General features: G+C 39.1%; 1 protein-coding gene and 1 non-coding gene across 3 annotated transcripts; one reads left to right on the plus strand and one right to left on the minus strand.

The window, feature by feature from the left end:
- The first annotated feature begins 1,859 nt into the window (after positions 1-1,859).
- Positions 1,860-29,887, plus strand: Yipf7 (Yip1 domain family, member 7). Of its 2 annotated transcripts, none has more exons than XM_006251037.4 (6): positions 1,860-1,950; positions 3,362-3,478; positions 20,320-20,483; positions 25,000-25,145; positions 27,177-27,358; positions 29,370-29,883. In XM_006251037.4, exons 2-6 carry the CDS (start codon positions 3,363-3,365, stop codon positions 29,530-29,532), a joined length of 771 nt encoding a protein of 256 aa, XP_006251099.1. In that variant the 5' UTR covers positions 1,860-1,950; position 3,362; the 3' UTR covers positions 29,533-29,883.
- A 16,625-nt stretch (positions 29,888-46,512) lies between these two features.
- LOC120096807 (small nucleolar RNA SNORA17) lies at positions 46,513-46,642 on the minus strand. The gene has a single exon (XR_005493641.1). It is a non-coding gene; the product is annotated as a small nucleolar RNA SNORA17 (small nucleolar RNA).
- Between the last annotated feature and the right edge of the window lie 25,447 nt (positions 46,643-72,089).

Below are 72,089 nucleotides of genomic sequence, written 5' to 3' on the forward strand. Positions count from 1 at the left end.
TTTATTTTGGTGCTGAGATCTTCATGTTAAGATCAAGTACTGTATACTTATTTTTATCACAGACAAATCATCAGATAAATCTTGCTAGGCTGAAAACCAGAGTGGAAGAAGGCCTATCAAGCCCCTTGTTCTCCCTAGGTTACTTCTTCTTTTTTTTTTTTTTTTATTAACTTGAGTATTTCTTATATACATTTCGAGTGTTATTCCCTATCCTGGTTTCCGGGCAAACATCCCCCTCCCCGCTCCCCTTCCTTATGGGTGTTCCCCTCCCAACCCTCCCCCCATTGCCGCCCTCCCCCTATAGACCAGTTCACTGGGGGTTCAGTCTTAGCAGGACCCAGGGCTTCCCCTTCCACTGGTGCTCTTACTAGGATATTCATTGCTACCTATGGGGTCAGAGTCCAGGGTCAGTCCATGTATAGTCTTTAGGTAGTGGCTTAGTCCCTGGAAGCTCTGGTTGCTTGGCATTGTTGTACTTTTGGGGTCTCGAGCCCCTTCAAGCTCTTCCAGTTCTTTCTCTGATTCCTTCAACAGGGGACCTATTCTCAGTTCAGTGGTTTGCTGCTGGCATTCGCCTCTGTATTTGCTGTATTCTGGCTGTGTCTCTCAGGAGCGATCTACATCCGGCTCCTGTCGGTCTGCACTTCTTTGCTTCATCCATCTTGTCTAATTGGGTGGCTGTATATGTATGGGCCACATGTGGGGCAGGCTCTGAATGGGTGTTCCTTCAGTCTCTGTTTTAATCTTTGCCTCTCCCTTCCCTGCCAAGGGTATTCTTTTTCCTCATTTAAAGAAGGAGTGAAGCATTCACATTTTGATCATCCGTCTTGAGTTTCGTTTGTTCTAGGGATCTAGGGTAATTCAAGCATTTGGGCTAATAGCCACTTATCAATGAGTGCATACCATGTATGTCTTTCTGTGATTGGGTTAGCTCACTCAGGATGATATTTTCCAGTTCCAACCATTTGCCTACGAATTTCATAAAGCCGTTGTTTTTGATAGCTGAGTAATATTCCATTGTGTAGATGTACCACATTTTCTGTATCCATTCCTCTGTTGAAGGGCATCTGGGTTCTTTCCAGCTTCTGGCTATTATAAATAAGGCTGCGATGAACATAGTGGAGCACGTGTCTCTTTTATATGTTGAGGCATCTTTTGGGTATATGCCCAAGAGAGGTATAGCTGGATCCTCAGGCAGTTCAATGTCCAATTTTCTGAGGAACCTCCAGACTGATTTCCAGAATGGTTTTACCAGTCTGCAATCCCACCAACAATGGAGGAGTGTTCCTCTTTCTCCACATCCTCGCCAGCATCTGCTGTCACCTGAGTTTTTGATCTTAGCCATTCTCACTGGTGTGAGGTGAAATCTCAGGGTTGTTTTGATTTGCATTTCCCTTATGACTAAAGATGTTGAACATTTCTTTAGGTGTTTCTCAGCCATTTGGCATTCCTCAGCTGTGAATTCTTTGTTTAGCTCTGAACCCCATTTTTTAATAGGGTTATTTGTTTCCCTGCGGTCTAACTTCTTGAGTTCTTTGTATATTTTGGATATAAGGCCTCTATCTGTTGTAGGATTGGTAAAGATCTTTTCCCAATCTGTTGGTTGCTGTTTTGTCCTAACCACAGTGTCCTTTGCCTAGGTTACTTCTAATAATCTCGTTCCACAGTTTAGTGGACATGCACTTAAGGTTACTGATGTATTTCCCCATATTATCACATTCACGTCTTCATGTTGCTTGTTGTGTTTGCAAACCATAAGAGGTGTTATAAAACACTGTGGTTGTTGGCAGCCTTGCTTGCTTGGCTGTGTCATCTGTCCACTGTGTCAGAGTACAAATTTAGAAATGTTTATATATAGCCAATGCGTCACCTTTTCACCCACTGATTAGTTTCAGGTTCCCAAGTACGACTACGTTTGTTGGAGGACCCTCCCTCATAGCATACAGAGAGGTAGGTACGTGTCTGGTCTAATTCTTCTAAAACACTTAGGATTTAAGTAAAATACGAAATGGGACTATGTAAGAAGCAAAATAACTGTTGCATAAAGCTTGGCGTGTTATCTAAAGTTAGTTTATTCTCAAGAGAAATCACTATGCTTCACAGTAACATTTCTGTAAGGGCTGCAAAGCTTATGGTATTAAATTTAAGTTCTCTACATTATAAATTGCTAAAAAGATTTATTACTAAGTCTTGATTTTAGTTTTCATAACTCATAGCTGCTTCATGCACATCACTAACAAAAAGTCCTTATTTATAAAATCAGTTGTACTAATTACTATATCCAACTTTAGCAAGGCTCTCTATTTTACTGAACTGAATAACTTTGATATGTTTAACAAGTGTGGATTGGATATTTCTGATTAATGGAGCTCTTAGAATTAAGGCTGCTTTTTAAATGTAGTTTGATTTAAAATTTATCATTGGCAGTAACCTACAGATGACTATAATTATATGGATTGCTCCCAGGGGTTTCTAAATTCACTGTTTTAAAATAAAAATGGCTGTCTAAAAACATAGGATGAAAAATTCAAAAATTGAAAAAAATTCAAAAGACTCTGTTCTCTTCTAAAATTTGCATCCAAATAGCCATCCTTGCCTTTTCAATACTTCATTCTGCCAGCGCTTTATCTCTTTTTGTCCTTTTGTCATCTGGTAGTCTTAGACTGTAGTCTAAGTAAAGGTCAGAATTAGCAGAAGTAACTATTAGCTAAGTAGTGATCATAGGTAAACTGACTCCAACTCTGTCCTCAGTCTAACAGTATGGAGTCTTTTCCCCTCTGACTCATTCAGAACCCATGGGTAGCATCCTGGGTAAAGAGAAGAAAATGTTCCAGATACTTAATAGGCATTCCCAAGTAGGACTAGGAATTATTTTACAGGAAATATTTATAAAATAAAAATATTATTATCAGTTGTTACTTTTTGCTTTCTTTATGGTGTGTGTGTGTGTGTGTGTGTGTGTGTGTGTGTGTGTCTTTTTAAAGTAAAGATTCGCATTGTTTAGGATAATCTTGTAGATACCTACCACAGCAAGCTTAAAATATTTCTCTAAACTGTTGAGAATGAGGTGTGTGGGGGAAGAACATTGGTGATTTCTTTTAGAAAAATTGAAGTCAACCTAGAGTCACAATAAGAAAGTGTGAAAACTTAATTAGTTGAAGATGGCAGATTTTAAATAAGTGACTTTCCAGCATGTGTTTTATTTTACACTAATAGTTAATTTATTCTTCCAAATAATCTCCTCTTTGATAAGGATATAGCTATAACCACACCATCAGTTAATCTTGGTATATATTTCAAGAATGTTTAATGGACTAATGAAATAAAAAACAAGCAAACAAACAAATTCTTAATTTTTCAGGATGTCGAACCCAGAACAGTATGACATGGACTTCTACCAATCAAATTATATCATTGATAATCAGGAGCAGAGTTATAATGATTCTAATGCTTACGGAAATTTCTATGGATCCAGACAGTAAGTATTGAATAAACATGTCCCCATTTTTAGAAGTGTCAATGTTCTGTCAGTTAGTTCCTGGTAGGTAGGTTTTCTTCAGGGAAGACAAAGTTGACTGAGCAGTTGTCAATGAAGTATTCCCCGCTAAATGACAAGAAAGGACACAGGAATCACCCCAGTTTCCTGTGAATAGTTTTTCACTTGGTGCTCATGACAGGTTAATGCTTCATTTATTATTTTAAGAATAATTCTTAAGCAAGAAGTCTTTACTCAATATTATTCCGGATGCTGAAAATAGATTTTACCTATTTAAAAGCATTTATTTTGTCTAATTTCTCTCAAAAAAATACACAAGGGAGATAAGGATGAAATTCAAGGTCTTTTAAAATGTCTAATTATTTCAAATGAGAATTCTCTACATGTGTACTATAGTCACATCTTTGCCAGCCCTCTTCTGTGTCCAAACTCATAACCTCTCAAAATCACAACTTCTTCATGAATAGTTAATACTACATACTACATATGTGTGTTCACGCATACTCATCCATGTGCAGGTCAATCTGCTGGTCCATTTAGTGTTGCTCTTTTATGTATTGTATTTAATGCTGACCACACGAGAGTAGATAATTTTCCAGTGGTCACCTCCCTGTAGAAAACCAGTTATCTCTCTCAACAGTCATTGGTTGCAAGTAGCTCTTTATCTAGGGACTGGACTTTCCTCTATTCATGATGGCATGCCAATTGACGTTGTCATTATGATTTTGTTTATAAACAATATTGCTCAAATTTTGTGGGTGCTCTATCTGTCATATATAGAAGACACTATCTTGCAGTAGTTGTCCTCTGGCTCTTAAGATCTTTCTGCCAACCTTTTCTGAAGTGTTCTTTTAGTATTAGGTGTTGGGGTTACATTGTTCATGTATCAGGTGGAGTTGGTCATTCCATACTCATATATATATATATATATATCATATGTATATATATACATATATATATATTTGATCAGGTATAGATTTTTATAAAGGTCTTGTATGCTACACAAAGAAGTATCATTTTAAAAATTTTAATCCTTTTTCTTTTCCTTTTCTTTTATTAAATATTTCGTTGTTTTACTTTATATCCCACTCACTGCACCCCTCCTAGTCACTCTCTCCCTCAAACCTTCCCCATCCTTCCTCCCCTTCTTCTCTGAGTGGGTGAGGGTATACTCCCACCCTGGCACATCAAGTCTCTGTGAGGCTAGGCACTTCCTCTTCCACTGAGGTTAGACAAGTCAGTCCAGCTAGAAAAACTTATCCTATGTATAGGGAACAGCCTTTGGACTAGCCCTTGCTCCAGTTGTTTAGAACGCACATGAAGAGCAGCCTGCTACACATGTGTGGGGAGGTCTAAGTGTAGCCTGTGTATGTTCTTTGGTAGTTGGTTCAGATTCTGAGAGCTCCAAGGGTCCAGATTAGTTGATTTTGTTGGTCTTCCCGTGGAGTTCTTATCCCCTTCAGGTTCACAATCCTTTGTCATAGGATTCCTTAACAGTACCTAAGCTCCACCCACTGTTTGGCTGTGGGTGTCCTATCTGTCTGAGTTAGCTGCTGGGTGGAGCCTCTCAGAGGACAGCCGTGCTAGGCTCCTGTCTGCAAGCATAGCAGAGTATCATTAATAGTGTCAGGGATTGGTGCTTGTTCATGTGAGATGAATCTCAAGTTGGCCACTCATTCATCGGCCATTCCCTCAGTCTCTGCTCCATCCCCTGTGTCTGCATTTCTTGTAGACAGGATAAATTTTGGGTTGAAAGTATAAATAAGTATCTTTAATGGGGGTGAGACCTATACTTATGTATGGTGTAAGGATAAGTTTTAAAAATTAGTAAATATTTTCCATTATAAGATTTTATTTGGAGGAGTTGTTTAATAAAATATAAAATTTTAATAAGTGTATGTGAGAGAAAGTGCTATGACAGTGTTGACATAAACATATTTTAAGATATATTATGTATTTGAGGTAAATTTAACTTGAGGTTCTGGGGAAATAGATCAGTTGGTAAAACGCTTTCCACAAAATCAAGAAGAGTTGACTTAAGATCTTCAGAGCCCATGTGGAAAAACTGGATGGCGTGATATTCAACTGCAATACAACAAGGAGGAGATGGTGACTGGAATTCTCTGAGGCTCAGTGGCTAGTCATTTTAGACAAATCAGTAAGCTTCAGGTCAGTGAAAGATTCTTCATTTTGAAAACACATGGCAGATCTATTGAGGAAGACACTCAACACATACCTCTGGCTTAATCATACACATGTTTACACGCATGTACCCCTACCCCTGGGTCCAATCCCCACAGACACATAAGAGAGAGAGAGGGAGGTTGTTAACTTAAACTTTAAAACAGAAACAATGCAGAATTTAGTATTTGCTTTTATTGGTGGCAAAAAGAAAAGAAAAGAAAAGACTCTACTATAGGAAGAAAATTTGTTCTGGTATTGATTATGTCATTGACATTGACAAGATTTAACTTAATTTTCCTTAGTTGCAGCCTAGTCACATGTACTTCGTGAAATTGTCATAAAGAACAATTGCTGATAGATAATGAAGTATCTAGTAGTGTAAGACAGTGCTGAAATGTTAGATTAAATATAACTTTCTAAAGCACTCTGCTACCATACTGGTTGTGGTTGCTCAACTGCTTTTTTTGCACGTTGTTTTGTGTGTCTAGGTTAGTGATCTAGAGTAAGGATCATGTCTCTCAACTGTCCTGATAGTTACCAGTTACCAAACCCTCTGTGTGTGATGAACTGCCTTGAGCTTTTTTTTTTCTTTTATTGGTTATTTTTTTATTTACATTTCAAATGTTATTCCCTTTCCCTGTTTCCCGGACAAAGCCCTCTATCCTATTCCCTTCCCCTTCTTCTATAAGGGTGTTCACCATCCCATCCACTTCCCCCTTACCCCCCGACGTTCCCCTACACTGGAGAGTCCAGCCTTGGCAGGACCAAGGGCTTCTTTTTTGATTGGTGCCCAACAAGGCATCCTCTGCTAAATATGCAGGTGGAGCCATGGGTCAGTCCATGCATAGTATTAGGGTAGTGGTTTAGTCCCTGGAAGCTCTGGTTGGTTGGCTTTGTTGTTCTTATGGGGTTGCAAGTCCCCATCAGCTCTTTCAATCCTTTCTCTGATTCCTCCAATGGGGATTCCGTTCTCAGTTCAATAGATTGCTGCTAGCATTCGCCTCAGTTTTTGACATGCTCTGGCTGTGCCTCTCAGGAGACAGCTATATCAGGTCCTGTCAGCAAGTACTTCTAAGCTTCATCAATCTTATATAGTTTTGGTATATATATATGCATATTGGCAGGCTCTGAATGGCCGTTCCTTTAGTCTCTTCTCCAAACTTTGCCTCGATATCCCCGCCTATGAATATTTTTGTTCCCCCTTTTAAGAAGGAGTGAAGTATTTGCACTTTAGTTGTCCTTCTTCTTGAGTTTAATGTGGTCTGTGGGTTATATTAGAGCTTATGGACTAATATCTACTTATCAGTGAGTGCATACCATGTGTGTCTTTCTGTGATTGGGTTACCTCATTCAGGATGATATTTTCTAGTTCAATCCATTTGCCTATGAATTTCATAAAATCTTTGTTTTTGATAGCTGAGTAATATTCCATTGTGTAGATGTACCACATTTCCTGTATCTATTCCTCTGTTGAAGGGCATCTGGGTTCTTTCCAGCTTCTGACTATTATAAATAAGGCTGCTATGAACATAGTGGAGCATATATCTTTGTTATATGTTGAAGCATCTTTTGGGTATATGCCTAGGAGAGGTATAGCTGGGTCCTCAGGCAGTGCAATGTTTAATTTTCTGAGGAACCTCCAGACTGATTTTCAGAATGGTTGTACCAGCCTGCCATTCCACCAACAATGGAGGAGTGTTCCTCTTTCTCCACATCCTCACCAGCATCTGCTGTCACCTGAGTTTTTGATCATACCCATTCTGACTGGCATGAAGTAGAATCTCAGGGTTCTTTTGATTTGCATTTCCCTGATGACTAATGATGTTTAGCATGTCTTTAGGTACTTCTCAACCATTCTATACTCAGCTGAGAATTCTTTGTTTAGCCTTGTACCCCATTTTTAATAGGGTTATTTTACTCTCTGGTGTCTAACTTCTTGAGTTCTTTGTATATTTTGGATATTAGCCCTCTATCAGTTTAGGATTGGTAAAGATCTTTTGCCAATCTATTGGTTGCCCTTTTGTCCTTATGACAGTGTCTTTTGTCTTACAGAAACTTTGCAGTTTTATGAGGTCTCATTTGTCGATCTTAGAGCATTTGATCTTAGAGTATAAGCCATTGGTGTTTTGTTCAGGAAATTTTCCCCACTGTCCATGTGATCACGACTCTTCACTACTTTTCCTTCTATTAGCGTGAGTGTAACTGATTTGATGTGGATGTCCTTGATCCACTTGGACTTAAGCTTTGTACAGGGTGATAAGAATGGGTTGATTTGACCTCCAGTTGAACCACCACCATTTGTTAAATATGCTATATTCTTTTCATTTGATGGTTTTAGTTTCTTTGTCAAAGATCTAATGACCACAGGTGTGTGGGTTCAGGTCTGGGTCTTTAATTCTATCCCACTGATCTTCCAGTCTGTCTCTGTACCAATACCATACAGTTTCTATCACCATTTCTCTGTAATACTGCTTGAGGTCAGGGATGGTGATTCCCCCAGAAGTTTTTTTTATTGGTGAGGATAGTTTTCACTATCCTGGGTTTTTTGTTATTCCAAATGAATTTGCAAATTGTTCTTTCTATCTGTATAAAGAATTGAGTTGAAATTTTGATGGGGATTGCATTGAATCTGTAGCAAAATGGCCATTTTTACTATATTAATCCTGCCAATCAATGAGCATGGGAGGCCTTTCTATCTTCTGAGATCTTTTTAAATTTCTTTCTTCAGAGACTCAAAGTTCTTGTCATAAGATCTTTCACTTGCTTAGTTAGAGTCACACCGAGTTATTTTGTATTATTTCAGACTATTGTGAAGGGTGTCATTTCCATAATTTCGTTCTCAGTCTGTTTATCTTTAGAGTAGAGGAAGGCTACCGATTTGTTTGAGTTAATTTTATACCCAGCCACTTTGCTGAAGTTGTTTATCAGGCTTAGTAGTTGTCTGGTGGAACTTATGTGGTTACTTAAGTATACTATCATATCATCTGCAAATAGTGATATTTTTACTTCCTCCTTTCCAATTTGTATCCTTTTGGCCTCCTTTCATTTTCTGATTGCTCTGGCTAGGACTTCGAGTACAATATAGTACAATATATTAAGTACAGAGAGAGTGGGCAACCTTGTCTAGTCCCTGATTTTAGCGGGATTGCTTCAAGTTTCTCTTCATTTAGTTCAATGTTGGCTACTGGTTTCCTGTATATTGCTTTTACTATGTTTAGGTATGGGCCTTGAATTCCTGATCTGTCCAGGACTTTTACCATGAAGGGGTGTTGAATTTTGTTACATGCCCTCTCAGCATCTAGTGAAATGATGGTGTAGTTTTTTTTTTCTTTCAGTTTGTTTTTTTTTTCTTTCTTTTTCTTTTTCTTAAATTTATTTAATACTTAATAGTAATTCTTTGGTTTCCGGGCAAACATCCCCTCCTCCCTCCCCTTCCTTATGGGTGTTCCCCTCCCAACCCTCCCCCCATTGCCGCCCTCCCCACAACAGTCTAGTTCACTGGGCGTTCAGTCTTAGCAGGACACAGGGCTTCCCCTTCCACTGGTGCTCTTACTAGGATATTCATTGCTACCTATGAGGTCAGAGTCCAGGGTCAGTCCATGTATAGTATTTAGGTAGTGGCTTAGTCCCTGGAAGCTCTGGTTGCTTGGCATTGTTGTACATATGGGGTCTCCAGCCCCTTCAAGCTCTTCCAGTTCTTTCTCTGATTCCTTCAACGGGGGTCCTATTCTCAGTTCAGTGGTTTGCTGCTGGCATTCGCCTCTGTATTTGCTGTATTCTGGCTGTGTCTCTCAGGAGCGATCTACATCCGGCTCCTGTCGGTCTGCACTTCTTTGCTTCATCCATCTTGTCTAATTGGGTGGCTGTAGATGTATGGGCCACATGTGGGGCAGGCTCTGAATGGGTGTCCCTTCAATCTCTGTTTTAATCTTTGCCTCTCTATTCCCTGCCAAGGGTATTCTTGTTCCCCTTTTAGAGAAGGAGTGAAGCATTCACATTTTGATCATCCGTCTTGAGTTTCATTTGTTCTAGGCATCTAGGGTAATTCAAGCATTTGGGCTAATAGCCACTTATCAGTGAGTGCATACCATGTATGTCTTTCTGTGATTGGGTGAGCTCACTCAGGATGATATTTTCCAGTTCCAACCATTTGCCTACGAATTTCATAAAGCCGTTGTTTTTGATAGCTGAGTAATATTCCATTGTGTAGATGTACCACATTTTCTGTATCCATTCCTCTGTTGAAGGGCATCTGGGTTCTTTCCAGCTTCTGGCTATTATAAATAAGGCTGCGATGAACATAGTGGAGCACGTGTCTTTTTTATATGTTGGGGCACCTTTTGGGTATATGCCCAAGAGAGGTATAGCTGGATCCTCAGGCAGTTCAATGTCCAATTTTCTGAGGAACCTCCAGACTGATTTCCAGAATGGTTGTACCAGTCTGCAATCCCACCAACAATGGAGGAGTGTTCCTCTTTCTCCACATCCTCGCCAGCATCTGCTGTCACCTGAGTTTTTGATCTTAGCCATTCTCACTGGTGTGAGGTGAAATCTCAGGGTTGTTTTGATTTGCATTTCCCTTATGACTAAAGATGTTGAACATTTCTTTAGGTGTTTCTCAGCCATTTGGCATTCCTCAGCTGTGAATTCTTTGTTTAGCTCTGAACCCCATTTTTAATAGGGTTATTTGTTTCCCTGCGGTCTAACTTCTTGAGTTCTTTGTATATTTTGGATATAAGGCCTCTATCTGTTGTAGGATTGGTAAAGATCTTTTCCCAATCTGTTGGTTGCAGATTTGTCCTAACCACAGTGTCCTTTGCCTTACAGAAGCTTTGCAGTTTTATGAGATCCCATTTGTCGATTCTTGATCTTAGAGCATAAGCCATTGGTGTTTTGTTCAGGAAATTTTTTCCAGTGCCCATGTGTTCCAGATGCTTCCCTAGTTTTTCTTCTATTAGTTTGAGTGTATCAGGTTTGATGTGGAGGTCCTTGATCCACTTGGACTTAAGCTTTGTACAGGGTGATAAGCATGGATCAATCTGCATTCTTCTACATGTTGACCTCCAGTTGAACCAGCACCATTTGCTGAATATGCTATCTTTTTTCCACTGGATGGTTTTGGCTCCTTTGTCAAAAATCAAGTGACCATAGGTGTGTGGGTTCATTTCTGGGTCTTCAATTCTATTCCATTGGTCTATCTGTCTGTCTCTGTACCAATACCATGCAGTTTTTATCACTATTGCTCTGTAATACTACTTGAGTTCAGGGATAGTGATTCCCCCTGAAGTCCTTTTATTGTTGAGGATAGTTTTAGCTATCCTGGGTTTTTTGTTATTCCAGATGAATTTGCAAATTGTTCTGTCTAACTCTTTGAAGAATTGGATTGGTATTTTGATGGGGATTGCATTGAATCTGTAGATTGCTTTTGGTAAAATGGCCATTTTTACTATATTAATCCTGCCAATCCATGAGCATGGGAGATCTTTCCATCTTCTGAGGTCTTCTTCAATTTCTTTCTTCAGTGTCTTGAAGTTCATATTGTACATGTCTTTTACTTGCTTGGCTAAAGTCACACCGAGGTACTTTATATTATTTGGGTCTAATATGAAGGGTGTCGTTTCCCTAATTTCTTTCTCGGCCTGTTTCTCTTTTGTGTAGAGGAAGGCTACTGATTTATTTGAATTAATTTTATACACAGCCACTTTGCTGAAGTTGTTTATCAGCTTTAGTAGTTCTCTGGTGGAACTTTTGGGATCACTTAAATATACTATCATATCATCTGCAAATACTGATATTTTGACTTCTTCTTTTCCGATCTGTATCCCCTTGACCTCCTTTTGTTGTCTGATTGCTCTGGCTAGAACTTCAAGAACTATATTGAACAAGTAGGGAGAGAGTGGGCAGCCTTGTCTAGTCCCTGATTTTAGTGGGATTGCTTCAAGTTTCTCTCCATTTAGTTTAATGTTAGCAACTGGTTTGCTGTATATGGCTTTTACTATGTTCAGGTATGGGCCTTGAATTCCTATTCTTTCCAGGACTTTTATCATGAAGGGGTGTTGAATTTTGTCAAATGCTTTCTCAGCATCTAATGAAATGATCATGTGGTTTTGTTCTTTCAGTTTGTTTATATAATGGATCACGTTGATGGTTTTCCATATATTAAACCATCCCTGCATGCCTGGGATGAAGCCTACTTGATCATGGTGGATGATTGTTTTGATATGCTCTTGGATTCGGTTTGCCAGAATTTTATTGAGTATTTTTGCGTCGATATTCATAAGGGAAATTGGTCTGAAGTTCTCTTTCTTTGTTGTGTCTTTGTGTGGTTTATGTATAAGAGTAATTGTGGCTTCATAGAAGGAATTCGGGAGTGATCCATCTGTTTCAATTTTGTGGAATAGTTTGGATAATAGTGGTATGAGGTCTTCTATGAAGGTTTGATAGAATTCTGCACTAAACCTGTCTGGACCTGGGCTCTTTTTGGTTGAGAGACCTTTAATGACTGCTTCTATTTCCTTAGGAGTTATGGGGTTGTTTAACTGGTTTATCTGTTCCTGATTTAACTTTGGTACCTGATATTTGTCTAGGAAATTGTTCATTTCCTGTAGATTTTCAAGTTTTGTTGAACATAGGCTTTTATAGTAAGAACAGATGATTTTTTGAATTTCCTCTGAATCTGTAGTTATGTTTCCCTTTTCATTTCTGATTTTGTTAATGTGGACACACTCTCTGGGTCCTCTCGTTAGTCTGGCTAAGGGTTTATCTATCTTGTTGATTTTCTCAAAGAACCAACTTTTGGTTCTGTTGTGTCTTTCTATGGTCCTTTTTGTTTCTACTTGGTTGATTTCAGCTCTGAGTTTGATTATTTCCTGCCTTCTACTCCTCCTGGGTGTATTTGCTTCTTTTTGCTCTAGAGCTTTTAGGTGTGCTGTCAAGCTGCTGACATATGCTCTTTCCTGTTTCTTTCTGCAGGCACACAGCGCTATGAGTTTTCCTCTTAGCACAGCTTTCATTGTGTCCCATAAGTTTGGGTATGTTGTACCTTCATTTTCATTAAATTCTAAAAAGTTTTTAATTTCTTTCTTTATTTCTTCCTTGACTAGGTTATCATTGAGTAGAGCATTGTTCAATTTCCACGTATATGTGGGCATTCTTCCCGTATTGTTATTGAAGACCAGTTTTAGGCCGTGGTGGTCTGATAGCACGCATGGGATTATTTCTATCTTTCTGTACCTGTTGAGGCCCGTTTTTTGACCAACTATATGGTCAATTTTGGAGAAAGTACCATGAGGAGCTGGGAAGAGGTATATCCTCCTGCTTTAGGATAGAATGTTCTATAAATATCTGTTAGGTCCATTTGGCTCATGACTTCTCTTAGTCTGTCTACGTCTCTGTTTAATTTCTGTTTCCATGATCTGTCCGTTGATGAGAGTGGGGTGTTAAAATCTCCCACTATTATTGTGTGAGGTGCAATGTGTGTTTTGAGCTTTAGTAAGGTTTCTTTTACGTATTTAGGTGCCCTTGTATTTGGGGCATAGATATTTAGGATTGAGAGTTCATCTTGGTGGATTTTTCCTTTGATGAATATGAAGTATCCTTCCTTATCTTTTTTGATGACTTTTAATTGAAAATTGATTTTATTTGATATTAGAATGGCTACTCCAGCTTGCTTCTTATGACCATTTGCTTGGAAAGTTGTTTTCCAGCCTTTCACTCTGAGGTAGTGTCTGTCTTTGTCTCTGAGGTGTGTTTCCTGTAGGCAGCAGAATGCAGGTCCTCGTTGCGTATCCAGTTTGTTAATCTATGTCTCTTTATTGGGGAGTTGAGGCCATTGATGTTGAGAGATATTAAGGAATAGTGATTATTGCTTCCTGTTATATTCATATTTGGATGTGAGGTTATGTTTGTGTGCTTTTCTTCTCTTTGTTTTGTTGCCAAGACGATTAGTTTCTTGCTTCTTCTAGGGTATAGCTTGCCTCCTTATGTTGGGCTTTACCATTTATTATCCTTTGTAGTGCTGGATTTGTAGAAAGATATTGTGTAAATTTGGTTTTGTCATGGAATATCTTGGTTTCTCCATCTATGTTAATTGAGAGTTTTGCAGGATACAGTAACCTGGGCTGGCATGTGTGTTCTCTTAGGGTCTGTATGACATCTGTCCAGGATCTTCTGGACTTCATAGTTTCTGGGGAGAAGTCTGGTGTGATTCTGATAGGTCTGCCTTCATATGTTACTTGACCTTTTTCCCTTACTGCTTTTAATATTCTTTCTTTATTTTGTGCGTTTGGTGTTTTGACTATTATGTGACAGGAGGTGTTTCTTTTCTGGTCCAATCTATTTGGAGTTCTGTAGGCTTCTGGTATGCCTATGGGTATCTCTTTTTTTAGGTTAGGGAAGTTTTCTTCTATGATTTTGTTGAAGATATTTACTGGTCCTTTGAGCTGGGAGTCTTCACTCTCTTCTATACCTATTATCCTTAGGTTTGATCTTCTCATTGAGTCCTGGATTTCCTGTATGTTTTGGACCAGTAGCTTTTTCTGCTTTACATTATCTTTGACAGTTGAGTCAATGATTTCTATGGAATCTTCTGCTCCTGAGATTCTCTCTTCCATCTCTTGTATTCTGTTGGTGAAGCTTGTATCTACAGCTCCTTGTCTCTTCTTTTGATTTTCTATATCCAGTGTTGTTTCCATGTGTTCTTTCTTGATTGCTTCTATTTCCATTTTTAATTCCTTCAACTGTTTGATTGTGTTTTCCTGGAATTCTTTCAGGAATTTTTGTGTCTCCTCTCTATGGGTTTCTACTTGTTTATTTATGTTTTCCTGGAATTCTTTCAGGCATTTTTGTGATTCCTCTCTGTAGGCTTCTACTTGTTCTCTAAGGGAGTTCTTCACGTCTTTCTTGAAGTCCTCCAGCATCATGATCCAATATGATTTTGAAGCTAGATCTTGCTTTTCTGGTGTGTTTGGATATTCCATGTTTATTTTGGTGGGAGAATTGGGCTCCGATGATGCCATGTAGTCTTGGTTTCTGTTGCTTGGGTTCCTGCGCTTGCCTCTCGCCATCAGATTATCTCTAGTGTTACTTTGTTCTGCTATTTCTGACAGAGGCTAGACTGTCCTATAAGCCTGTGTGTCAGGAGTGCTGTAGACCTGTTTTCCTGTTTTCTTTCAGCCAGTTATGAGGACAGAGTGTTCTGCTTTCGGGCGTGTAGCTTTTCCTCTCTACAGGTCTTCAGCTGTTCCTGTGGGCCTGTGTCTTGAGTTCACCAGGCAGGTCACTTGCGGCAGAAAAGTTTGTCTTACCTGTGGTCCTGAAGCTCAAGTTTGCTCACGGGGTGCTGCCCATGAGCTCTCTGCGGCGGCAGCAACCAGGAAGATCTGTGCCGCCCTTTCCGGGAGCTTCTGTGCACTAGGGTTCCAGATGGCGTTTGGTGTTTTCCTCTGGCGTCCGAGATGTGTGTGCAGAGTGCAGTCTCTTCTGGTTTCCCAGGCGTGTCTGTCTCTCTGAAGGTTTAGCTCTCCCTCCCACGGGATTTGGGTGCAGAGAACTGTTTATCTGGTCTGTTTCCTTTAAGTTCCGGCGGTGTCTCAGGTGCAGGGGTCCTGCCACTCCTGGGCCCTCCCCTACGGGAACCCAGAGGCCTTATACAGTTTCCTCTTGGGCCAGGGATGTGGGCAGGGGTGGGCAGTGTTGGTGGTCTCCTCTGCTCTGCAGCCTCAGGAGTGCCCACCTGACCAGACGGTGAGGTCTCTCTCCCACGGTGTTTGGGAGCAGAGAGCTGCTGCGGGCCGGGATCCGCGGGTACGGGACTTCCGGTAAACACAGGAAGTGCCCCGTCCTAGAGGAATTTTGCCTCTGTGTGTCCTGAGTTCACCAGGAAGGTTTCTTGCAGGGGAAAAGTTGGTCCTACCTGAGGTTCCGAGGCTCAAGTGTGCTCGTGGGGTACTGCCTAAGTCCTCTCCGTGGAGGCAGCAACCGAGAAGATCTGCACCGCTCTTTCTGGGAGCCTCCGTGCACCAGGGTTCCAGATGGCATTTGGTGTTTTCCTCTGGCGTCTGGATGTGCGCAGAGTGCAGTCTCTTCTGGTTTCCCAGGCGTGTCTGCCTCTCTGAAGGTTTAGCTCTCCCTCCCACGGGATTTGGGTGCAGAGCTGAGTTTGTTTATATAGCGGATTATATTGATGGATTTCCATACATTAAACCATCCATCCCTGTATCTTTGGGATAACGCCTACTTAATCATGATGGATGATGTTTTGGATGTGTTCTTGGATTCAGTTTGCAAAAAATTTATTGAGTATTTTTCAGTAGATATTCGTAAGAGAAATTGGTCTGAAGTTCTCTTTCTTTCTTGAGTCTTCATGTGATTTAGGTATAAGAGTGATTGTGGCTTCATAGAAGGAATTCGGTAGGGCTCTGTTTCTATTTTGTGGAATAGTTTGGATAGTATTGGTATGAGGTCTTCTATGAAGGTCTGATAGAATTCTGCACTAAACCCATCTGGTCCTGGGCTCTTTTTGGTTGGGAGACTTTTAATAACTGCTTCTATTTCTTTAGGAGTTATGGGTTTGTTTAGATGGTTTATCTGTTCCTGATTTAACTTCGGTACCTAGTATTTCTTTGTAAATTGTCCATTTCCTCCAGATTTTCCAGTTTTGTGGAATATAGGCTTTTGTAGTAGGATATGGTGATTTTTTGAATTTCCTCTGATTCTGTTGTTATGTCTCTCTTTTCATTTCTGATTTTGTTAATTTGAACACACTCTCTGTGCTCTCTGGTTAGTCTGGCTACCGTTTATCTATCTTGTTGATTTTCTTAAAAAACTAGTCCTGGTTTTGTTGATTCTTTGTATAGTCCTTTTTGTTTCTACTTGGTTGATTTCAGCCCTGAGTTTGATTATTTCCTGCCTTCTACACCTCTTGGGTATATTTGCTTCTTTTTGTTCTTGAGCTTTTAGGTGTGCTGTTACACTGCTAATGTATGCTCTCTCCTGTTTCTTTTTGGAGGCACTCAGAGCTATGAGTTTTCCTCTTAGCACTGTTTTCATTGTGTGCCATTACTTTGGGTGCGTTGTGCCTTCATTTTCATCAAATTCTAAAAAGTCTTTTAACAGGAACTTTTATTTGCTGGATATAATAGAAATAATTATCATCTTGGAGGTCTATTTCTGAATAAGCCTACCCTTTCTAGTTCTTTCTGAACTCTGCCTGGATGGTTTAACTCAGCTCTTTTGTCTCAATGCCTCTCCAAGCTGACTAATTTAAACCGGCTTCTTTCAGCTGGTAACTGAATTGCTTTGCCTGGTCTCATACTAACTTTGCCAATATTTTCTAATCCTCTGTCCCCTTCTCATTCTCTGGCTCATTCTATCTTCACCGGTTTTTAGCTTGTTCTCTCCACAACCTTTCTCTGCAAAACTGTTCCTTTAAAACTGCTGTACACACACATCACACACTACCTCACCATCACCCATCCCCTTTCCTCCTGTGCTGCTGTTAACTAACCTCTCTTTCCTGTTCTGTTTTCATGAGAATTGAGCATTTTCTACCTCTAACTCATTCTATTAAATATTTCTCTTGTCACTTTGTCTGCCTCTCAATGAGACTTCACATTCAAACATGTTTGCTTCCTTCTACAAACCCACCTTATCTTCATTGTTAGGAATTAAAAGTATATGCTAAGGGCATGTCTCACCCAAGGAATTAAAGGTATGATATTCCAGTCAAATCACAATGTCCTTGAAGGTGTTTGGATGTCATCCCTTGCTAGAGCAGTCATATTGCTGGGTTTAAATTTTTGTACATTTACTAAGTATGTCACTGGAACCCTGAGCAAACCTATGAGTTAGCTACATTCTTGAGAAAACAGCCATGGAAATAAATAAACATTTTTTCAAATTTTCTAATCAGGTTTTTTTCTTGTTGCTGTGATAAATATCAAAAGAGCAAGTCAGGAAAGATTTGTTTAGCTTTATTTTATTTTGACTCATAGTTTGAGGTTACAGTCTATCATTGAGGGTAATGTCAAGTCTTAGAGGCAGTGTTTTGAGATTGCTGGACATATTATGCCCACAGTCAGAAAATAAAAGGAGAGAAATGAATGCTGGATCCTTTTGTTCTGATTAGCGTAAGCCAGCTCACAGAAAGCTGTGGTGCTAAGTGTATGGGTATATATTTCTACCTCAATCAATCCAATCTATGAACACCACTCCCCAAACATATGCCCAGATTGTTGTCTCTTAGTTGATTCTAAATCCAATCAAACTGACAAAATATTTTAACCATTACAGTGAGTTAGTAAGAAACAAGCTCAAGGTTTTAGGTCAAAGGTTGTTTAATTGGTTTTATATGAGGGTGAACATATGGTTTATTATAAAACAAAGAGCATAAAATGGATTCTTTTAATAGTAATGTTTGAATAACTGTGAACTGGATCATCTTAGCCACACTAAGTAACATATTGAATGTATCATCCCAAAAGATCTAGGCCAAATAACCTCATAACAAAATTCTTCAGATATATTCATTATTGAAAGCTTGCTTAAAATGTAGACAGATTCCCTTAATAGACACAGAAAAGAAGAGGAAACAAAGAATAAATATAACAGAAATATAACCAGAAATCAGGATACAAAGTGATAGACATTAACTCTAAATGAGGAAACCTCATGATTATACTCCATCAGAGCAGCTGAACTAGGACCAAATGTAAGCCCTGGTTCCAGCCCACCCGGACTGGGTAGCTGTAATAACAGATCATCCTATACACATAAGTAGAAAGTGCCACATTCCTTACTGAGTGAGATTCTAAATGAAAAGGAGAGCTACTGTTGTGTAATGTTTCTACAACTTCAAATGGTGAGAATGTGAAAACTTATTCAATTGTGCCATTTATGATTTATTCTTTGAGAGATAATCAAACAGAAAGAGTGCTTGAGGATGAACAAGGACGTTGAGGATTAGGCATTTTCAGATTGGTCAGTGTAATGATCCAAAAGAGAAACTTCGATGGGCTTTCCATGTCAGGTGACCTTGTTTTATAGAAAGAAGAACATTGCCTTTAAAGTCCTACTCCTTTTATCCACCCTCTTTTTCAAACAGCATTTCTACTTGAGTACTACCTATAGTTTTGACTGAAATAAAGTCCAGTCAGAAGAATCTAAAGCTGCATTGTTAAGCCAGAACTTAGGGATCAATCACAGCCTTCTCTCCTATTCTGACCAAACTTTCTTTTCCTACTGTATTCATTCCAACGCTTACCAGAAATCAGGATACAAAGTGATAGACATTAACTCTAAATGAGGAAACCTCATGATTATACTCCATCAGAGCAGCTGAACTAGGACCAAATGTAAGCCCTGGTTCCAGCCCACCCGGACTGGGTAGCTGTAATAATCAGTATGTGTGGGGTGGGGATTCAGAGTTTTTAAACCGCACCCCTCCCCTTAATGAGACATCACTGGTTAAATGAACGATGAGTTGACTTAGTCTTCTCTCTATCTCTATAGCTGTATTTGCCAAGGTAGGTAATTCTGTTGTTAAAGGTTAAGTTCATAAAAAGACAATTGGATATGATTTTGTTGGAATTTGTGTCAAGATTAATCATAAAAGAAAATCAACAAAAGTAATTGTGCAAAATATTCTAGTGTAAAGAAGTCTCAGGATATACAAGCTCAGAACCTTGAACTCTATATTCATCTTAGGCCGTTGGACTTTAGTTAAAACAAAGACAAAGAAAAGATGAAAACAACCTTCAATATATGATTTTTCTTTATTGAAAAGTAAAAAATATATACAAGAAATAAATTACTTTAATAGACCGTCTTCTTTTTCTCTTTTATCCTCCAGCACCACTATGAGTTATTTTAAAAGGTCAAGTATTTTCAATTTTTCATGCATATGATAAAACAAAATACACATTCATGGATATATATATAAAACCATCATGCTTTGGCAGAAGCAAATTGATACTGTAAAAAAAAGAATATCGGAAGACAGCTACTCACATACTGTTCACGGTGATCTAGGTATTCATGGATAATCTGATCAACAGTATTTTCTGGGAATAGTGAGTAGTGGAGAATACATTTCTCTATGAACAAAACTGGGTTTACAGATTTTTGTTTCATTTGGGGAGATCATGTTTCTAAGTTTTAATTTTATTAGCCTCTCTGCAAGTTTATTAAGAAACTTCTGTATAGTTATATCCTTGTGAAGAACAGTGAGGAAGCTTGTTCTATGTAGGAGTCAGAGTACCACTCGTACAACTTCAATCTAGAAATCCAAGTAGGACGCTGTGCGGACCATTTACTTCCTAAACTCTATTTATTTGTCTGTAAAAATATTATTAAAAATACAGTTTTGACCATACAGAGTTTTAAGTGAGAAGAGGGGACAGTGTTCAGTACATTGAAAATGCTCGACTAAAACAGTTACTGTAGATCATTATTATAGAAGCTTTTTCATAACCGCTTCAAATTTTTGAGTTAAAATTAATTTTTAAGTAGTTTCATCGTTGCTTCGGTAAGTATCCCTTAAAGTTAAGTGAATTGATTTGGAGGAAATTGTACTTTCATTTGTTAATTTCAAAGGATATTCCTTTCTTTTTGTGAAAATGCAGACATTTTTATTTTTCTAGACCACAAGCCCGTGAGCAGTGTCAACCTTCCTCTCCAGTTCCACCAGAGATGTTCTTGTCATCAGATTATGGGGGACAGCTTTTTCAGCCAGCGTCCAACTTGCATTACTATTCACAGTCTTCCTCAGTTGACAGTTTTGATGAAGAGCCTCCTTTGCTAGAGGGTAAGTGAAGGAAACCTTGTTCTTAATGTGTGTACATCTTAGAGAACCACAGCAACAATCAGTATTTAACCTGTTCTGCCACAGTGCTGCACAGTGGGCTTTATGTGTAATTAATGCATGGTTAACAAGAGTCAGGCAAGCCAATACACATAAACCTAAACAAGCATGCTTGTTCTGTTGCCGTGAAACTGTTGCAATATTCAAGGCTTCTCCACTATTACTTAGATTTGGACTCTGGGGTGCATAAACAGGAAAGGAAATTTAAGAAAAGTGGTTTATATCAGACTAACAAACAATACTTCTCAACCACCTAATGGTGCCCTTCATAACAGCAGTATGTTTTCTTTGCTATTTGCCTGTGAGCGAAGGAAATAGTTTCTCAAATTAATATTTCTTTGTGGTTAAATGGAGGCAACCCAAATTCTTTCTCTTTTCTGGCTCTCCTGAGCTCTCTGTCTGTCTGTCAGTCTGTCTCTTGGCAAGACTATATTCAGAATACAGTTCCAGTACATAACAATAGCAATGTTCTTAGGAAGGAAATGCAAGACTTTTGGAGATGAAGGTCTAGATAGATTTCAGAACATTTCCTTATTATTTTTATTCATATGCAGATACATTATGTCTGCATTAAGAATTTTTTGATGGCAGTAGCAACTCTAGGAACTTGAAATTGTTCTTTTAGAGAGCTAAACAAAAATGTTTAGTGATAAACTCTCCCAAGTCTTACATGGACTCTAAGTGGAGTCAAGTGAAAAAGATTATAATTACCACTATTTTTCATAAAAAGTATTGCTTACCTCATTTGAACTCAACAACAACCTGGAGTTAATGCAGCCTTCTTTCTTTGCCTAAAATAATGGGGGGGGAGAGAGAGAGAGAGAGAGAGAGAGAGAGAGAGAGAGAGAGAGAGAGAGAGAGAGAGATTGAGAGATTTAATACTGAATAGCACAGATAATTATGTCATAGATCTTAGTACCTTAGATGCTATCGAACATTTGTGATCTGTTATGTTTAAGCAGCCCAGTCTGCTTCTCCTCTGCAATCACTGGACAACTGACTCTTATGAACCATTTTCACCGAGCCTTTTGACTTCACCAAAATCTTTACCTTCGATGACCCATACATTGCCTGAGTGCATTCAGTAATATAAATTAAAAGTATAGGAACATATGAATTAATATACAAAACAGTTAAAATCTTGTCCCTAAGGATTAACCACTATGTGCTGGTTTTTGGGGTCGAAGCTGAGAAAACTCACTTCAGATAGGAAAGCTTAAAAATGAAAGTTTATTTTTCGAGCACTTAGGAAGGCAGCCAGTTTGGGACCTGAACCACGTCCCTGAAGGGAGATTGTACAATGTTCTTGAAGGGTGAGAACACAAAGGTGAGAACACCTGGGAGGGGCTATGGTGTTAACCAATTGTGTTTTGACATTGGGAGTTAAACAAGGGAGTGCCCATTGGAGAATTTGCCATATACAGGGCCCTGGCTTCAAGGTCCTTCGTTCATTCTCCGAGACTTTAGGTCCGAAGGTCATAGTGATGATGGGGCAAAGGAACAGCATGCAGTTAATTAGGACCTAGCAGGCAATTGGTTATATATTTTTACAATTTATTCACCTTAATTTAGATAAAACCAATTTCTATAGTCTTTACTAGTTCCTTCCTAGTCCTGGGAACATGGACTTGTTTGACCCTGACAGCAAGATGGAGAGGTTGTCCTCGAGGTGGCTTGATTCAGACAGCTGACTCCTTACAAGTTGTTCCTGAGATGTCTGAACTCACACGATCATTTACAACAGAAGCTGTTCAGCTGTAGAGAAATCCCAAACTCCCTTAGGGTCTGGGACCTTTAATTTAGGTTTTCCCCGTGATTAAATGGTAGTGCTTAAAATAAATTTCTTTTGCTCATTCCCAAAATTTCCTAGGAACAATGAAACATTTGAATGGTTTTCCCAGATACTATGCTAGTTTCATATTTATATGAATATTGCATATGTACATACAGAGTTAGTTCGAAAGGAAATATTATTCTTTATTGAAAGTATTTGTTTTGAGAATTTCAAATAAAGTCAACATAAAGTTGAATCATGTTATCTTATAAGGTCTTCTTTTCAGTATCATATCATAATTATTTCTATCCATGAGTACTTGAAAGTCATTAGGTGTAAGAAGACATGATTTAAAATGACCGTATGAATCATATGCCACCATCTAAATGTACCTTAGAGGTTGTAGTCTTCCACAACCAATATTTTGATGAACATCATAGTCAAAATCTATTGTCCTATGCAGTCTTTGAGATGTGTCTGGAACAGTGGGAAAATGTGGCCAAAGGTACTCAGAACATTGCCAGCTCTCCTTGAAAATGAATTTTCTACTGAACTTTATAGCATAATATGAAATGACTATAGCAATTCCATAGTAAGAAAGGAAAGATGAATACTTTATATTTTATACTACTAGAACTCAGAAAGCTAGCCATGTATATTGATTCTTTTTACATCACCTGATTTTTGTGCTTTTTTGCTGAATTAGTATTAAATTAGTTTTCCTTTCCTTATTTTAAGATATATTTAGATAAAAATATGTCAATAAGTTAATAACTTTCTAGAAGATGCAATTGCAATTGACAAAAGTAGTCTTTTTTTCTTATTTCCAATATAATTCTCTCACAGGTATTTAGGAACCCATGGAAATCTTAGCATTTATATTTTAAAAATAAGATTTCTTGGAGACTTTTCTACAATTTGAGTTTTGTTTAGAAACAGTTTCTCTAGGTCAACATTGCATTTATATCAAATTCTTCAAGGATGCTCTGATTTTAACTTAATATTTTTGTTTATATTTATTGTATTTTGTTTATATTTATTGTAAAATATTTCAAATTTTCATGTTATACATACAATATACAATAAATAATAAAACTTCACCCTAGCATAATGGTTAACCTTAGCCTGTCAAATTAGAAAAGTTAGTGGTATTTTTTGTTTTCTACTTGTACCACAGGGTGATACTTACATCGGAAAGGTGATGATTTATGTAAAAATAAAGATTTTAATTCAGTTTTATACTTTATATCATACACTTTGCTACCACTAGATGACAGCAAAACAATAAATTTTACGTTCAAGTTTTATAGAGGTTACAGCTTGTGTTTTACACAATAAGGTGTTATGTTGAGACCCCTGCAATGAATACTTTGTAATAAACTTGGAAACAAAATATTATAGACATTAATTTTCAGTTGAAAACATAAAATGTTTTTCTCATGAAAATGTCTAGTACATCCTATATCCATTCGGAGTTTTGTGACTTGGTATTGAAATGTGTGCAGGCCTTAACTATGCCATCAAATAAATGCTTGAAATCAGTATTGATATTGCATAAAGCATTTTTCCTTGATTTTTCAGAAATAACTACATCTTTTTAAGGAAAAAATATATTTTCTAACAAAAGCACTTAATTGTGATTGAAAACTAAAAATGAAATTAATTTAAACTGTGATGTTTCTTAAGTTTATGGTCTTATGTTATTTAAAATATTACATTAAAATCTTGACCCTTTTTAAACTTGTTGAACCACTCACCTCCAGTGTGCATGGACATAAGATACAACCATTATTTCTGATCTTCTTTAACCCCACCTTCACATTTTTAGGTTTTATTAAATGTCTATTTACTTAATAAATACCATATGATAGCGATAAAGAAAGTTACTTCACCTTTCAAAATCCCTCCCAGCTGATCCATGAAGTAGGAACGAATCCACACTATGCTTATCCCATGTGTGGGAGAGCAGTATTTGTGGATCTTGAGAGGCCAGTAAACCCTGAGCAATCAAGCAGAGCTTGCTTTAGTGAAATGATCTTATTCTAATACTTTCCCTTACAAAAGGAAAAGATGAACTTGTCCTTTGCATTTAATCTTTGAGTATATTGATTCAATCTCCCAGCACATTGATTTATAAACATCCGCATGTACATCGTGGTTACTGCTCTCTGCAGGAAGTCCTCCTCTTTCTTCCTCGTGGAGGTTTTATCAGTTGAGAACAAGGTTATTGTTCTTAATAGGAAAGATGAAGGAAAAGTCTAGGGCTAAACTGAACTGAACGTCACTGCATAATTATGCCGTGAGTGATAGGACATGGTTACAGAAATGCTTGCAGTTGAAAATGTGAGCAGAGAAAATATCTGAAGGGACGATTGAGACGCTTTTAGTCTGTTAGCTACAATGATAGGCTTTACTGAATGTCAATTCCCGTGTTTTTCTAACTAGAATTAAAATTTCACTACATGAGCCGATGAAAATTTTCTTAACAGTTTTGTTTTCCCCCTCTGAAGTGTTCCTTTGAGCGTGTTATTGTTTACTCATTATATATTACCTCATACTTCAGATTCTGAAAACAACTACATAAATTCTCTTAGGATACCATGCAAAAATAGATATACTATCCTTGAAGGAATATAACTCTTTGTTTCCTACTTGTACCTTAGACTATTTATTTTCTTTTCACAGAACTTGGAATTAATTTTGATCACATATGGCAGAAAACCTTGACGGTGCTAAACCCAATGAAACCAGCAGATGGCAGCATCATGAATGAAACAGATCTTACAGGACCCATCCTTTTCTGTGTGGCTCTGGGAGCCACGTTGCTTATGGTATTTTCCGACAGCTAAACTGACATTTCTTGGCTTGTCTTTATGAGTGCTACATTCTTCTCATCCTATGTAACAGCATAGCGATAGCAAGATCCTGCCTTGTAACACATATGAAACTCCAATGCCGTCTGACTCAAACACTGTCAGAGTTCCCACTCAGGGTTCCCTTCTCTTTTTAACAGTACTGTCTTAGTCTTGATTAAGCTGCTATGTAAGGCCATGGCAATACATCAAATAGTCAGAAGCAATCGATTTAATTTATTAACCCATTTTTCCCCTCTCAAGTCATTTGCAATGTAACAACTGCTTATTTTCTGTGGAATATGCTACGGTTACTATCTCTTAAAGGACGGTGTTAGTAGATCATCATCAAGATCGCTCTTGGATACATACATAAGGCTAGTATGTGTTTTAAATCCAAAACATTATCAATGAAGAAATTTTAACTGGAAATGATAAAAATCAATTTCACCTCTAACTCCCAAATACCTATGATCTTAAAATGTCGTTTGTACATGTTCTTCATTTCTTCACTATGAGACTAAAAGGGTTTGCCTTTTTAACATGTTTTACAAAGATCTGTGGAATATGCTATGATTGCTATCTCTTAAAGGATGGTGTTAGTTTCAATACAAGTTTCTCATACTTCTAAAATTATATAGAATATATGATAATATGTCACGAATTATGTCATAGAAATATTTTTTTAAATTTTACCATTAGAGGTAGTAACTTCAGGATTAATGTTAACAGATACAGATCAGCAATGACACTCCAAAAACTCCAGTGGGATGTTAACTGAAATCAGATTTTGGCCTGAATCTATTAACTCCTAACAGTCAACTCTGATGTACTTTGCCTCTTTAAGCAAAAGTTCACTTCATAGGCCATCACATCCATTCTATAGTAAGAGTAAATCTAAATTCAGAAGCAATATTTAAATCTGTTAAGTAAGATTCTCAATCATCTATATGGCAACCGGGAAGTAAAAGAAAGAGATAAGAAGGGCCTGGGGTCCTAGTGTCCTCCACAGAGACATGCCCCTGGCAACATAACTTCTCCCTGCTATATCCCATCTCCTAAAGATTCCACCATTACCCAAAGCACTGTAGACATGTGAATCTCTAACACATAGCCATTAAAGGAAACACACAAATGGTCGCACTACCCAATGTGGACACATGATTTAGAGATATTTATCATTTAACTGTTCTAGTAGGGCTACCAGTATGGTCTGAAAAGTAATGTTTATAAGCGATGCAAAAGCAGTTAGAGCTCGGTATTGTACTACACGTTTGTCATTCCAGCACTGAGGAAATGGGAGTTTAAGATACACTAATTTGACCAGCCTAAACTCTTTAACAAGACCTCATTGCATAAAAGAACACCATGAGGCAAAGCTTTTGTTAGCATTTGATTAGAAGAACACTAAGCCTTTTTAGATCAAGATGAACTGATAAAGGTCAATTGTTTAGGAGGGGTCCCAGACATTTGAGATTAAAAACCCAGATGATTCATTTCCCATTTCAATTTTAAACCTTTCTTAACATTTGAAACAAACTCTCAAAATAAAGGTATTACTGATACAAATTGTAAATTTCTAAGACTCTATTAGATGTTTTATTCTTCTCATCAATCATTCAGCTATGAAGTAAATACGGGGCAAAAAGATGTTTCACTACTGTCACTGTCTATAGATAATTATGGTTTAAAAAAGTCATCCTGGCAATATTTATACGTTTTGTATCATGCCTAGATTGTCCCAAATTCATTCTATCTATCTATCTATCTATCTATCTATCTATCTATCTATCTATCTATCTATCTTCCTTTCTACCTTTCTATCTGCATAATATATTCATATTGTTTTATTTTAGAGATTATAATTCATATAACAGGCAGTGTTCTGTTATACTTTAACGAGAATCTTCAGTGATGTATCTACCATGACATTCAGTAGCATTGAGTACACTTTGAAATGCTATTTGCATGTTTTGATTACTAATTGCTTTCTTTGCATTTTTTTTTCAGGCAGGAAAAGCCCAGTTTGGTTATATCTATGGCATGAGTGCCATTGGCTGCTTTGGGATTCATGCCTTACTGAACTTGATGAGCTCTTCAGGGGTGTCGTATGGCTGTGTGGCCAGTGTGCTAGGATACTGCTTGCTCCCCATGGTCATCTTGTCCAGCTGTGCAGTTTTCTTTTCACTGCAGTAAGTGTCTGAACTAATTGACCCCGCATGCACAATCATTGCCCTGCCTGCCAGACCAGGACAATCATGAAGGTTTCTTAACATTTTGTCAATGGAATTAGGGGTGGGGAGGGATTATGTTTCTTAAAAGCTACACATATATTCGGAAAAAAGTAGGTCAGTTAGGCTAGGGAGCTATTCCCGTTTAACCAGTTTAAAAAATAAATCCAACCATGTGATATTTAAAACGTGTACCTTTAAGTTGTCACATTCTTCACTATAAACTATTGGCATGGGTAATATAACAACTGAAGAAAATGAACTTATTTGATTTTGGAAGAGTAAATGCCTGGTGAATTCTGACAAATTACTTCAGTGCCCAGGCATCTGCCTTCTAGGCTTGGAGCAACTGTTATTTCTCAGCTGGGTCCCTCACAGTAAAAAACTCCTAGAAACCTCAATGAGAATATTAATTCTGGAGAACTTACCAGCATACAGACTCAGTCAATATGATTTTTACCTTTTCTTTCTTCATTTAGGCAGCTGGCATTTGCAATGCTAAATTATTCATAAGGATACTTAGAGGTGTTTCCCACAGCACTTTCCCAAGGCTCATGCATAACACTAGCACTCGGTGACAGCTAGCAAGTATCCTCACTGTACCCGGCCTTGTCTACAAAGCATTCAGACAGGAACACCCTTGGGCTTCTTCTTTTATGTCCAATGGAGATGTAATTTCTTCTGGGATGATGCAGGGCATAGGTTATCAATGCTACATTGAAAGGGATATTGTCATGTAGACAACTTATCGGTACAAGGACAATAGGATTAAAGAGCCAAAACATATGATTGTTTTACTATCACAAATAATTACTCTTATGAATTACTGAGAGTGATCAAAACTTGCTCACTCTTTTTTTTTTCTTTTGCATTATAACGTTCTTGAGATTTCCTGGAGCCAAACATTGCTTTACCAGCATCAGCGAGCATTCAGATTTAACAATAGACTATGACAGGAAGTGGACACTGTGAATACATAGATAGAAGCAGTTATGCTTACTGAGTTCTACACGCAGACAAACACCACCGTTTGCATCACTGTTCGTTCTAGCAGGTTGTTCTGTTTACAGGGCTGTGCACTGGAGAAACGTGATGCGTTAGTGTAGTTTGGTTCTACAATTCTTTGTCTGATGGGTTTTGCAAAATAATAATGCTATGGTGTACCATCTTAAAATGCTAAGTGTCAAAGGGTGTTTTCAGCGACTTTGGTGTTTGAAGCATCTTTGATGACTTGGGTGCTAGGGACGAAGAAAAGACTATTTGTGTAATTTAGATTTGGAAAAATTAGTACATGTTTAGGCTTCTTTTCTTCCATTCTGAAACTATATGGGAAATTGTGTGTGAGCTTCTCACCCCCGTGATGAAGCACTTGAGAAAGTCATCTCATAAAGAGGAGACATTCATTTGGGCTCTCAGTTTGGGGCCATGCTTGTTAACTTTCTTCTGTGGAGAGGTAGAAATGATGATAAGGAAAGTCTTATGCAAGAGAGCTGGTCACCTTGGTACCTTCCAGGAAAGAGAACAAAGGCAGAGGTTGGTCGGCCAAACGCCTTCCTCTAGGTTCTGTTGTCCAGGTAGCTCCACCACATCCAGGCATAGCTAGCAACTAAATCTTTGGCAAATAGGCTTTGTTAAAAGCAAAGCAATAATGGGCAATTCAGAAATACATTACACGAAATGGGAATAAAATTGGAATGCTAATAAATGAGACTTATTACAACAATGGTTTCTGCTCTTGCTTGTTCTAGATTTGCAAAAATATAAAAAGATCATTCCTGAACAGCAGAGTTTTTACTGAAATACTTTCTGACTGCCTGAGGCTTTGTAAACTCGCTCAGGTAATCAATCTCCATTGCAAGTGGAGACTGATGTTCTGATCAGATGTACCACCTGCCTTTTAGAGGCAGCTCTGACTCAGCCTCTCCCCTTTCCTCCAGGCGTAAGGCATCTGTCATCTTTGTCTGTCCTACAGGGGTACCGCTGGAACCATGTCAGCCCTGCTCATCATCACCTGGTGCAGCCTCTCAGCGTCCAAGATCTTCATTTCAGCCTTGGCCATGGAAGGACAACAGCTCCTCGTCGCTTACCCCTGTGCCTTACTTTATGGACTCTTTGCCCTTCTGACAGTTTTCTAAAGACTGCTTGGCATGGTTTTGCTCTTCAGATTTTTCTGGAAGTGTGCTTTCACTCAGATCCTGTGAGATAACTTCCATGTTATCGCCGCTGAGAGACTATTCAGCAGAGAGAGGAGACAGCGCTCAATGATAGTGCTCTGCTAGCCGGTTGGTGGGGATGATGATGTTTTGATTTCTTTAGCCTGCAGCATTAAAACAGTTAAAACATTTTTGAAATATTAAGAGATGCAGTCTCCGTGCTGATAGATGCTGTTTTTCTCAACAGACATGCTGCTGAGAAATTATAAGCAAAACACCATCCTATGCCTAACATTTATTAACTTTGTAATAAATATTTTTCAAAAACTTTCATAACTGCCTGTGGTTAAAAGTTACAGTTTGGCACCTTTGGAGAGTTCAGGGGTTTTATGTGTCTGGAGTCAAAGAAACCCCTTCATTTACCTTAAGAGCTGTTATTCAGTGTCATTTAGATAATGTATCGACTCACACATTTTCAGATTCTCACTTCCCTCTCGTCTGGCCTAAATGCTGGGGTCTATTACTACAGCTCTCCCTTGCATATATCCAAAGTAATTTTGCTATATTCTCTCTAAATAGATAAATAGATAAATGCCCCTGCAGGAAATTCCAGCTATTTTGTATTAATGCTACTGAAGGTTTTGAAATCGTCCCTCAGCACTGCCTTTAATCCTGCACTACGTTTTGGTTTGAAATTTGTTTTCCTGCTCAGATGACCAAATAACACCAATATACTTCACTGCTCACCTCTCTAATCTTCCTTCCTTTACTAGCTGTGATTTTGATCCTATTTTCTTTAAAGCCGTAAGCAGCTACATAATTACCGCATCTTCCCACCACATCTGTCTGCTTCCAAGAGATTCTGCTTAGGTCTACTTTGCTTCCCTTTGATTGCCTTCTTCTCTTCACACCACTCCTCCCTCCACACCTCGTATTTTCTCTCACCCTTCATTCACAAAAGCACGTAGACCTCAACTGGTGTCTCCTAACTCAAAAGTTTCAAGTGAGACCTCTTTCTTTAATCCTCTGTATAGAAAAACAAATGAGAGGGTTGTCTTATCTCTGAATCTACCTTACTATTTCTCCTTCATTCTTCCTGGCCATCTGTGCAGGACTTCTTCCTCCTGTTGACATGACAACCTTTGTCAAATGGGTGATGCCATGCCACACTACATCCAACCATGATTTTTCAATTTCATCTCATAAGTGGTATTGGCTTGGTCTTTTTGCCAGTTTCTCTATTGGTGCTGTACTTTATTATAGAGTTTTTCACATGATTTTCCAATGGCCAAATCTCTTAGCCCTCTCCCCTTAGCCATTCTTTCTTCCACCTTTAAATCATAAATCTAATATTAAGTTATTAGCTGTGGTCATTCATTTAAATGGCTTTCAAATATAGTGACTCCAAGATTCCATCTGCACTGACTGTTCTCTTCCCTGAACTCTTGCTATCTGTACACATTATACTTAATATCTCCATTTGATTTTTCATGTGATAAGCTCCTATATATTATATCATATGATAGGCTCATAATCCCTTGATTTTTATCCTGTCTTCCTCATTTTTCTTTAGAAACTTTTAAATTTTGTGGCAAGTGGTGTCTTTACCACTTTCATTTTAAACCAGCATCTTGATCCAATATTTAATTTAATTTAAAAGTATCCTAGGAAGACTTTCCAAATGTGACCATGTCTCACAAGCTCTGATTTGGTTTGGACAAAAAGTGTTTCTCCAAAGGTCTTTTATGTTTCAGGCTTCCTTCTCAGATTGTGCCTCCAGTGAGCGAGACATGATTGGATCATGAGGTCAGAGACATAATCAATGGACAAATGCATTGGTGAATTCTTATTTTGGTAATGTTGCTGGGTAGAAATAGAGACCAGGAGATTGGGCCAGCTTGGAAGAAGTAGCTCCCAGAGGTTTTGCCTTTAACTGACATATCTAATCTGTGACCCATGCCTGTCTGCTGTGAGGTGAACCTCTCTGCTCTGCCACACACTCCAGACCCGGACACTGCTTCTCACCACACACAGGCATAAAACCAATGTGCAAAATGACCACGGACTGCAACTTCTGAATCTCTGAGTCTGAATCAAGTCTTTTTTAAGTTGTTTACTCAGTTCTCTCGCCAAAGTTACAAGTTCTTTCACAGCCTGCACCACACAGCCCACTATAACTGCTGGGTGAAGGAAGTGGTCTTCTCACTGACTTCTTTCCCCATGCATTCACTGTAGCAGGCTTTTTTTTTTAATATACACAGGATGTGGGAGCGTTTGAATATGTATATTTATTTATGGTCATACCAACTGGAGGCCCTTTTATAGCATTCATTCGTACTTACAAAACCCCCCTCAACCTCCTTTTCACAGCTCAGATGCTCTCTAGTCAAAGTCCGGCCCTTGGAATAACAGATAGCATCCTCTGGTTGTAAATCTCTGGTCCAGCCCCAGAACTTCTGAATCAGACTTTGCATTTTAACAAGATCCCAGATGAATTAGATGCACAATAAATCCTTAAAGTGCTTGGCGGCATGACCTGGCCCTGTGACAAGCTTTGCCTTCTGAATCTCGTATCTCGAATTCAGTCCCCTCTTCACCACGCTCATGTCTGCTTCTCACACTACACAGTTTATCACCTCTGAAGCTTCGCGTGTACTCGGTTTTCCTGCAGCTTGCTTCTGTCAGCAGTGGCCTGTAACCCAGCTCTGTGTTCACGCTACCTCTGAGGCCTTATGTTGTTCTCCTTCTATCAGTACACATTCCACTCAGCCTTACTCTACTCATTCTCCTCTGTTACACACTAGGGTAACTAAAGCAGCTTCCTCTCAATGTACTTTAATTTTTTTACTTCTGTGCTTTCTCTCTCCTCATCCAGAAGATAAACACGTGGAAGCCAAAAAGTCTTTATCCATAAACAACATTCCTCAATGTTTATTTCTGTGTATATATATATATATATATATATATATATATATATATATATATACCAAAGAGAGATTTTAATGCTCAGTAGTCTTAAGTACAGCCATCCTGTTATGCAACCATCACCATTGTCCTATTCCAGCCCTTTTCTTCTCAGCTGAAAATCTGCACCCACTGAATGGTAACTGTCCACAGTTCTAGTAACTGTTGTTCCGTTTCCTGCCTCCATGAATTCTGTTCTTACACACAGTCAGAAATCTCATACATCATGTAGCTTATATTTCTCCAAAGTTAATTCACATTGTATCTGTTTATATTTTTTAAAAAGTACTTTTGCTTACCCCTAGAAATTTTCTATTCTGCTTATGGGGTGAATGAATGAATCAATAAATAACGGAAGGATTGATACAGTGATTGGATGTTGATACCTGTGATAAATGAGAAAACTGAAGCCGGGTTGTGAGTGTTGGAAAAACACACACCAAAGCAAATAAACAGGAAGCGAACAAGCAGGGTAATTACTAAGGTATGAGCATGCTCACATGCAAGTCTGTGGAAAGGAAGTCGGGACATCAGAGGAGTGACGCTGCTGCCGCTTAATAACCATTAATAAAGAAGTATGGATTTTTTTCAATTTTTATTTTTGGTTTTGACTTCATTATTTATTCATTCACTTCACATCCTGATTGCAACTCCTCCTTCCACCTCTCCTCCCAGTTCCACCCTTCAAATCCTCCCCTCATTAACCTCTAAGGAGAAGGGGAATCTCCCCTTGGGTACCAACCCACCCTGGCACATCTATCTCCAGCAGGACTAAGCCTATTCCCAATGACCAAGCAGTCCAATCTGGTGGAAGGGGGTTCAATAGCAGGCAACAGAGTCAGAAAGAGCTCCCACTTCAATTGTTAGGGGACTCACACAAAGACCAAGCTGCACATCTGCTCTGTATGTGTGGGGAGAGCTAGGTCCAGCCCCTGCATACTCATTGTTTGGTGGTTCATTCTGTGAGCCCATGGGCCCTGGTTAGTTGACTGTGTAGACCTTTTTTTGGTGTCCTTGACTCCTCTATGTTGCTCCAATTTATCCCCCACTCTTCCACAAGACTATCACCAATACCTAAGAATTAAACTGATATAATAAAAAACTGTAGATTCTCTGTATGAATATAAACCTTATAAAATATTAAGGATATATTTCAGACAGTTTGTTATATAGACAGATATACTATGAACCTAGATGACAAAATTAAATTTTATCAAGAATTCCCCTGGAAACGTGCATGTGTAATATAATTTTACTAAAAATAATCAAAGAGTTTGGAGGTCAACAAGGTGATGCTAAAGTTGATATATGTGTAAAAATCATGAAGCAAACCGTCTAAAAATTTGTTTTGAGAGTGAATTAAACTGCTGACTGTTTTTTTTTTTCAGAGCTGGGGACCGAACCCAGGGCCTTGCACTTGCTAGGCAAGTGCTCTACCACTGAGTTAAATCCCCAACCCCAAACTGCTGACTTCTAAGAGTGAATGCTAAGTAAACTGAAATATATTTGGAGAGTAGGCATGAGACAATGCATTCAAGTAAGCTGTTACTTTTAATTTGTTTCTGGTTTATGCTTTTGCTTTTGCTCTTTTCTAGATGGAATCTCACCATATAGTCCAGTCAGGTCTTGAATTTGCTGTCCTTCAAGGGGTTCAAAGTGTCCAATCCTGCAGCTTCAGCTTTCTGAGAGCAGGATTATTTTGCCATCACAACCAGCTCAGTTTGTACATGTCATTATTTAGTGAGAATTTACTATAGACTGGCCTAAGTGCTTCTCACATGTATTAGCTCATCTGATTATCACAATAACTATGAAATCCTGTTGTCATTGCCTCCACCTCACAGCTAAAGGTACCAAAGACCGAGGAGTTCAATCACTTGTCCACGTTACTCAGAGACCAGAATTTATTCCCTGGCCCCTAATCACAGCATAACAATTCCTATTTTCAAGCTTTCTTTCATCTGCTCTATCTAGGTTTGTCTTTACTCTTGACCTTCCGGCAGGCTAAACAGGGACCATTGGCTTCAACTGTGGAAGAGAATAATTGAGGTCAAGGAAGAAGGCAGATTCCTGGCAGGAGTACAGTGGGCCCTAAAAGACTCCAGGGCCTGGTACTGAACTGTAGTTGAAGTCAAAGATATCAATTCATCAAAGATGGCTGGCATTTGAATACGAAATCGTCACAAACTATAGTTCTTTGCTTCCGTCCAATGAGGGTGAACATTACATAGAACTAATGTAAGTGTTCTCTTTACTAATTCACAACATCTGGAATTTATTTGTGGCCCTTAGTTATGTAGTCACCGATAATGCAGCAAGTGGGAGCACACTTGGACACAGGAGAGAAATGGGTCCTCTCACTTTAATGCCTCCCAGCAGGCTTTCCCTTCATCCTTGCCTCAGAAGTGTTCAATCATTTTTATCTGCGAATGTAACTTCTTCTCTTTCTTTTTCACTTTCTGTTTTACTGGCTGGATGAGAGTTACAGGTTATTTTTCAAAAGATAAATGACACATTCAGAGTCGAGAGAGGGTCTCCATTTTGACAAAATGACTGGGGACATGTGCTGAAAATAAGAGTCTTGAATTACTCAGAGTTGAGTGCCCCCGTTCACACAGCTTAAGTAGGGCAGTGGCCTTTGGAAGGGCTGATGACAGGTGCTCTGCTACTTTCTGTCTCTGCGTGAGTAACACCAACAGCAAAGCTCCTTTAACACCATCCAGCTTCTTTTTGTGACCAGGCTACAGGCTCTATTCTGCTTCTATTCAGTCAAATCTACAGCTTTCCTAAATCAGTTTCCTTTCCTGAATAGAAGTCTAGAATGTTTTTTTTTCTTTTTCTTTCTCTTTTTTCTTTTTCTTTCTTTTTTTTTTTAATTTTCAAAACCAAATACGTTGTGACAGAGAATTCACAATGTTGTTGGTGAATGAGTGTGTGTGTGTGTGTGTGTGTGTGTGTGTGTGTGTGTGTGTGTGTAGAACAGTTTGTTTCATATAGGTAAAACACATGAACTTTTAGATTGATAAAAGCCAAAGGAGCAGATGTTATATTATGCACAATGAATTTGTCATAGATGGAACCTTGGATGAGAGAAAGAAAAGGGATCTTGGAGGAAATAATAGATGTCACATCTGATATTGCAGTAAAATGCAAACCACTTAAGGAATCTTGTTTTCTTTACACAGAAAATTAAATGAAGGCTGCAAAATTTGCCAGGTTGTGTTGAGGAACGAGTAAGACATGGCTTGAGAATGGCTTAGCTCAGTGCCCAGCACAGAGTAATTGCTCAGTAAATAAAAATCTCCCTCAGTTTTGAGAGAATCTCTGAGGTGAGATTTTCAGGAAGGGTGGTTGTTTTTTTTCCCCCTATAATATTTCCTGAAAATCAACTGTTTTGCCATTGTGAGCAATCAGTGAGTCAGATAATGTCAAAGCAGGCCAGAGAAACTTCTTTTAACTTATGAGCTTCATTGAAAGAAGGAGTTTTGTTGACACTTTATTATTTGTCTATAAAGTATTTGGACATCCTTTTTATAGTAAAGGTTTTCTATATGCTCTAAAGAAGGGCTCTATAGCCTCTCTTTGGTCTCTAGGAGCTAGAGAATGATGAATTCAGATCATCCAACAATATCTATTTGCTCAGTATTGCAAAAAATGATAAAATACAACAAACAAATGAACCATTAGAAATGTATATGAAAGCAAAGAGGCGAAGTTTAGCGAGCTCTACCATACTATATATATATATATATATATATATATATATATATATATATATATATTTGTTTGTTTCTTTCTAGCTAGTACCTATCATCAAACTTGACTCTTGACTCACTGTCTGTCCATACCTGTTCTGTGTTTTTTATGGCCATTTTGCATTGTGATCCATATTGTCTTCTCACATTTAAGTTGATTCAATGACATATTGAACATTTTAAATATTATTTATTTTATATCAACTATAGCCAATTACTGCTGGTTGTTTATAATAAATCTTGCAGCATTGGTAAAATCCTAAGTATATAAAAATTTTGGTACCAATGAAATCTTTAAGCTACAAATCAGGATATCAAGATGAATATATGATATTGAAGTAAAATCCTTTGCATTGTCTGAGAGGATACTAATATGGGCTATTATGTAGCATTCACAAACAGACTATTTAGACCTGACACTGTCACTGTACAAGAATTGTTATCACACAAGGCAGTACAGAAAATCTGTACTGCAAACTGAATTCAATTAAGGTAGAGATTTTGGGGATAACTACAGTATAATTCCTAGGTTATGTGGATATATTCTAAATCCGGTATTATCATTCCTGAAAGCAAATTTTTTCCTATTTTAAGTGTCTATGGGGTAAACAGAGATAAGTAGTGCAAGGTAGAAGACAGGAAGCAAGAAGGACTATGTTCTACACTTCATAAAGGAGGAATCAAGGTCAAGAGCAGGAATGGCAGAGAGTACCTGAGACAGCCACAAGAGTCTGAGGATGCTTCTACAAACAGGCGAAAGCAGTCGATTTCAGTCACCACCTGTCACCAAGTACGGTGAGATCATCATCTGAAGGCACTGAAATCTCAATTTCATTAAAAATGTGCAAGGCAGAGAGTGTCATGCCTATTTAATGGAGAGTGTGTGCCTTGTAGATAAACAGCCAGAATCGGTTCAACGGGATCTGTTTATTCAGCAGGCAAGGGTGAGAGAAGCCAGTCCAACAAGGCTACGTGAGGTTTCTCCTGAGTCCGAAGCTTGTTGGAGAAAGTTATACATGATGCTTCATATTACTGGGATTGGCTTAAGAGTGTAGTTATTTATAGATGGCTCTGTTTGGTCTTTTTTATCCCAAGGGATTTGAGGGAGCAAGTTCCAGAAAAAGTATCCAAAGTGAGAATAATAATTCTAATTTCTGGAATTGTTTTCATGAATAATGATTTTAAAAGTAATGACCTCATATCTATTTGTGTAGGACCTTCAGCCTGCCCCTCTAAGGAATTAGTCTGGAGAGATGCTTTGCTCTATATGTACTGGGTCTTGGCTGCTGTGAAGGAACACTCCTTAAGGAAAGCAGCAATTCAGAAACATGAATTACTCGCACTCGATGAACGGAATGTATTAATACCAACTTGATCTTGTTAGAAATCCAATTCCAGCAAGATTTCCCAAGTTAAATTCCCTTTGGCAAAAATTTGTTTCAATAAGCCTCTTGCCATTTATAAATTTAGATGAAACAGACTCTTTAAGTAGCCATTAGTGTTTGCTTAAACTGTGCATTTTCGGATAATTATGTTAAAAATAATGAGAAATTCTATTTACTAATATTTTCTTTCAATCATAGGTTGAGCCAATCTTGAGGAAATTTCTCTTAATTTGAGCAGAATGAACTCAGTAGAATATTTTGAAATGCTCATTAGAACCCTACTTAATTGCTCGCACATGGTCTCAGCTTTTTAGAGCTTGCAGACATTGGTTGCGAGACATTAAGTGACCAAGCACTGCTGACTCCAGTCCTCCCCTTCATCCCTACATGAGCTGACTTCCCAGCACCCATTTCTTTTCGTACTTTTCTACTCTGACCTTTTACTTACATTTCTACCCATGGGTAAAATGAGGAAAAATAAACATTGTGTGTATGTCAAGGATATATGAAAGAACAGAGTGTTAACCCAAGATGTGCATGCCATAGTGTTTTCTGTAGTATCATTTCTCTATGAGGAAAATTGATATTATAGAAGTCTAAGCCAAGAGGAGATAGTGACTGTTTTATATATTTCATTCCCATCTTGTGTTTTATGCTGTTGCATGTGTTGTCTTGACTAGTTATTTGGGTACACCTTCAATGCAGCTTATTAGTGGCCGTGTCAACTAGCTAGGGCTTCCTTGAAAAGTATGCAGACTGGAAGGTATACTCAGTAGAAATTTAGAGGCTTATAGATGTTAAGGCTGAAACTTCATGAGATAACAGCCACATTTGTTCCCATGACCTATCTCTTTGGCTTGCAGATGGCCTCCCTGACCCTTCCCTTTCCTTTTAAAATAAATTTTTGCTTATCTGTTTATTTAAAAGGATGGAATTGAACCCAGGGCTTCATACATCCTTGGCACATCTATATTCCTGAACTATATTCCTAGCCCTCTGGAATTTTTTCAAACCAGATTTCACTAGGTTGTAGACTGCCCTTGAACTCACTCTGTAGCATAGACTTGCCTTGAGCTTTTGACCTTCCAGCCTTCACAGTAGCAGGAATTACAGGTCGGAGCCACCAATTGAAAATAATTGAGCAAATACTAAGCCCCACTGAGCCTTCAGTGTTACAGATTTGTCACATTTGTATGTCTGATTTGTGTGTGTGTGTGTGAGAGACTTTATGAGTGTGTGAGTATGTGAGTGTGTGTGTGTATGAGAGAATGTGTGTGACTTTGAAGTTTTTATGAGATTTTCATACAAACTACTTGATCACAGACTGCCAAATTCATAGAGGAATAAATATAACATTTTAAGGCTACAAACTGTTTCCTCTCTGTACACAGGTCAGGGCTACTTTTGGACATGGTTGCCTCTGTTGCTTGCTAAAGGTTTCTCATACAGCCAGAATCTTGCTGGCGATTCTACTTGTCTGCTGCAGTCTCTTCTTTGTGCCCATGTTTCAGGGTGTGAACTGGGACATCTTATGACTGTGTCTAGCATTTTCATGGATCAATGACACCATAAGACCTCGTTTGTTATCATTACTTTCTGACGTGTAGGGACTGAAACTTTAACATACAAATGTTTCAGTGGAGTAGTATCCAACCAATGATGAGGGTAGTACCCTCCCACTTGATATTGTTCATGTCTAGCATACGACGACTCTCATTCAACGAAAGAAGACTAATGTCAAAGTTAATGCACGGATATCACTCGTTAATCAAGAACATTTCTAATACTTTTCAAAATAGATTCAAAGTAACTTTTATGAAACCCTGTAGAGGATATCCCCATAGGCTTTAACAGAAAAGCCTGGCATATCTCCCATGTCCTGTGTCATGGTGTGCAAGTGCAGCTCCCTTTTTTGTAAGCTAGAATCCTTGTGATTGGTTTTCCCTGTAGAACAACAGAGTGACACTGTACAGACTCTAAGACCAAGGCTTGAAAGAGCTAGGTGTACCTGCTTCACGGCCTCTGAAACACTGAGCCACGGCTTGGGAGTTTAAGTGCCTGCCACAGAAAGGTGCCGCATAGAGAGCCCTGAGGTGCTGTGAATATTACTGAAAAAGACAAATCTATCTTTGTAAAATTTCTCTCCCATATTGTAAGAAGGAACCTAACTGATGCTATTTTGAGTAAAACTTTCATTTTGAATAGGGTTCAAATAAAGTTTAAGTTCCCAAGACCTCCCTGGATAATTGACATTCTGCCTGGCAGAGTGAGACATATTCGTGGGTAACTTGGATCCAGGTTGTCAAATAGAGACATGAGTGCTAGGCAAGTCATCCCGACAGTTTGATAAGCCAAATGAGAACAGGATAATTGTACCACACAGGAAAATGTTCCTCGGATAGTCCCTTATCCTTGAATCCTGATTGTTAGGAAAATGTAACTGCTATTTAGCAGAATTGTTTATGGTACCATTGTAGCTCAGGGTCACAGTTCAGCTCTTGAGTCTGTTCTGAGTCCATGATCAATCCTTAGCAGCCTGATTACAATAATTTTTTGTTATCTGTATTGGTCTGGTATTTGTGTTCTATTGTCTCTAAGCAGATCCCATAACAGTATATATACTTATATATAGTTTAAAGCTTTTTAACTTTTTGTGATTATAGTAGAATTACATCATTTTCCTTTTCTTCCTCCAACCCTCCTCCATGTACTATCCCTTACTCTCTTTCAAATTCATTGTTTCTTTTCATTAGTTGTTGTTACACATTGCATGCGCACACATGCACACACACACACACACACACACACGCATACATGCATGCAGGCACACAGATATAATACATACATAAACCAGTTCAGTCTGTATCGTGTTATTTGCATGTGTACATGTCTTCACGGCTGACCATTTGATATTGGATTTGGTGTGCTCTTCCCTGATTATTTCTCCTGTCCTTAGTGGTCTAGTTCTTTGTCTAGCATTTAGTGCTCCTGAGCATTCCTCTTCTATGTTAGCATGCCTTTTGGTGTGGTTCTTGTTCAGATCATGTTTAGGCAGCTATGCTGATGAGACTTCATGGGTGTAGCTTCTGAAATTTCTAGGAGACATTATGTGACAGCAAAACCCTGTTCCTATAACTCTTCTAATAGCTGTACTTACATCAATCTCCCTCTTCTCTTTCCCCTCTTTAGTCCCTCCTAAATCCTGCCTACTCTAACTTCTTTTATGTCACATTTCAGTTTGATAATACCTTTTCTTTTCTTATTATTGTTATGTATGTGCATATTTTTGCACAAGTACATAATTATAACCAACTGAGTTCATTTTTTATGTCATTTATATGTGCTTTATAGACTGGTCACTTAGTCCTGGATAACCGATTAAGTGGTGCATCCTTGGGAGAGGCTAATTCTTCCTGGTTGTCATTAGTTACCTATAGTTGTTTGTCTATGAATGGGACTCCCTGAGGCTTCCCTCCTTTCATATTAGATTGTTTATTGATATGACCATTGTTCTGGTCTTGTTTATGTAGCTATTTCTAGGATTAACTGATTTACAGCAGACTTTCTGTTCCTCTGACCCTTAAAACTTTTCTAATCTTTTATCCATGATTTTCTCTAAGCCACAGATGCTGATACTGTGGTGTAGATGTATCCGTTGTGGCTGGGACCTGCAAAAATCTGTTGATTTCTGCATCTTGTCCAGTGTGGTTCTCTGTGATTGTCTACATTTATGGCAATGAGAAGTTTCTTTGATGAGCGGTGGTAATTACAGTTATATGTGAATGGAAGACTAAGACTCAAAAATCTAATTAGGAATTATGCTGGTCTAGCAAAGTGGCAGAAGTGGATTCCTGGCTACCATCAGGTCACTACCTGCAGGAGGGTGGCTAGGTCTAGTACCAGGCATGATGTCCCTCCTGTTGAGTGGACCTTAAGTCCAATTAGACATAAATTGGTTACCACAAACATGAGAATGCCAATTATTGTACCTTTTCATGTATTTCCATGGGGATCACTGCTGTTGTTCATAAGTGTCACAACTGAGTAGGGCTATTAATTGCTTCTCTCCCTTGTCAGCTTAAACAGTATTTTCTAGTATCATGGAAGCTAGGCTGCAGGAAAGAGGCTTTCAAGTTATCTCCAGATTGATTAATTCTTGTGTTGTGTCCCAAGTGTGAACTGTCTTCAATAATAGGGACTTGCCTTCCAATTCTGTATGACAACCAATGGCCAGAACGATCGTCTGTATTGTTTGGCACTCACGTGGCTACTTTGACCAACCATTGGGAAGGAGGTATCTTATGCTTGTACAATGGTTTGTGTTAGTCTATGGGGTTTTGTTTTGTTTTGAGAAGGGGGGTAGACAAAGCTACCCTGATTTCTACCCTGAGAATTACTGGATACTACAGGAGACATCTATTTCTTGATACCTGCCCCTTGACATCACAATAACTTCTATATTTATTGTGTATCATGGAATCCCCTAATAACATTCTACTACATGAGAATATAGCACAGAGTCCCATAACTTAATAGTTTATCAGTAGCTCAGAAAAAAGAATAAGCCAGATAGTACCCTTGTCTTCTCTTCTTATCCATAAAATTCTGTTTTAGTCCAGAGGAAATTTTACAATTTAATAAATTAATGTTTTGGTTTTCTTTTATTTTGTTCTTAGTAAAAACATGTACTTTTACTGTAAGTTCTATTTTATGTAGTCTAAAATCTATTCACTAGAGAAAGCATACCAAAAGTGGTTCTTAAATATTCTGGAATCCATGAAGCTTGTTCAGGTGCAAATGGTACTGTCAACATTTCTTGTGTGATTTTAATGAGAAAAAAAATTAAAGGCAAATTTCTCTGTATGACCAGTCATTAATCATTGTAAAGATGGCTTGGAAGCAAATTAACTGATAGTATACACCGCTTGCCTCCATAAGTGAAGCGATCATAAAGGCCTGCAGGAAAATTCATTACATATGAACACATGTTCTTAAGAAGTGATGATAATGAAAAATGTTTGAAATTAAAGGTAAATTTTGTTGTTGTTCAAAATTAAAGCAATCCGAGAATTCGAGTTTGGATGCACACCAACAATTCTCTTCCCTTTGTGATTCTTCCAAAAATGTAGCTTAGATCATGCTGTTAGATTTTTGTGTCTTGCCACTCCCAACTCTGGGTCAGTTCTGTGTTCATGGAAAGCATATAACCATTACTGCCCTTCTTTCTTTATCTTCCTGTTTTTCCTTGGATTATTTATTTATTTATTTATTTATTTATTTATTTATTTATTTATTTATTTTTGTTGAGATGTCTTTTTTCTCTTTTTTTTACATTTATTTAATACTTAATAATAATTCTTTGGTTTCCGGGCAAACATCCCCCTCCCCCCTCCCCTTCCTTATGGGTGTTCCCCTCCCAACCCTCCCCCCATTGCCGCCCTCCCCCCAACAGTCTAGTTCACTGGGGGTTCAGTCTTAGCAGGACACAGGGCTTCCCCTTCCACTGGTGCTCTTACTAGGATATTCATTGCTACCTATGAGGTCAGAGTCCAGGGTCAGTCCATGTATAGTCTTTAGGTAGTGGCTTAGTCCCTGGAAGCTCTGGTTGCTTGGCATTGTTGTACATATGGGGTCTCGAGGCCCTTCAAGCTCTTCCAGCTCTTTCTCTGGTTCCTTCAACGGGGGTCCTATTCTCAGTTCAGTGGTTTGCTGCTGGCATTCGCCTCTGTATTTGCTGTATTCTGGCTGTGTCTCTCAGGAGCGATCTACATCCGGCTCCTGTCGGTCTGCACTTCTTTGCTTCATCCATCTTGTCTAATTGGGTGGCTGTATATGTATGGGCCACATGTGGGGCAGGCTCTGAATGGGTGTCCCTTCAGTCTCTGTTTTAATCTTTGCCTCTGTCTTCCCTGCCAAGGGTATTCTTGTTCCCCTTTTAGAGAAGGAGTGAAGCATTCACATTTTGATCATCTGTCTTGAGTTTCATTTGTTCTAGGCATCTAGGGTAATTCAAGCATTTGGGCTAATAGCCACTTATCAGTGAGTGCATACCATGTATGTCTTTCTGTGATTGGGTTAGCTCACTCAGGATGATATTTTCCAGTTCCAACCATTTGCCTACGAATTTCATAAAGCCGTTGTTTTTGATACCTGAGTAATATTCCATTGTGTAGATGTACCACATTTTCTGTATCCATTCCTCTGTTGAAGGGCATCTGGGTTCTTTCCAGCTTCTGGCTATTATAAATAAGGCTGCGATGAACATAGTGGAGCACGTGTCTTTTTTATATGTTGGGGCATCTTTTGGGTATATGCCCAAGAGAGGTATAGCTGGATGCTCAGGCAGTTCAATGTCCAATTTTCTGAGGAACCTCCAGACTGATTTCCAGAATGGTTGTACCAGTCTGCAATCCCACCAACAATGGAGGAGTGTTCCTCTTTCTCCGCATCCTGGCCAGCATTTGCTGTCACCTGAGTTTTTGATCTTAGCCATTCTCACTGGTGTGAGGTGAAATCTCAGGGTTGTTTTGATTTGCATTTCCCTTATGACTAAAGATGTTGAACATTTCTTTAGGTGTTTCTCAGCCATTTGGCATTCCTCAGCTGTGAATTCTTTGTTTAGCTCTGAACCCCATTTTTTAATAGGGTTATTTGTTTCCCTGCAGTCTAACTTCTTGAGTTCTTTGTAGATTTTGGATATAAGGCCTCTATCTGTTGTAGGATTGGTAAAGATCTTTTCCCAATCTGTTGGTTGCCGATTTGTCCTAACCACAGTGTCCTTTGCCTAACAGAAGCTTTGCAGTTTTATGAGATCCCATTTGTCGATTCTTGATCTTAGAGCATAAGCCATTGGTGTTTTGTTCAGGAAATTTTTTTCCTTGGATTTTTTATAAAATCTTTTTATTGGTCCTTTGGGACTTTTACATCATGCACCCTAATCCTAATCCCACTCATCTCCTTATTCCCTCAAATCTATTCTCCACCCTTGCAACTTTCCCCAAAATGGAGAAAAACAAACTCCCTGAAGCTGTAGTGTGTAGTAGTGTGTCCCGCAGATCCTCTTGTCCACACGCCTTTGCTTACAAACGTTCATTGCAATGAGTTGTTAGTCTGGTTGTGCACTCTGGCTCCTGCTACACTATCACTACTGTAACCTCATTAGGACTCCTTTTACATGTCATTTGGCATCCCATGGTGGCCCTGTGTCGTGGAGATCCCATAGTTCCTACAACCCAGAAGTTCATTAATGGGGTAGATGTTAGGGTCAATTCAAAGCCTTGGGTTTGGGCCTGAGAGGTATTGGAGATGGTCATCCCACCAGGTCTCCTGAACCCACACAACCAGGGAAAGCTCTCTTGCCCTGCCCTGCCCTGCCCTGGCTGGCCCAACCAGTGTTGCAGCTGGTAAGAGGCAGAGTCAGTTCCCTCCTGCTCTCAAGTCCTCAGGATGGCTAATCCATGCCCATGAAATCAGGGCCAACCCTACTGTGCTGCTCAGGTGAGAGGCTAGGTTGGCTCTCCCACTCTCACAACCTCAGGCCTAGCTCACCTGCAATCCCTTCAACCAGGAGCAGTCCTACTCTGTTGCTCCGGTGAAGTGCAGGCTCCTCGCTCCTGAGTGTAATTGCTGGTGAGGGATGGAAACATCTCTCATCCTCTCATGATGCCTGTGTCAGCTCTCCTACCTGCTGTAGGTGGAAAGGGTTAAGGTGCTGTGGGGAAGACAGTATCTTTCTTTTGACCCCACCATGTAGGGCAGACAAGTAGCAGGGCCAGTTCTCAACATCTCAGTGTCACCACATGGGTGTTTCTGCCACCATGGTCAACTCTATTATGCTTCCCAGGTGAGGTGCCAGGCCTGCTCTCCTGAGTGCTTCAGCTGGTGAGCGGCAGGGTCTGTTCTCCTGCCTTCCAGGTTACCTGCCTGGTGTAGGTGGCATAAGGGAGAGGGGGAAGAAGGATAGACCTCCCTTGTGTAGGCCACCACATGGATGATGAGGGGAAGTGCAAACTCTCCCACACCCATACCCTCAGTGCTGGCTTACTTGCAACTCCTGACACTGGGGTTAGCTCTATTGTGCTTCTGAGGTGATGTGTGAGGCCCCTCTATTCCAAGTAGTACAGCTCTCTAGGGGCAGAGTCAGCTCGCCCTCTCTCACACTGCCAGGTTCTGCTTTCCCATGATGTCCAGATAAGGGATGGGGACAATTCTACACATCCCTCATACATCAACACATCCTGGTATAGCAGCCTAGACCAAGAATATCTGCCTGGCCTTTGGTGGTAACAGATCCCTGCTGCCAAAGGGCCACAGACTCAGTCATGGTTCCTAGTGGCAGCACAGCCTAGCACCCCACAATGGTTCCAGGTGGCATCACTGGGTTGTTACACACACCAGATTGTTACTCAATATCCTAGAGTCTCCATATCTGTCTCTCTTTATTGTGCTCACATACTCCTGTTTGTCTTTCTCTTCCATTTTACCACCTCACTGTGATGCCAAGGGTTTCTGAGTGTCTGGGGTCATCTCAGGAGTGACCTCAGGAGTGCTATGTCCTATCCATGCATTGTGACACAAGGCACAGGCCATTTTGGACATGGTCTTTCTCACCCTCAGTTCTTTGTGGCACTGAACTAGTAGTCATCATAGGCTAGCTTCCTGTCTGGGTACCTTGGTGGTGGACTGGTAGTCAGCTTGGGCTCACTCTCTCAGGTCCAAGGTAGGATTCCTCTTGTCTCTGGCTCACTTCCAACTCTCAGAGCCAGTCCAGGCCTTCAGGGTGCCAGACTGGTGGTCATCTCAGGCCAGATCCCTGTCTAGAGCCCTGGTGGTCATCCCAGGCTTGCTTTTTTTCAGAGAATGTCAGGCTACTAATCATTCAGGTACTCACAGTTCAGAATACTGAGCATAGGCATAGCCTTACTTCACTGCCACCTACTGGCACACAAGTGACACAGCGGCCACATCTGCAGTGCCTCCAGGAACATCCCTTCTTTCAAATGTGTAAACCATCCTAAGGAATATGTCTGCCCATGGGGGTAACAGGTCCCATACCTCATCCACGTGGAATTGAAGCCTTCTATTCTATCATCTTCCATTTAGCACCTGAAGAGTATTGTTACACTCTGGATTTTTCTCTTATAATAAAATCAGGATGCTGATATTTATTACCTTCATTTCTCCAGTTTCTGCTTTTTGGGGGGCAAAATTACCTAAGATAGGTAATTTTGTTCTTCCATATGTCACATGTCAAGGTGTCCCTCGCTCTCATCACCCTAACTCTGCTGCCTTCTTGCTTAACTAGACTGTAGAGCAGATTAATGTTAATATCTGTACCTTGTTTCACTGCTCCTTGTTTGGTTGGATGAAATTTGCTAGAAAGCTAATCATTTAACTGCACAGGGGAGTTTTATTTTAAATCTATAAACTGGAACAGCAAATGTATTCCTCACATGTTTAATGAAAATAAAATCTATTGATCATGTAGATCAGTAAAAATAAACATAAAATATTGTTGGGAAAATAAAATGTAAACATAAAAAATTTAAAAAGTAATATGTGGTGAGAATAGGTGCTCAAAATACCTTTACATAGAAAAGTGGTCTATTACCATTTGGAGGCTTGTCCTTCTAATTGTATTTCTGTAGAAGTAGAAGTAACATGCGTGTTATTTTACAAAACATCCATCACACTACAAAACACATTTTGTATGAGTGTCTTTCAGATGTCTCATTTTCGTGATTCTGTATCATCCTTTCAGACACATCTGATTTATGTCTAACGTCCCCTTAGTGATGGGTATTTAGATTGTTGCTGATAACAACTGTCCCTTTTTGTAAAGAATGAATTCCTAAAGGCAGAACTGAGAAGTTAAAAACAGTAACAATTTAAAGTTTCTTGCTGGTATTCAGTAAGTGGACTGTTTAAGAAGTGGGGAAAATTCATTAATCACTAGAACAGCAGCTACTTTGTACTGTTCCGGGCCCACTGCTTAGCTCAACTGTCATTGTGACATGCAAACAGAAATGGGGTGTGTGTGTGTGGTGGTGGTGGTGGTGGGAGTGAGGGATAGAGAGAAGGAGAGGGGGAGGAGAGAAAAATGTCATTCTGGAAGTAATGTTTATCAAGAATCCTTCTGAAGGTTTCCAATTAAGATTCCCATAAGTCTTCCATGCAAGATGTATCAGGCTATAAAGAACCAGAAATCAGCGTTTTTTTCCTGAGCGGAAGTAGCCAAACCCAAAGGCTCAACAGAAGCAAACATAAGCTTTTCTTGTCTTTGGGAGTCTTTTATTCATTTCAGTGCTTCAGACAGCTGAGACTGTCACTGTTATTTGTTTTCCAGATGCGTAGTTCAATAGTTGTCTTGCATGCTAGAGGGTTCCTTGTAAGGAATCCAACTCCAGTTCTGAATGAACTCTTCTTGTGGTCTCAGAGTGGGTCACAGTCAGTCCTGACAGTAGAGAAGGCTTTTCAGACAGAAGCTAATCTCCAGCCCAGCCTTGTAGCATAGCCTATGCAATATGATTTTCTGCAAAATAACTGAAACTGATTAGACTGTCTCCCTACATCCACACCCCCACATGCCTTTGTATATCAGTGCCCTCTTTATTTGGTCAGAGGACCTCAGCAAATCCTAGGAAGCTCCTCAGAAACCTTAACCAAAGGCCATGCCTAAGGTACTTTTCTGTTTTGATGCAGAACCTTTCTGTTTATAGCCTTTTCTCAGTCTACCTTTCAGTTCACAGATACATAGGGGTTAAAAGTCTTTCCTCTGAGATGCCTAGGCAAGTGGCTGTGTCTTTGGTATCTACACTGCATCTTCCTGACCATGTATAGCCCTGTTTTTATTGTTTACTCTGTTATAGACAGTAAAACCTTGAGGTGTCACATCTCTCTTGAGTTGCTCTAATGGATCATCTCATTACTCAAATAATAGACCTCACCTGACCTTTGCTCCTCTGGAACCTACACCCCTGCATGCGGTCCTCCTTACAATAAATATTGAGATGCTTCTTTTCCTATTGTGGTTCTTATTGATACACATTTTTATTTCTTCCTTCCCTTCTACTTTGTCAGAAAAGGAACATGTCATTTTTCTTGTCAAGAAACATGTCACATTTTTTCTGGTCAAACATTCTCTCTCATTCATTTGCCCAATAATTTATTGCATTAAATGTCTTGTTTATACCTAATGAAACCATGCTATCAGCGACACTATATGTTATTACAGAAAATAAAGACTTAGTTTCTGTCCTCAAGGAATTTCTTGCCCTAAACACAAGACAGAAATGGGAAGATAATTGTAAGTCTGGAGTCATCTTAGGAAGGAGGTAGAGAATAGTCACTCAATCTTGTCCCTAGTTCAGCATCTTCCAGGAAGATGTAAGGTTAACTTTTGTTGTAGTTGTCAAAACACTTGACAGAACAATTTACGGAATGAAAGGCTTAGTTTGGTAGAGCTCTAGTGAGATTTTGTTCCATCAAGGCAGAGAAGGTGAATAATGGGAAGCTGTCTGGCCCGTGGCAAAGAGATGTCTGTGACAGAGCGGAGTTGATAATACCAGAACCAGGGATAAGTATAACCTTCAAAGTTTGTTCCTGAGTGATGCACATCTGCAAGCCAACCCCTAAGTCCTAAAAATTCCATGTTGCAAAACAAACAGCTGCTCTCAACGAGAGACAAGCATTCAAAATACGAATCCCTGGAAAGAGAGGTTTTCGACTTCACAGAGACGGCAGTAGGCTTGTCTCAGGAAAATCAGACAGTGATGATGTATTGTTTAAGGTTCAGTGGAAGTAGAAACTTGCTAGAAGATGGAGAATGTCTACCCAAGAGAAAGAGAAAGGGGGGGGTGCTTAGATAAATACTGGCTGGAGAGCATGGGGAGCATCGTTCAAATGAGAAACAGGAAATGTCCCGCGCTATCGTCTCGCCAGCAAGAACATGCACGGACACCAGGATCCTTCTGCAGCAAAGCGTTTATTACATCTTGAAGAGGAGAGACCGGGGCCCAGAAAGGCACTGCTTATAAAACCCTAGCACGGCGCATCCACGCCTGATTGGTCGCTTACCCATGATCTCACTGGCACACCCCGGGGTGGGCAAAGACTTGGCGCGAACACACTCCTGCACATGCGCACACAGCTAGTTTCCTGAAAGGAAGTCGGGCTGGCGCAGTGGAAGCCAGCACCATCTTGTAATGGCGAGTGCTATCCCGGCTTTCCACGTGGGGCGCAGCGGGAGCCAGCGGCATCTTTTGATGGCGAATGTTATTGCGGCTTTCCACAAGGAAACAATGTGTGTGTGCAGAACAGTGGTCAGGTCCACGTGCTTTGGTTGTAAAGGTGCTATGGGGAGAAGATGTTGTGAAGAGGGCTGTAGCCATGAAATTCAGTAACAAGGACGTTGGGCTTGGTTTTGAAAACTATCAGGACTGTTTGGTTGGTTTTATGGTCTTGTCTTGCTCTATGTTTATGGAGAGAGGTTGTTAAAATTAAGAATTCTTTGAGCAATTGGAAGATACTCATCACACTTAACAGCTTTCTCTCATGAGTTCTTGGAGGTACTTTGGTGACTTCCAATGAAAAAACGCACAAGTATCCGAACTCTATTAACCAGTAAATTAAGCAATTTAAAATAGCAATGGTATTAAACAGATGGATACATCCTGGCTTGGCTTGGCTACATCCTGGACAGAAGAACCTCAGGGTTGTCATCTAACACTCAGAGATGAAAGCCATAACTAATGTAGGAAACTGCAGCTTCAGGCAAGTCAACCTGGCACCAAGAGGAAAACCCAAGTGAGCAAAGACAAGATGACATTTCTTCTAATTTACCCTTTGTATCTGGACTTTTATCAGAAGGTACTACCCACGTTTGTGGTGGATCTTCCCACATTAATCAAGGTGATTGGGGCAGTTCTTCTGGTGAAACCCCCTACTCAGTGACAATAACCCGTAACAAATCAACATCATTAAAACCAATAATAGCATTTATAAGTGCATAAACACATATAACATGCGTAGACAGACAGACACATCCCCCCACAACCCCCGCACACTGAAGATGGCATTGTGTTTTTTTTACATTAAAAACCATATTTATTAAAAGATGAAAAATTTAAAAAATGTACCACCATTGGAATCATATTGTAAAAGTCTTATAAAATATATCTTTCTTTTAGCATTTTTAATGTTTTTGGATATATTTCTTTATTTACATTTCAAATGTTATTCCCTTTCCCAGTTTCCTGTCCATAAGCCCCCTATCCCCTCATCCTCCCCCATGAGGGTGTTCCTTCCTCCATCCACCACCCACCCCCTTACAACCACCCCTGACATTCCCCTGCTCTGGGGGTCTAACCTTGGCAGGACCAAGTGCTTCCCCTTGCACTGGTGCCCAACAAGGCTATTCTCTGCTACATATGCAGTTGGAGCCCTGGGTCCATCCATATAAAGTCTTTGAGGTTTAGTCCCTAGAAGCTCTTGTTGGTTGGCATTGTTAAAGAATGAAGGAAAGGTCAGATTTAGAGAGGCAGGTGCCCAGAAGCACTTTTACAGATGTCTTGTTTCTCAGTTGATTTCAGATCCTATCTAGTTGAGAATTGAGTTCCCCATCCTCCTTTTGTCTCTCCCTCTCCCTCCTGTTCATAGTGTGAGGGACAGATACGTAAGAAGAACAAGGAGCAGTCTACAACGTGGGGTTTCCCATATCGTGGGCATGTGCTCTACTGCTGAGCCACATCTCCAACTGATACACATCATCTTAAGTCACACCACAGTGTAAGACACTGTACCCTCTCTGAAAAGTGATCTGTTCTTGTCCTTGTTCCTTCAATGACAGTATTCACATTCTTTTTGACTATATTGGTGCCATATGAATTATGCAGGCAGAGAACCTGTCATGGCACTTCTTCCTCACCAGCAGACGCTCTGGCGAAATCCAAGTTTATACACTGAACGTTGCAAACCTTCCAAAGTCTGAATGACCACTGAAGGCTCTTCACTGATAATTCCGCCTTTTAGAGAATCTATTTCTTGGGACCTGGCAAGATATCCCTGCTTGTGAATTATGTATATTATTATTACATGAAAGCTGCTCCCTTCATCGCTAAGCATATTTCAATAGCAAAGGGTCTCTTTAATGACAATAATAATAATTTGGCTTGTTCATATTTGGAATTTCTCACGTTGAAATCAGCTTCAATGGTTCTTCTCTATCAAAGATTCTCCTGTTCTTAGAGGAACATTCATAGGAGACAGTTTCAGTTCTCCATGAAGAGGATGACAGTGAGGCCAACTCAGCAATATATGAGCCTAATTATTAGAAATTTTACATTCTTTTTTTGCTCACTGCTTTTTCTCCCTGATTTACAATGGACTGACAGGATCTTAGCATACTGATTAGGAAATAAGCCGATTGATTTCAACCTTTTCAATCTGCGCCAAGGCTGCTGCGTGTGAAGCACAGACTCATACTCCCACATGCAGAAGGCTCAGTCTTACCATGTTCTACAGTGTCTCATTCTTTTCAGTGGAATCTTGTCCTTTTAGTAAAAACAATGATTTTATTATTTTCAGAGACTGAAAGGCACCTTGGGATATTATGGAATGTAAGATATTGTTTCACACGACCACTAATGTAAAATAAAAGTTGATGGGTGAATTTCAAACAAAAGCATTTCTAGTCACTTTTGGGACTTTGATGTCATTTTCTAGTAGAACTGACAAGACCAAAACTCTGGTGATTTTCAAAGAAGAATGAGTTTTTCCCCAGTCATCTGCCACCAAATAACCTAATTTTGATCTCAGTACAAGTATGAGCTTATGATATATATGTGTTCATTCTTGTGTGTGAGTGTGGACAGATGTACGTGACAGAGGTCCTTCGACATTTTTTAAATCAGGGTCTCTGTTGTCTGACTCTTAGATTAGCTGACTCATGAGGTTCTTGGGATTCTGCCATCTACCTACCCTGCTCTCAGTAGGAACACTGGGCTTACAAAGGTGCTACTGAAGGACCCTAGGGGATTTCGCCAGCACCACACCTACCTACGTCAGACCAAGTTCTGTTCTCCACCCACAGTTCTCAGAATGTACTGGCTGATAGTCACCTGACCCTCTGCAATGTCCCAGATAGAGTTCACATGGGTGTCATGATCTGCCCATGCTTGCCAGCCAATAGATTTAAAGGTCAATATGCTTAGCCAATAAGTTTGAACTGTAACCTTGCTGATGTACTGCTTGTCATAGCCATTTGGGATCACCCTCTAGTCACTCACCTTGAGGGACTAATTGGGGGTCAATCCGGAAGTGCCAAAAAATAAACCTCTTGCTTTTGTATCCACTTGTGTTTCAGCGTCTCACTTGGTGTGTCTTAAATACCACTGAGCGAGGGTCAGGGTCTTATACTACCATGCCAGCTTTTGGGGGATGCTAGGGATTGATTCAAATCCTTATGATTGTGCTTCAGGTGCCTTACCTACTAAGCTGTGCTCCTATTCCTTAAAAGAACAAAACTTAATTTGGAAAACAAAAAACTGATAAATATCAAGGTCCAACCTTAGCCCAAGTTCCTGAGTAAGGGGTATTTGGGAGTGTTGAAAAAGAACTCAGAGTCAATGATAGACAACTTTTTGTTCTGTTCTAGATAGCACTATGCTTGCTGTTTTACAGGCCAAAGCCAGTCTTTTATTTTGCATAACCTACCTCCTTAGGAATTCCATACCAATTCAATCATTTACCCCAAGTTCCCACTTGATTATCCCATAATCAGAGATCTGTATGGCTCTGTCTCCTGAATTCCTGTTTCTCTCCATTTAGTTTAATGTTAGCTACTGGTTTACTATATATGGCTTTTACTATGTTTAGCTATGGGCCTTGAATTTCTGTTCTTTCCAAGACTTTTATCATGAAGGGGTGTTGAATTTTGTCACGTGCTTTCTCAGCATCTTATGAAATGATCATGTCATTTTTATCTTTCAGTTTGTTTATATAGTGGTTTACAAGATGGTTTTACGTATATTAAACCATCCATGCATGCCTGGGATGAAGCTTACTTGATCATGATGGATGATTGTTTTGATGTGCTCTTGGATTCGGTTTGCAAGAATTTTATTGAGTATATTTGTGTCAATATTCATAAGGGAAATTGGTCTGAAGTTCTCTTTCTTTGTTGGGTCTTTGTGTGGTTTAGGTATAAGAGTAATTGTGGCTTCATAGAAGGAATTCATTAGTTATCTGTCTGTTTCAATATTGTGGAATAGTTTGCATAGTATTGGTATGAGGTCTTCTATGAAGGTCTGATAGAATTCTGTACTTAACCCATATAGACTTGGACTCTTTTTGGTTGGGAGACTTTTAATGACTGCTTCTATTTCTTCAGGAGTTATGGGGTTGTTTAAATGGTTTATCTGTTTCTGATTTAACTTTGGTACTTGGTATCTGTCTAGGAAATTGTCCATTTCCTCCAGATTTTCGAGTTTTGTTGAATATAGGCTTTTGTAGTGGGATCTGATTATTTTTTAAATTTCCTCTCATTTAGTTGTTATATGTCTTCCTTTTCATTTCTGACTTTGTTAAATTGTGCACAGTCTCTGTGTCCTCTGGTTAGTCTGGCTAAGGGTTTATCTATCTTGTTGATTTTCTCAAAGAACCAGCTTTTGGTTCTGTTGATTCTTTGTATCATCCTTTCTGTTTCTACTTGGTTGATTTCAGCTCTGAGATGGATTATTTCCTGACTTCTACTCCTCCTGTGTGTGTTTGTTTCTTTTTGTTCTAGAGCTTTTAGGTGTGCTGTCAAGCTGCTGGTATATGCTCTCTCCTGTTTCTTTCTGCAGGGACTGAAAGCTATGACTTTTCCTCTTAGCACAGCTTTCATTGTGTCCCATAAGGTGAGGTATGCTGTACCTTCATTTTCATTAAATTCTAAGAAGTCTTTAATTTCTTTCTTTATTTATTCCTTGACCAGGTAATCATTGAGTAGAGCATTGTTCAACTTCCATGTATATGTGGGCGTTCTTTCCTTATTGTTATTGAAGACCAGCTTTAGCCCGTGGTGTTCTGATAGGATGCATGGGATTATTTCTATCTTTCTGTATCTGTTGAAGTCTGTTTTGTGACCGATTATATGATCAATTTTGGAGAAAGTGCCATGAGGTGGTTAAAAGAAGTATATCCTTTTGTTTTAGGATAGAATGTTCTGTTAATATCTTTTAAGTCCATTTGGTTCATAACTTCTGTTAGGCTGTCTATGTTTAATTTCTGTTTCCATGATCTGTCCATTGATGAGAGTGGGATGTTGAAATCTCCTACTATTGTGTGAGGTGCAATGTGTGCTTTGAGCTTTAGTAAGGTTTCTTTTATGTAAGTAGGTGCCCTTGTATTTGGAGCATAGATATTTAGGATTGAGGGTTCATCTGTCTAGGAAATTGTCCATTTCCTCCAGATTTTCGAGTTTTGTTGAATATAGGCTTTCATGAATATGAAGTGTCCTTCCTTATCTTTTTTGATGACTTTTGGTTGAAAATCGATTTTATTTGATTCTTCAGACCATTTGCTTGAAAAATTGTTTTCCAGCCTTTTACTCTGGGGTAGTGTCTGTCTTTGTCCTGAGGTGTGTTTCCTGGAGGCAGCAAAATTTTGGTCTTTACTGCATATCCAGTTTGTTAATCTGTGTCTTTTCACTGGGGAATTGAGTCCACTGATGGTGAGAGATAATAAGGAGTATTGATTGTTTCTTCCTGTTATCTTCATATTTGGAGGTGAGATTATGTTTGTGTGCTGTCTTTTCTTTGTTTTATTCCAAAACAATTAGTTTCTTGCTTTTTCTAGGGTGTAGCTTGCCTCCTTGTGTTGGGCTTTACCATTTATTATCCTTTGTAGTGCTGGATTTGTAGAAAGATATTGTGTAAATTTGGTTTTGTCATGGAATATCTTAGTTTCTCCATCTATGTTAATTGAGAGTTTTGCTGGATACAGTAACCTGGGCTGGTATTTGTGTTCTCTTAGGGTCTGTATGACATCTGTCCAGGATCTTCTAGCTTTCATAGTCTCTGGTGAGAAGTCTGGTGTGATTCTGATAGGTCTGCCTTTATATGTTACTTGACTTTTTTCCCTTACTGCTTTTAATATTCTTTCTTTATTTTGTGCATTTGGTGTTTTGACTATTATGTGACAGGAGGAGTTTCTTTTGTGGTCCAACCTATTTGGAGTTCTGTAGTATTCTTGTATGCTTATGGGCATCTCTTTCTTTAGGTTAGGGAAGTTTTCTTCTATGATTTTGTTGAAGATATTTACTAGTCCTTTGAGCTGGGAGTCTTCACTCTCTTCTATACCTATTATCCTTAGGTTTGATCTTCTCATTGAGTCCTGGATTTCCTGTATATTTTAGACCAGTAGCTTTTTCTGTTTTACATTATCTTTGACAGTTGTGTTGATGATTTCTATGGAATCTTCTGCTCCTGAGATTCTCTCTTCTATCTCTTGTGTTCTGTTGGTGATGCTTATATCTATGGCTCCTTGTCTTTTCCTTTCGTTTTCTGTGTCCAGGGTTGTCTCCCTTTGTGCTTTCTTTATTGTTTCTTTTTCCATTATCAATTCCTTCACCTGTTTGAATATGTTTTCCTGGAATTCTTTCAGGGATTTTTGCATTTCCTCTCTAAGGGATTCCACTTGTTTACTTTTGTTTTCCTGCATTTCTCTAAGGGAGTTCTTTATATCTTTCTTAAAGTCCTCCATCATCATGATCAAATGTAATTTTAAATCTAGATCTTGCTTTTCTGGTGTGTTTGGATATTCCGTGTTTGCTTTGGTGGGAGAATTGGGCTCCGATGATGCCATGTAGTCTTGGTTTCTTTTGCTTGGTTTCCTGCGCTTGCCTCTTGCCATCAGGTTGTCTCTGGTGTTACCTTGTTCTGCTATTTCTGACAGTGGCTTGACCGGCCTATAGGCCTGTGTGTCAGGAGTGCTGTAGAACTGTTTTCCTGTTTTCTTTCAGCCAGTTATGGGAACAGTGTGTTCTGCTTTCAGGCTTGTAGTCTACTGGCTTTCAGCTGTTCCTGTGGGCTTGTGTCCTGAGTCCACTAGGCAGGTCACTTGTAGCAGAAAAGTTGGTCTTACCTCTGGCCTGAAGTTGCTCCTTGGGGCTAGGTTTCAGCTCTCCGTGAGGGCAGCAACCAGCGCTAGGTATTTTCCTCTAGAGTCAGAAATGTGGGCAGAGAGTAGTCTCCTCTGGCTTCCCAGGCATGTCTGCGCCTCTAAAGGTCTAGCTCTTTCTCCCATGTGATTTAGGTGCAGGGAGCTGTTTGACCAGGTCCGTTCAGATCCAGGCACAGTCTGGACCACAGGGCTCCCACAGCTTGACTGCCCCTATCTTCCTGTTCCCAGAGGCCCTATACAGTTTTCTCTTGGGCAGAGATGTGGGCAATGGTAGGCAGAAGTGGTGGTCTCTCCTGCCCTGCAGTCTCAGGATTGCCCACATATCTGGTCAATGAGCTCTCTCTCCCATGGTGTGTGGGAACAGAGAGCTGTGGGCCGGGATCAGCAAGGTTCAGGCGCCAGCTAGAAACCGGAAGTGATCTTTCTAACAAAGCTAGCTTTTTAGTGCCTCTTTCTCTGTTTCTCACGTCTGTGAAGACCCTCATATAATTCACATTGAATCCGTTTAATTTTTCAGGCTGATTTATGTATTCTTGAACTGGTGTTTTCAGAGTTCTTTCCCATTGTCTTAAGGGCTGTTCTGAAGGTCTTAGTGTCACAGAAATATAGTCTTGCTTCCTGGGGCCATGATGTTTCTGAGTATTGAAGTCATTGACCTTGGCAGGGAAAACATTCCCTAAAGGAGGAGCATAAAGTGAATTATATAGTGTATCCTGCAACCAAACCTTATGCCTACAGCAATTATCATCACTTGAGGAGATCCACATCTTACTGGCTCTGCTCCATGAGCAGGAAGCCTGTCATGCTGTCCTTTCCATGAATATGCTGGATCCAACAAACGAACAACAAACAAAACAAAACACATATGTGAGCCTGGAATGTCCAAAGAACACCCAGAAAGTGATACTTAAGGACCATTCATTAACAAATACTGAAATGAAGGGCTTCATTTTAAGAGGGTCCTAGCTTCATAGATATCTTCTTCTTTTTTTTTTTTTTTTTGGTTCTTTTTTTTGGAGCTGGGGATCGAACCCAGGGCCTTGCGCTTCCTAGGCAAGCGCTCTACCACTGAGCTAAATCCCCAACCCCGGTATCTTCTTTTCTAAAGTTACATATTGAGAACTTGACTGAAGTAATTAAGTCATTGAAGTGTAGCAAGATGTAAGTGCAGAATGTGATATAAACGGTAGGTAATTCCTTTATCTGTAACACAAATATTTACTAAGTATGAATGCATTTTAAACTTAATAAATGTGTTCATCTTGGAAAACATTTTCCATTGACAGTGGACAAAACCAAATTATCTTTAATTTTTCACAAGTAAAGATTGGAAATGTTACGATTAATTTAAAATTGCCACATTGTTAAAGACAAATGTCCAAATTCTGTACTCCAATTTCAGTTTCAGTATTTATGTGTGACTGACTGTAGTTGTTGTGAAACAAGAGAAAACAAAAAGACATGACAGGAAGTTTGACTTCCAAAACCTAACTTCTCTCCTTATTTAATCTATCAGACAGGGACTCTAAACGTTTAGTCTAAGTCAATTATAAGAATTCTATTGTTTAGCCAGGTAGGAGAAATTGAAACCAACAAAATGTTAGGCTGAGTGGTGTACTTGAGATGAAATGTTAGAGGGAAAACTTCCTGGACAAAAGCAGCAGGAAAAAAAAGTGGTGTCCAATCATTCTTACTAACATTGCATTTGCTGCACTTAGGTGGCTAAGAGCTGTATGCTTTAGGCAGATAAAGAAGGTAGAGAGCAAGCCTGAGAACTATATGATATCCTTAAGCCTTACTGAATGAGTCACTTCCATTTTCTGCTCGATATATTTTCCATTGATTGAACTACAAACAGCTTATGTGATATACAGGATGACTCAGACACTACGTTCTCTTCTGGTTCCCTTTTAATTGTCCTATTTAAAATGATAGCCCTTTAGTGCTTTCTATCCAAATTTTTCCAGTTTCTTCTGAGCATAAAAGCTACTTAACATACCACAGTATTAACTTGCATGCACTTTTTATTATCTGTCACCCATCCTAGAATTTAAAGACAATAACGGTTGCTTTTGCCTTGCTGTAATTTACAACTGTATCCTTTACATCTACATAATGTCTGAGACATAGTAGGTAGTCAATCAATATCTCTTTAAATGAGTCACTCAATGACTTATATTCAATAAATCCTTATAAAATAACTCAATGGTCTATTAAACTTATAAAGATAAACAATCAGACCTACTTTTATTTGCTTAATCATCTTTCATACATTATTTATAAAGTGATCTCCAAATGGATTCACATTACCTTCTATTACACTACTTACTAACCTCAATAAGACCTAGTACAGATGTAGTTGAGAAGAAAACAAGCATATTTTCTGTAGTTTGTAATTTTGTACCAATGTATTTAGTATGTATTTGGCTATTTTAAGTGGCACGTATTTCTGTGCTAAGATTATACAATGCATGCATTGGTTGCTTTTCAAGTACTTAGTTTGGCATACTATTAGGATGCTCACATTTTTAACCTGATTTTTAAAAAATATTCTATCACTCTGAAGGTGGGTTTAAATTTTAATTGAAAATTAGCTATCAGTTTGCTATCTATATTTTAATCTTTACAAAAATAATATGATAGGCTTCAACTTTAAATTTGTGCTTGTCAAATTCATTTCTTCTTTTCTGATAAATTTACATTTAAAAAGAAAAATCAAAGGACCCTTTCTTTCTAGCTCCTGACGAGGCCTATCAATTAGCCCTAGCAATATCACCTAGGTTTGCTTACTCAAAAATCTAGACACTCAGTGCTCAACCCCAAATTCATATTTCATTTAAAACGTGACTGAAATTATCTATATTCTTACACCATGAAAACGTTTAATATTTATAGAGCATAATTCGATATAGTTGATATCTTCTAGTCGTTTGTTATGACTATACATTTCTTTTAAGGAATGCTTAAAATGTATATTTGAAAAGAATCTATAAGAATAAATAAATAAATGTAAATAGAATCTATCATCTAACAAGTTCTTTGGGGGTTGGGGAGGCATTATTATTAAGAAACTTGCCTGCTCTCCAAAAGATCCAACAAGCAGCTGAAAGAGTCAGATGCAGATATTTGCACCCAACCAATGGACAGAAGCTGCTGAACCCTATAGTTGAATTAGGGAAAAGCTAGAAGAAACTGAGAAGGAGGGCAACCCTGTAAGAGGACCAGCAGTCTCAATTAACCTGGACCCCCAAGATCTCTCAGACACTGGATCACCAACCAGGCAGCATACAGAAGCTGATATGAGACTCCCAGCACATATACAGTAGGAGACTACAGAGTCTGGGTTCAGTCAGAAAAGATGCACCTAACCCTCAAGAGACTGGAGACCCCAGAGAGTTTAGAGGTCTAGTGGGGGGGATAGGGGGTGGGAACATCCTCATGGAGACAGGGGACAGGGGGAGGTATGAGATTTGAAACAGTCAGAGGGTGGATCTGGAGGGGAATAAAATCTGGACCTAAAAAACCATAAAATTAAAAGATAGGAACTCGTTTTAAATTCTCAAAAATACCTTTTTTAGTAAAATTCTGTTGAATAGGGAACATATATCCTTGTAAATACATATTTTGCTTGTAAACTTGGCTATTATTTAACAGCAAAACCTAAAAGTATTGAAATATTAGTTTTTTACAGAATAAAAATTGTGCTTCAAAATCTTTTCTAAAACTAGCAGTAAGGATATTTAAATATAATTTATTGTTTAAAACTTTTGATGTAAGATATTCTATATTATTTAAAAATTCCGAATGAAATGTTCTAAATTATTTATTATAACATGAGCTGAAGATAGTCATAAAGCTATTCATATTTTATTGTCTGTCAGTCCCAGTTCACCACAAATTGTTACAGGGCACAAATTCCCCTTTAAAGTCTGGTCTTGGGCAGTTTGATCTTGTTGAAAAAAAAGTTTCAAAAGACATTGAATGTCCTCAAAAGCAACAGCCTTACCGCAATTGCAAACATGTATGTTAATCTTGGATGACAATTTTTCTTATTCTCTATGTATTATTGAACTTGACTTTGAAGATGAGAAGCCTTTCTTATTTCAATGTATAACCAAAAAAGATTTGAAGTCATTAGGTACTGGGTAATAAATTCTTTTTTTAAAAGGAAAGGTAGCTCTTTGCTTTACACACTGAGTATTATCTTAATTGGAGTCTATGATAATTGACTTTCTAGTGGAATATGAGGTCATCGGAATTCCATCTCTTGAAAATATTACCTCAAGCCTAAGGTCTGGATATGTTAGAGTCCACAAACCCTTTTAGTTTGTGACCTGACAATTTACCTAGACTATGAGATTGACCCAAAAGCAAATTGTACTGTATTTCTTCCAAAGCCAACAAGGTGACACAAAGCGTGGTCTTTGTGCTCTGTTCTTGAATACCAATACACACACCCTGGGTAACAAGTTACCAAGTTTAATAGGTTTTTAAATTCTGCTTTATGCCCAGGTGATTCAACCTGAATGACCAGTACTATATATCCTTGCGAATCCCAATGGGCCCTTCCTGTAGAGCATTGCTGAGGAAGAGAGAAGTTTCTATAGATGTTTCTAAATGAAAACGTACCCTGAAGCCTTAAGAGACTTTTGTCTTCTTGAGGAAGAACTGAGAATGGAATGATGCCATTGGGGAAAACAATACCAAAAGAATGCTGGATTGTTCAGTCAATGCACTTGCACATAGTGAGTCCAAAGAAGCTTGCTCTTGGTCTTTGTAGCAAACTGTCATATATATATATATATATATATATATATATATATATATATATATATATAGTCAACGTATACTTTACTTGAGGAGGCCATTTTTAATTGAGTTTTAATTCATAGTAAATAAGTCAATTGCATGGAAAATAATAATAAAAGCAGTACATACTTTTATATCTCAGGTTAAAATATTCAAAGAAATGAAACAAGTAAAAACAAAATATATATCACTGTCTTTAAGATATGAAAAGATTACTTTATTTAGTCATTTTTTAAACTTTTTTGGTTACTGTCAGGCATGTAATTATAAAAATTCTAAGTCTAATTTTACTTTTTAAAAACTATTTTATTTTTATGGATGCCATGTTTATACAATATATCCTTTTCATTTTATAGGTTATGCTTTAAAATATGTTTGAGAACTTAATACATTGTATTTGGTTTATAAAATGAACAATTTTGAATTCATTTAAAGAGGAATGTGATCTGAAATGTCTCTTTGGATGTTCAGAAAGATTTTTGCTATGTATTCTAATTGTGAGCTCCCTATAAAATATTTCCATTTCTAAAATTTTAAATTCTCTCTTTCTTTGGGTATTAATTGTAGTTAGAATTCTGGATTTTTGGTTTCTTTAATAAAACACAGAAATATAGGAATATGTTTTCATTTTAATCCCAGGTGTGGGGATATGGGGCTACCTTGGACTATCTGCGGCAGCTGACCATAATTTGCATAGGCATGATCTTGCCAGCTGCACGTATTTTCTGCAGTTGTGTGATATTTGGAATTCTGGGAAATTTTCTGAAGGTATAGAAATGTGAGAGCCCAGTAGGTCGTGCGAGTGGTTGTTTGCTGCTTAGGGGGTGTTGGTTGCAGTTGGTTAGGGATCGTGCTCCAAGAAGAAACAGAAGAAAGAAATTAGATTCAAGGATTTCTATCTCTCTTTCCTCCCTCTACCCTTCTTTCTCTTCTATCTTATAATAGGAGCTGAAACCGGGGAATAAAGTGCGGGGGGTAAAAAGAACCTACAAAGTAACAAATACCATCTGTAAGCAAAGAAGAAAAAGAATTAAATTAGATTCAATGATCTCTCCCTCTATCCTTTGTTCTCTCCTGTCTAGTGACAGGAGTGAACCTGGGTAATAAAGAGTGGGGAAGAAGAAGCTACAAAAGAGCAGAGACGTGCTATAATCAACAGCTTATTATTTTACTCCAATTTATAGATATTAACAGGCATGTAGCATATTCTATTTCTGTTTACATTTGAGAATGTTACAGCATGAATATAGATGCTTTGAGTTGTTGCTCTAAGTGCATTAGAAGCCATAACTTGTGAATATCAAAGTTAACAGCTGTGATAGAAGTGGACAGCATTGTCGTTATAAGTGCTGTTACTACTGTCTGTTAAAGTAGAGGTTTTTAAGCCCTGTGATTTTAGAAAGTTTGGAAAATATTCAACTGTGATGTATGTTTGGTCTTATTTTATTGGCAGCCACAATTTACTTAACATTATATTAAATACAGTATTAAATAATTTTATATATAAATGAATAGAATGTAGTTTTATACTTTGTAGTTGTCAGATAACATATTAAAATTAATAAGCATTTTGTATTTGCATGTTGAGGTATTTTATAACAGTGGGGAATTTTTTTCTGCATCTGGAGAAAGAATTTAACCTACAGATTATTTCAATCTCTAAAAACCAGAGACAAATCACTAGTAAGTGTTTTCAGGCATCTATTTGGTAACATTTGTCATAAGTAATTTATAATAAAAAGACATTTATGGAATATTTAGTGACCTACAAACCTTGTGCTAGAGTTATAGGAACATAATAGAAAAAGGTTCTCTATTAAAGTTAGCTCAGACCCATTCTCAGAAATGTGTATACAGGTTCTTATAAAAAGAAGTAATTAGCCTGATATTAACCAATTTGGGAACAGAACAAGGTTAGTAGGTGCTTTAAGAAAAAAAAATGAAGGGTTAGTAAAAATAGCAGGAGCAGATCTGGACCAGACAGACCTAGGACAAAAGGATTCCCTTGGGAATTTCTAGCTGAGAGTGTCAGAATATCTTAGAAAGCAGAATGGATGATCATTGACATCAGAACCAGCACAAAACTTAGTCTGAACATTCTTTGTCTCTCCTCTCCTCTCCTCTCCTCTCCTCTCCTCTCCTCTCCTCTCCTCTCCTCTCCTCTCCTCTCCTCTCCTCTCCTCTCCTCTTCCTTTCTGTCCCTTCCTGTTCTCTCTTGTCTTCTCCTTGCCTCTCCTTCCCTTGCCTTTCCTCTACTCTTCGCCATTGTTCTTTTTAGCCTCTTCCTTCTCCCTCTTTCTCTAATTAACACAGATGTAAGAATTATTAAAGTAATGAGGATGAACAAGTTCATTCAGAATAGTAGGAACATTTGTTTAAGGCCCTAGTAAATGTGAGTAAAAATATTCCGTGAGAATGATGCCCAAGCATCACTTGGCACCTAGAGGCATTAAGACATGCCCTATGCTAAGCATCTCAGAAATGAATAGAAAGGTGTGTTGTTTAGCCTTCAGTGTGGTAAGGTTAAGGAGAAAGATACTGCTTGTCCCAGGAGCTTTGTTAAAGTTTACCCTTTAAGAAGAATGTGGCAGATTGTGGATTGCTATTTGTATTTTCTGCTTCCTCAAGAGAGTTGCCCGTACTCAGGTAAGGTCAGGTGAAATCTTAATTTGTCAGATAAGGCTAGAGCCTGTGATTGGGCAGTAGAAGGAAAAGGCAGGGCTGGAAGTTTTAGAAGAGAGGAAAAGAGGAAGAAGAATAGACTAGACAGAGGATGGAAGACGGAGGAAGAAGAAAATGAAGCAGAACCTCGTGGTCGCTAGGAGCCATAAGTAACTAGGCATTTCATAGATGGGCAACAGAGTACTGTAGGGTACATTTGTCCAATCTAGGTGTGCAGCTTGTATTCATATCAATCGAGTCTTGTGTTCTTTTCATGGGCATTTTGGGGTTTGAGATTTACCATTATAAATCTGGCTGGAATATTACAAGTTTCTAGTGTTATCATTTTACAGGGATAAGGGGAACTGAGCGAATGGTAGCTGGCTTTCTGTAGGCCTGCCACTGGGAAGTGCAGCTGGCTGACCACAGGAAGCAGGGCAAGATGGCCTCTTGGGGTTGGCCATTGGGGTGTTCAAGAGCACCAATGTGGTGCCTAGCCAGATTTAGCATGACTCGTTTTTTTTTTTGTTTTGTTTTGTTTTGTTTTTGTTTTTTGTTTTGTTTTTAAACTACAAGCTGCAGTGGCAGTTAGACTTGGGTTGCTTATTTGACTAAGTACCTGAAGGACGGGAACCTAAGGGTAGAACGATTCTATATTTTTAGCTCATGGGTTACGTGACGTCAGTCCAAGGTCAGTCAGAGCCACTGTTTTGGGGATGAAGGCAGTGGGAGTGAGTGGCAGAGTGCCCAAATCATAGAAGGTAGAAACTGAAAGGGGGACAGTCTGAAGAAAGAAACATCCAGAAAAACACATTCTCCAGGGACACTACAAAGCCTTGCCTCCTAGTATTTCCAGGGCCTCCCAAAGCAACAATGATAACTGGTGACCACGTCTCCAGAATACGAGCCATTTGAGGGTACAATTCAAGTTCAAATCAAAACAAAAAGTGTTGGTTAAATCCTGAAGGATATAGTGTGGGGAAATTGGAACAGGAGTGGTGGAGGGGTGCATATTCTAGAATCAAAAATATGATTATAAAGTCAAGTGAAGTTCCCAACTGCTGTCTGTGAATAGCTCAGACAGATGCCTTAGCTTCTATGACTGTTTCTTAATTTTAAAGATGAGAAGTGTTTTCATCTCCATGTGACCCCTAATTAATTTCTCATTCATAGAGTTGAAGGTTTTTAATAGCATATTCTTTAAGTCGTCTTAATGTTTGTGGCATATAATCTCTCCTAACACTTGAGACTATTGTTGTTTTAGCTTTCTCTAAGTATGTATGTCTGTTATTATTTTTAGTGGTGTTCTTTTAAAAGAAGTTTTTCAAATATTTCACCCCACAGTTATAGTTTAAGTATGAAACACCCCCAAAGCCCCTAGAGATAGCAACTAGCTCCCAGGTAGTGGCGCTGTTCTGGGACACTCTCATATTTCTGGAATGATGGGCACCTGGCAGAAGTGAACTCCTGGGACTGGGCCTGGAAGGTGATTTCTTCTTTGGCTGTTGGCAAGGTTGTTTATTGCGAACCATCAAGATGTAAACAAGTCACATAGTATGTTCCCCGTGGCATGGCAAGAGATGTTCCAAGTGTCAAAAGGAGGCCTTCCCCAGGATGATGGATGGATAACAGTTGGAACCATGAGGCAAAATAAACTGATATCTGTACGTGGTATTTCTGTGAGGTACTTAGTCACAACAAAGAGAAAAGTCACTGAAACATACATTTTCATCCAAGGCAACGATACCTTTGCAAATCACACTTATCCTTTGAAAGTAGACTTTTGGATGTGAATTAAAAATGAATACGTTTGCTTCCTGGTTGCTGCCGCTGCAGAGAGCCCCTGGGCAGCACCCCACGAGCGAACTTGAGCCTCGGGACCACAGGTAAGACCAAATTTTCTGCTGCAAGAAAGCTGCCTGGTGAGCTTGGGACACACGGAAGCAGAATTTCTCTAGAACCGGGCACGTTCTGTGTTTACCGGAAGTCCCACACCTGCGGATCCCGGCCCGCTGCAGCTCTCTGCTCCCAGACCCGGTGAGAGAGAGACCCAACCGCCTGGTCAGGTGGGCACTCCTGAGGCTGCAGAGCGGAAGAGACCACCAACACTGCTCACCCCTGCCCACATCCCTGGCCCAAGAGGAAACTGTATAAGGCCTCTGGGCTCCCGTGGGGGAGGGCCCAGGAGCGGCAGGACCCCTGCCGGAGACACCGCCGGACCCTGAAGGAAACAGACCGGATAAACAGTTCTCTGCACCCAAATCCCGTGGGAGGGAGAGCTAAACCTTCAGAGAGGCAGACAAGCCTGGGAAACCAGAAGAGACTGCTCCCTGCACACACATCTCGGACGCCAGAGGAAAAAGCCAAAGACCATCTGGAACCCTGGTGCACTGAAGCTCCCGGAAGGGGCGGCACAGGTCTTCCTGGTTGCTGCTGCTGCAGAGAGCCCCTGGGCAGCACCCCACGAGCAAACCTGAGCCTCGGGACCACAGGTAAGACCAAATTTTCTGCTGCAAGAAAGCTGCCTGGTGAACTCAAGACACAGGCCCACAGGAACAGCTGAAGACCTGTAGAGAGGAAAAACTACACGCCCGAAAGCAGAACACTCTGTCCCCATAACTGACTGAAAGAGAGGAAAACAGGTCTACAGCACTCCTGACACACAGGCTTATAGGACAGTCTAGCCACTGTCAGAAATAGCAGAACAAAGTAACACTAGAGATAATCTGATGGCGAGAGGCAAGCGCAGGAACCCAAGCAACAGAAACCAAGACTACATGCCATCATCGGAGCCCAATTCTCCCACCAAAACAAACATGGAATATCCAAACACACCAGAAAAGCAAGATCTAGTTTCAAAATCATATTTGATCATGATGCTGGAGGACTTCAGGAAAGACCTGAACACACTTAGGGAAGCACAGGAAAACATTAATAAACAAGTAAAAGCCTACAGAGAGGAATCGCAAAAATCCCTGAAAGAATTCCAGGAAAACACAATCAAACAGTTGAAGGAATTAAAAATGGAAATAGAAGCAATCAAGAAAGAACACATGGAAACAACCCTGGATATAGAAAACCAAAAGAAGAGACAAGGAGCTGTAGATACAAGCTTCACCAACAGAATACAAGAGATGGAAGAGAGAATCTCAGGAGCAGAAGATTCCATAGAAATCATTGACTCAACTGTCAAAGATAATGTAAAGCGGAAAAAGCTACTGGTCCAAAACATACAGGAAATCCAGGACTCAATGAGAAGATCAAACCTAAGGATAATAGGTATAGAAGAGAGTGAAGACTCCCAGCTCAAAGGACCAGTAAATATCTTCAACAAAATCATAGAAGAAAACTTCCCTAACCTAAAAAAAGAGATACCCATAGACATACAGGAAGCCTACAGAACTCCAAATAGATTGGACCAGAAAAGAAACACCTCCCGTCACATAATTGTCAAAACACCAAACGCACAAAATAAAGAAAGAATATTAAAAGCAGTAAGGGAAAAAGGTCAAGTAACATATAAAGGGAGACCTATCAGAATCACACCAGACTTCTCGCCAGAAACTATGAAGGCCAGAAGATCCTGGACTGATGTTATACAGACCCTAAGAGAACACAAATGCCAGCCCAGATTACTGTATCCAGCAAAACTCTCAATTAACATTGATGGAGAAACCAAGATATTCCATGACAAAACCAAATTTACACAATATCTTTCTACAAATCCAGCACTACAAAGGATAATAAATGGTAAAGCCCAACATAAGGAGGCAAGCTATACCCTAGAAGAAGTAAGAAACTAATCGTCTTGGCAACAAAACAAAGAGAATGAAAGCACACAAACATAACCTCACATCAAATATGAATATAAAGGGAAGCAATAATCACTATTCCTTAATATCTCTCAATATCAATGGCCTCAACTCCCCAATAAAAAGACATAGATTAACAAACTGGATACGCAACGAGGACCCTGCATTCTGCTGCCTACAGGAAACACACCTCAGAGACAAAGACAGACACTACCTCAGAGTGAAAGGCTGGAAAACAACTTTCCAAGCAAATGGTCAGAAGAAGCAAGCTGGAGTAGCCATTCTAATATCAAATAAAATCAATTTCCAACTAAAAGTCATCAAAAAAGATAAGGAAGGACACTTCATATTCATCAAAGGAAAAATCCACCAAGATGAACTCTCAATCCTAAATATCTATGCCCCAAATACAAGGGCACCTACATATGTAAAAGAAACCTTACTAAAGCTCAAAACACACATTGCACCTCACACAATAATAGTGGGAGATTTCAACACCCCACTCTCATCAATGGACAGATCATGGAAACAGAAATTAAACAGTGATGTAGACAGACTAAGAGAAGTCATGAGCCAAATGGACTTAACGGATATTTATAGAACATGCTATCCTAAAGCAAAAGGATATACCTTCTTCTCAGCTCCTCATGGTACTTTCTCCAAAATTGACCATATAATTGGTCAAAAAACGGACCTCAACAGGTACAGAAAGATAGAAATAATCCCATGCGTGCTATCGGACCACCACGGCCTAAAACTGGTCTTCAATAACAATAAGGGAAGAATGCCCACATATACGTGGAAATTGAACAATGCTCTACTCAATGATAACCTGGTCAAGGAAGAAATAAAGAAAGAAATTAAAAACTTTTTAGAATTTAATGAAAATGAAGATACAACATACTCAAACTTATGGGACACAATGAAAGCTGTGCTGAGAGGAAAACTCATAGCGCTGAGTGCCTGCAGAAAGAAACAGGAAAGAGCATATGTCAGCAGCTTGACAGCACACCTAAAAGCTCTAGAACAAAAAGAAGCAAATACACCCAGGAGGAGTAGAAGGCAGGAAATAATCAAACTCAGAGCTGAAATCAACCAAGTAGAAACAAAAAGGACCATAGAAAGAATCAACAGAACCAAAAGTTGGTTCTTTGAGAAAATCAACAAGATAGATAAACCCTTAGCCAGACTAACGAGAGGACACAGAGAGTGTGTCCAAATTAACAAAATCAGAAATGAAAAGGGAGACATAACTACAGATTCATAGGAAATTCAAAAAATCATCAGATCTTACTATAAAAACCTATATTCAACAAAATTTGAAAATCTTCAGGAAATGGACAATTTCCTAGACAGATACCAGGTATCGAAGTTAAATCAGGAACAGATAAACCAGTTAAACAACCCCATAACTCCTAAGGAAATAGAAGCAGTCATTAAAGGTCTCCCAACCAAAAAGAGCCCAGGTCCAGACGGGTTTAGTGCAGAATTCTATCAAACCTTCATAGAAGACCTCATACCAATATTATCCAAACTATTCCACAAAATTGAAACAGATGGATCACTCCCGAATTCCTTCTATGAAGCCACAATTACTCTTATACCTAAACCACACAAAGACACAACAAAGAAAGAGAACTTCAGACCAATTTCCCTTGTAATATCGACGCAAAAATACTCAATAAAATTCTGGCAAACCGAATTCAAGAGCACATCAAAACAATCATCCACCATGATCAAGTAGGCTTCATCCCAGGCATGCAGGGATGGTTTAATATACGGAAAACCATCAACGTGATCCATTATATAAACAAACTGAAAGAACAGAACCACATGATCATTTCATTAGATGCTGAGAAAGCATTTGACAAAATTCAACACCCCTTCATGATAAAAGTCCTGGAAAGAATAGGAATTCAAGGCCCATACCTAAACATAGTAAAAGCCATATGCAGCAAACCAGTTGCTAACATTAAACTAAATGGAGAGAAACTTGAAGCAATCCCACTAAAATCAGGGACTAGACAAGGCTGCCCACTCTCTCCCTACTTATTCAATATAGTTCTTGAAGTTCTAGCCAGAGCAATCAGACAACAAAAGGAGATCAAGGGGATACAGATCGGAAAAGAAGAGGTCAAAATATCACTATTTGCAGATGACATGATAGTATATTTAAGTGATCCCAAAAGTTCCACCAGAGAACTACTAAAGCTGATAAACAACTTCAGCAAAGTGGCTGGGTATAAAATTAACTCAAATAAATCAGTTGCCTTCCTCTATACAAAAGAGAAACAAGCCGAGAAAGAAATTAGGGAAACGACACCCTTCATAATAGACCCAAATAATATAAAGTACCTCGGTGTGACTTTAACCAAGCAAGTAAAAGATCTGTACAATAAGAACTTCAAGACACTGAGGAAAGAAATTGAAGAAGACCTCAGAAGATGGAAAGATCTCCCATGCTCATGGATTGGCCGGATTAATATGGTAAAAATGGCCATTTTACCAAAAGCAATCTACAGATTCAATGCAATCCCCATCAAAATACCAATCCAATTCTTCAAAGAGTTAGACAGAACATTTTGCAAATTCATCTGGAATAACAAAAAACCCAGGATAGCTAAAGCTATCCTCAACAATAAAAGGACTTCAGGGGGAATCACTATCCCTGAACTCAAGCAGTATTACAGAGCAATAGTGATAAAAACTGCATGGTATTGGTACAGAGACAGATAGATAGACCAATGGAATAGAACTGAAGACCCAGAAATGAACCCACACACCTATGGTCACTTGATTTTTGACAAAGGAGCCAAAACCATCCAATGGAAAAAAGATAGTATTTTCAGCAAATGGTGCTGGTTCAACTGGGGGGCAACATGTAGAAGAATGCAGATCGATCCATCCTTATCACCCTGTACAAAGCTTAAGTCCAAGTGGATCAAGGACCTCCACATCAAACCAGACACACTCAAACTAATAGAAGAAAAACTAGGGAAGCATCTGGAACACATGGGCACTGGAAAAAATTTCCTGAACAAAACACCAATGGATTATGCTCTAAGATCAAGAATCGACAAATGGGATCTCATAAAACTGCAAAGCTTCTGTAAGGCAAAGGACACTGTGGTTAGGACAAAACGGCAACCAACAGATTGGGAAAAGATCTTTACCAATCCTACAACAGATAGAGGCCTTATTTCCAAAATATACAAAGAACTCAAGAAGTTAGACCGCAGGGAAACAAATAACCCTATTAAAAAATGGGGTTCAGAGCTAAACAAAGAATTCACAGCTGAGGAATGCCGAATGGCTGAGAAACACCTAAAGAAATGTTCAACATCTTTAGTCATAAGGGAAATGCAAATCAAAACAACCCTGAGATTTCACCTCACACCAGTGCGATTGGCTAAGATCAAAAACTCAGGTGACAGCAGATGCTGGCGAGGATGTGGAGAAAGAGGAACACTCCTCCATTGTTGGTGGGATTGCAGACTGGTAAAACCATTCTGGAAATCAGTCTGGAGGTTCCTCAGAAAATTGGACATTGAACTGCCTGATGATCCAGCTATACCTCTCTTGGGCATATACCCAAAAGATGCCTCAACATATAAAAGAGACACGTGCTCCACTATGTTCATCGCAGCCTTATTTATAATAGCCAGAAAATGGAAAGAACCCAGATGCCCTTCAACAGAGGAATGGATACAGAAAATGTGGTACATCTACACAATGGAATATTACTCAGCTATCAAAAACAACGAGTTTATGAAATTCGTAGGCAAATGGTTGGAACTGGAAAATATCATCCTGAGTGAGCTAACCCAATCACAGAAAGACATACATGGTATGCACTCATTGATAAGTGGCTATTAGCCCAAATGCTTGAATTACCCTAGATCCCTAGAACAAACGAAACTCAAGACGGATGATCAAAATGTGAATGCTTCACTCCTTCTTTAAATGAGGAAAAAGAATACCCTTGGCAGGGA

The sequence above is a fragment of the Rattus norvegicus genome, chromosome 14, assembly GCF_036323735.1.
Source record: "Rattus norvegicus strain BN/NHsdMcwi chromosome 14, GRCr8, whole genome shotgun sequence".
In the NCBI taxonomy this organism is placed as follows: domain Eukaryota; kingdom Metazoa; phylum Chordata; class Mammalia; order Rodentia; family Muridae; genus Rattus; species Rattus norvegicus.

Excerpts from the sequence above, each read along its gene's own strand:
- Yipf7 (XM_006251037.4), top strand. The coding sequence starts at position 3,363 with ATGTCGAACCCAGAACAGTATGACATGGACTTCTACCAATCAAATTAT. Across the intron at positions 3,479-20,319 it reads AATTTCTATGGATCCAGACA|ACCACAAGCCCGTGAGCAGT; the intron begins GTAAGTATTGAA and ends TTATTTTTCTAG. Across the intron at positions 20,484-24,999 it reads AGAGCCTCCTTTGCTAGAGG|AACTTGGAATTAATTTTGAT; the intron begins GTAAGTGAAGGA and ends TTCTTTTCACAG.